At 42.4% G+C, this 72,089-nt stretch overlaps 1 protein-coding gene across 1 annotated transcript; it reads right to left on the reverse strand.

Moving 5' to 3' along the window:
• Nucleotides 1-26,438: 26,438 nt before the first annotated feature.
• Isoc1 (isochorismatase domain containing 1) lies at nucleotides 26,439-47,207 on the reverse strand. The gene is given in 6 exon segments (XM_032885702.1): nucleotides 26,439-29,002; nucleotides 33,516-33,632; nucleotides 36,099-36,302; nucleotides 36,432-36,551; nucleotides 46,903-47,156; nucleotides 47,159-47,207. Coding segments are annotated over 6 exon segments (891 nt in total). The 3' UTR covers nucleotides 26,439-28,855.
• Nucleotides 47,208-72,089: the final 24,882 nt, after the last annotated feature.

The raw sequence follows: 72,089 nt of genomic DNA on the forward strand, positions 1-72,089 counted from the left end.
GCAGCCTTCAGATGAAGATGTTGAACTTTCAGCTCTGCACCATGCCTGTCTGGATGCTGCCATGCTCCCACCTTGATAACAATGGACTGAACTTCTGAACCTGTGAGCCAGCCTCAATTAAATGATGTTCTCATAAAAGTTGACTTGATCACGGTGCCTGGTCACAGTAGAAAGACCCTAACTAAGACAGGGCTGCACGGAAATCCCAAACATCTCAGCCTAATGCCAAGGCTATAGGTTGCTCTCCACAAACTGTAGGTAAGAAGTTTGCCTGGAGACAACACTTAACATATCTCACTGAGCTGAGGCCTAGCTAGAGCCTTCACCCCTACTAACTCATGCTCTTAGTAAAAGAAGGTATTCTGCATGCTAACAGAGGAGAATAACAGTAACCTGCCTGCAAGATATGCTGGTACATATCTGTGGCATTACTGAGGGAGTAGTCAACCACTCTGATTTGATTAAAGGTCTTCCATGAGAGGCAATTCATGTCTGACACTATTCAGGTAGCCAATAAACTGTGACTGCATAATCCACAGGCCTAGGGGAAAATGAATACTATTGTGCTTTTTGCTAAAGGATCATAGCAGTGAAATGACTCCTAACACTATTCTGCTATCCCCATAGATCAGTGCCTTCTCAGCTTTCATCAGACAAGCTTCCTCTTGTGAACCAACCCAGACACCCACAGCTGGAAAATGTGCAGGGACAGCGACGAGGAAAGGGAGGCTGAAAAACTGTAAGAGACAGATGTAATGGATGACTCCAAGGAAACACTGTCTTCCAAATGTAACAGAGCTAATATACATATTAAATTCACAGAGACTGTGCCAGGACACAGGGCCTGCACAGGTTTAAGCCAAATGGAGTCCCAGGGCTGAGAAGGCGAAGAAGCCAGTCTCTCTCACTGCTAACCAAGACGCTATCTGCAATAGACACCTGCCTGCAAAGAGAAAATCAGTTCTCTCCAGTGGAATCTCTGTGGTTTGTTGACCACACTTAACAGTAGGGCCCATGCCTAGCAGTAGATGACCAAGACAAAATGAACTCAAGGAAGGGTATTTTTGTAGACTTTTTGTCTCCTATTTTGTCATTTGGGCATTTTTTTTGTCTTGTTGGTCTTTTGCATATATTTTATGGTTTCTGATTTTATGTTCCTGTGGTGTGTGTGCTATTTTTTTCCTTTGTTTCTTTGTTTGTTGGGGGTTTTGTGTTTGCAGAAAGTTGGACCGGTGAGGAGGTGAGAGGATTTATGAGGAGTTAAAAGAGAGGCAGTGTGATCAGAATATACTGTATAAAATTTTTTTCTATTAAAAATAGGGAAATAATCCTAATTAAAATATACATTTTTATAAATAATAATTCCTGTGTTGTCCTGGCTCTTTTTTCTATGGGTTGTGAGATCTTACATAGTCTGTTACCAAATGTTATTATCTCACAACCCGAGAAGAATCTGAAAAGCTTTGACTCTGGTCAGCTGGACTCTAAGGCCAGCTGAATTACCACCAGACAAGAAGGCTAAATCTGTAACTCTGTACCTCAATAAAACAAGTGAGATAGCAACCTAAGAGGCTGCATTCGGCAGGGGAATTTTGTATAGATTTTTAATTAAGCATGTACAACAGGTCAATGCCTCTCAGTATCTAATGTTTACTATCAGAAACCTAGAAACAGTGGAATAATTGAAAACTTGGAATAACTACTTCTCAAGATCTATGGTAAATAGATGCCAGATGGCAGGAGTACTTTAGTCATGGCAGATGGAGTGTTCCCATTCTTTTCAAATGGTTCCTAAGACCTCCGATCCATTTTTATAAGATGAAAGCTACATCCTACCAAAATGTAAGTGCCATATGGTTAGGAACCTCTCTGCAAACAAAGGTTTATATGAAAGATAATAAAACACAAACCAGTATCAAATTATCAGTTATAATTATATTTAAGTTTTCTGTAGGGTTGTTTAAAGACAAACAGGAGGTGCTATGTATGAAGGCAGTGTGAGACTCTTAGTCCCACAGCATGCCCAGAGGGGGCACTATAGAGCGCGCAGCACTGACAGTGGTGTGTTGATAGGCTTTAAGTGCATCTGGATACATGTGATTATGTAGAGACATTGATCTTTCTGGGCACCAGACATTGGAACGCTCCAGGACCTGCTTATATTTATCCCAGAGAATCTTCCACAGTTAGCTTTTACTTTTTAACCTCTGCCACAGCAAAAAGCACAGAAACAACCTGTACCCATATGACAGGTAAGTACATCTTACTTGAGGGATGGATGTGGTTTGTTGGCCTCTTTGACCAAAGAATAGACACATGAATCTACTATGAGCAGGAGAGCACATGGTCTATCTTTCTGGCATGTGTCGCAGAGCTGTGGTAGAAGAATGAGAGCTATTGGGAAGAGAAACAACATTAACTCTCATAATGGTAGGGATCACTGGATTTATATGGGGAGAGACCTTTCTGGTTCTTATTAAATGCCAGGCTAACTTTCACAGGGGTGGTTCCCCCTCTCTCTCTCTTTCTCTCTCTTTCCCCCTCCCTCCTCCCCTCCCTTCCTTTCTCCCTCTCTCCCTTCCTCCCTCTCCCTCCCCCTCTCCTCCCTACCTTTCTCCTTTCTTTCTTCTTTTTTCTTCCTTCCTTTCTTTTTCCTCCATGTATGTGACTGAAAATCATCTACTACTTTTAAAAGCAAAGCAGTAACAAATCTTTGCAATTTGCCTAGATTTGATGAGAAGGGAGCTGAACCTTCGGGAAAATACCTTGTGAAAGTACTGTCTTGCTCTGAAGAAAGTTTTACCTTCTAAGATTAGGCTGTTGACAGAGAACAGGTACAGTTCTCAATATTTTATAAACATTCTGTGGACTCATCCCCCAAAGAATAGTAGAAGAGACAGAAGAAACTGGAGTTGTAGTGAAAGACCCCCGGAGCGGAGAGACCCTCACTCAAGTCTCGGGATGACGTGACCCCCTAAGAACTCAGGAGAGACCGATTTTGATGCAATCAACCATAGGTTTATTGATAGCGACGACAGAAACCAGTGCACTGGGGTCGAGACTCATATCCCATGCAGGGGTAGAGGAGTTCGACCTCGAATGGTTGGAAGAAGGGGTATTTAAAGGAAAAACCATACTGAATCACAAGGAAGAATCTCCTGTTTCTCATGATTGTTACTGAAGATTTTAATTTAACTTTATGGTTAACCAGTTCCTGTTACTATGGTCAGCTGCTATTATGGTCAGCTGCTATTATGGTTAGCTAGTTCCTGGAACAAAGTGGCTGAACCAGCTGGTGCAATTACTCTTCCTGTGATCAGCTAGTTTCTGGAACAGGCAGTTCCAGGGCCTGCTTTTGGCTTCAACTTTTGTCTAGGTGGCAATTTTAAACTTTTTCCTTTCAGTAGGACTAATTTATGAAGTGTGATTCCTGTCCCTCTTTTCCAATGTGTCTAGGCTCAGATGAGGTCTGTAAGACCCTTGGTTGATGGAGACATTACTGTAGCCCTCTGGGGGAGGAACAGTGGACTTGATCAGAATCATCTCTTGGCCTCTGAAAGTACAGTCAGTGTGGGTGTCTGCATCCTGACCTCACTTTAAAAAGAGGACTGCAGGTGATCTGTAGTGTGGCTAGCTTGAAAGCCAGCATGAAGAATTACATGCTTATGATAAGTACTGACTACCTTGTAAGTATACCTTAAAGAGTTATTGCCGGGTTAAATAAAAACAGATCAGAAAACATCATTGTTTTTATATTAGAAAACATGTAAGGTCTAACATGTTTTCTGACAGTCTGAAAATCTCCAGTGAGCTTTCCAATATGAAAAAAAATGACTGGATGATTCAACAGGGAAAGGTTTTATTGAGTGAAGAGGAGTTCATAGAATATAGAATGGGGAAAACCTGAGCCAATCGAGATCATTGGTTCATCCTGGCTGCACACTAGCCTTCCCCTGGGGCAGTTCTTTCAAACACGCATGCCACAATTAAGTCAGGGTCTTCTGGGTTAGGTGTGGACACATGTTTAAGGGCCCTGATGACACTAATGTTTAACAGTGGTTAAGAATCACTGCTTCAGACTGGAGAGATGGCTCAGTATTTCAGGGTTACTTGCTGCTCTTCCTGAGAACCTGAATTGGGTTCCCAGCAACCATATCAGGCATTTCCAGCTGCCTATTCCTCCTGCTCCAGGGAATCCAGCGCCCTTTTCTGACCTCCACAGACACTCACACACATGGTGTACTTTGGCGTGTGTATAACCAGCAGCCCCATCCTCAGGTTCTGAGTTTCCCTGTGAGTACATCTCAAGCATGGAAACCATCTAAGGACTGGGTTAAACTCCAGCAGGTTCATTGTACCTCACTTTTAAAGTGATGCATGCCTTTCAGTTACATAACTAAGAAAACTCATTGTCATACCTCCAATGCTAGCATGGCTTACAATCCAGAGCCAAGAGGCTTCCTCCCCGCTGGCCAGTCAGGTTGACTTGAAATTCACAAAGCACATCACAAACGTAAACCAACTATATTTTGGTCTCAAGCAAGGAGATCTGGGTTTTATACATGTAAAGGCTGGGCTTTAAAATTTTAAAACCTTCTTCAGGTCTCCAGGCGATTCAAAAAAAAAAAAAAAAAATTGGCTGCTGTCTCTGAGAGCTTAGAGGGTCAAATACTAACAATCAGCTAGCAAACTATAATTGGGGAAGAATTATAGTAAAATTTCTTTATTTATTATTGTTACTATTATTATTATTAATTATAATTATTATTATTATTAATTATTATTATTTTACTCACTTTACATCCCATTCACTGGCCACCTCCTGGTCATTCCCTCCCACAATCCCTCCCCCACCCCTCCTCCTCTTCTCCACTGAGTGGGTGCACCCCCCCCGTACCCTCCCACCCTGGCACAACCATGCATATGTAACAGATGTGCAGCTTGGTCTTCATATGAATCTTCAACAATTGGTACAGAAGTTATTCCAAACGTATGGCTGTTTCCTGTACACGGAATATGTTCTTCTAGCTGGGCTGCCTTGTCTGGCCTCTGTGGGAAAGGTGCCTAGCCCCGCAGAGAATAAAACATCTTTTATGGCTGAGAAATGAATCTACAGAGTAGGCCTGTGGACCCCAGATCCACCAGCCAGGATTTCCATTTACTTTGGACCTGGAGTTCCAAATGGTTCTGCAGTTCCCCGTGGCAGGCAGTGGGAGCCAAGTGGTGCCTGGTTGATCATTAAAAGGTTGGAGAACATTCTCTGTGCTGTGTAGGACCTGTTGTAGTCCATGCACTTATGTTCCTGCTTTGCCCTATGACCTTAGGTTCAGCAGTGCCTGGTAACAGGGCAACTCCAGGTCACTTGTCATGATGAACGCTGTTGTCATTCATCGAAAATGATTGCAATCGAAAAAATTAATTGGCCTTCCCAGGAGATATTTAGATACCTCTTTGCTATAGGTACTAACGGGTGGTCCTTCCACAACTGGGAGTGATTTCCAGGGCCCAACATTAAGTCCTGCAGCCCATAAAACAGAATTTATATATTGGGAATCCCAGCACATACAGAAGGCCAGGTACTCAATGTCTGAGTCAGAGGATAAAATACTATCTGACAGGCTATGAATCAAATGAAAGATGAAGAGAGCACTCGTCAAACGTTTCCAATTTACAGTCAGGTGCCTGGTTCACACCATTTATGAACATTTTATACCCACCTGCGTAGAAGCTTGGTGTTCCCAGGGCAGACATAACAGCTCTTTGTGTAACTGCACTTATTATAAACTCCTTCAAAACTATGAACATGAGGCCAAGAAAACAGCAGCTCAGTGGGTAAAGGCACTTGTCACCAAGCCTGAGTTTGGTCCTCAGAGCCTACAGGGTGGGGGAGAAAGCCAACGCAGACAAGCTGTCTTTTGACCTCCTCATGGTCTCAGTTGTGTGTGTCCCCACATATGTGCACATACATGTGACTATGCACATAGGCACAGAGAAAATAAATAGATATGATGAAAAACTGAACGTGGAGCAAAGTTTCTATCCTATTAAAGAAAATAATAAGAAATATCTAATATATTAAGCTAATAAATTCAAACAAATATAAAAAGGAGGTGCCAGACTAAGAAAGCCTCGTACGGTTATGTGGTGTGGCCTTCAAGAGCTCATGTGTTGAAGTCTTGTTCATCTGAATTTCACTACTGGGACCTGGTAAGATGTCAGAGGTCATTTGGGACGCAGTTTCACAGAGACGGTCAGGATATCAGCATCTTTTACATCATGGTTATGGGTTATGGTGTGGGTACTTCCCTTTACCACACACTCCTGTCATGGTGCACAGCCTCACCATGGGGCCAAAAAGCACTGGAGCCATTTAACCACAGGCTGAAATTTTCAAAACTATGAGCCAATAAAGAATGGAAGGAAGGAAGGAAGAAAGGAAGGAAGGAAGGAAGGAAGGAAGAAAAGAAGGAAGGAAGGAAGGAAGGAAGGAAGGAAGGAAGTAACTTTCCCCATTTTAAGATGACAATAGCAGGTATTTTGTTACATCGGCAGAAAGCCAGTGACTACAAACACAAAACCCTGACCCCTCCCCTAGCATTCCCTGAGCACAGTTCTGCATCTTGGCACAGAGGACTCTGCTTACATTCTAACTCTAGACTGGGCAGCTTCCGAAACAGAAGTTCTTCTTCTTTAACTGTCCCTAGGAGAAGAGCTTTCATTATGTAGGCACTCAGTAAAGCAGAACTGAGGAAATGAACAAGCAAACCTGCATACGCCATGCATTGATTCCTAAGAACCCCAGTAGCTAATGTTTGTCTGGATTTCATCCCTTATGACCTAAAATTCTTCATCATTATGTATGGGTGCTGCGAGGTGTTCATGAGCAAACACAGTACTGGCAGGAACCCAGAGCAAGCTTGGGGTCTTCTAGAAAAGACAGACAACCTCTTAACTGCTGAGCCATCTTCCCAGACTCTAAAATCCTTTAAGATCCACTTTGTAGAACCAAAATGTTATCAAGTAATGACAAGGTTGTTGAGTTTCTATTCTTTCTTTCTTTCTTTCTTTCTTTCTTTCTTTCTTTCTTTCTTTTTCTTTCTTTCTTTCTCTTCTTTCTTTCTTTCTTTCTTTCTTTCTTTCTTTCTCTTCCTTCCTTCCTTTCTTATTTTTAAATCCAAACTGCAGTCTTTATTTTAACTCAATAATACTTTCCCTAGGCTAGAGAGATAGCTCAGTAGTTAAGCGCACTGACTGCTCTTCCAGAGGTCCTGAGTTCAAATCCCAGCAACCACATGGTGGCTCACAACCATCTGTAATGATACCCTCTTCTGGTGTGTCTGAAGACAGCTACAGTGTACTTATATATAATAAATCTTTAAAAGAAGTACTTTTCCTATTCAAGTCTGCTTTACTAATGTCTTTATTAAGTTTTTCAATATAGCTGACAGTTTACAGAAATGGTAAAATTATTTCGAGAATTATCTACATACACATCATAATTTATATCTTCACAGAAATTATGATTTCTTTTTTTTAATCTGTAAAATAGGCTGTAAGAATTAATGATCATGTGTTCTTCAGTTCAGAGAAAGGGAATGATCTCAGAACATGTAGCCCATCTAAAACACCCTAAATTATTAATAAATACTCCATATATATATATGGAGTATATATATATATATATATATATATATATATATATATATATAATATAACTTTTAAACTGCCCAGCCATTTGTGTGTGATTTTTTTTTTTTTTTTGCACAGCAACACGAAATGTGAAGTCAGCCCTTCTCAGCAACACATCTACCATTGTGACTGCGTCTCCCAAGATGATTCTTGTGGAGAAACCCTGCTACTTAAGGTCTCAGTCTACCATGTTGGATAGCTCCACTGAGCTCTCTTCAAAATGGAGGATCCCCTTTTCCAGCAGGGCTTGCCCTTCTCTGACAGATCTGGGGAGTCCCGCCCCATACCCTCTACCTGAGGTAGGTCAGGTAGTCCTTAGTAAACCTACAAGTTCAACTTCCTCTGTCTCACTAAGAACCCGCCAAGCAAGTACCTGGGATTCCTGGAATGCCTCTCCATACAAATGAGGCATTCACTGTAGTTTAAACTACAGCCAATGACTTACATTCGCCTTGAAAACTCCTTCCCACTCTCCAAGCTTCATTATGTAGCCTGTGTTCACCCCAAATAAAGTGTATGAGCACAGGCTGGTCCACAAAGATTGTCTATAGAGATTGAGATAAAAGAGCTATAACACTAAAATCCTTGGAGAACCCTCACTCCCATCTCCACCCCCACCCCATCCTTCCAGGCCAGTGTGCAACATCCTGAACATCCTGAGGGAGAAGGTGGAGCTTGGAACCACAGACTCTGTTCACAATGTGAAGAGTTTACTGTATAACTAGAGTGATTCGGTTTTTTTTTCTCAGATTCCATCAGCCTGGACAGTAACCAGCCCCTGTGGTGCTGTGTTGCTTAGTTATATGAAAATTCTGGGGTCAAATCTTCAGCCCTAAGGAAGGTTTTCCAAAGACCATTCCCCCAGCAGTTTTTAGGTGAAGGGGGGTACTTGTCAGCTCACCCATACACCATGGAAAACCCTGTTTCGTCCTCAGGAAGGTTACTGTACCTTGAGTTAGAACCAAATCCCTGCCAGGCACCACCCTGCCTGTTTCGGTGTACCATGCCTGTCTGCTGGAAGGCCTTCCTCTGAAACCCTTGTGTCACTGCTGCTCTTGATAAGGGTACCAAGAGGTTAAGCTATGAAGACTTTGTACCCAAGCCATTTATTTCTCAGGGTTGATTCGGTAGCTTTGACTGTTGAGATAACAGCTCCTTTGGGCACAGAGAACGCTTGTTTATTGCTTGGTAGCAAATAACCTGTTTTAACCTGTTCTCATAAGGACACTCATCTGGCAAACAGCGACACCCAGGTGAATGTGAGGGCAAAGCTAATGAGCAGAGAGCTCTCCCACTCTGCGTGTGGAGACGTGAGTAACAAGGTCCTGTTTCTGAATCAGAAATGCCATGTCTCCTGTCAGATTCCAGTGGCAGGCTAAGTGATGAGTTCATCCAAAGGGAAATCAAATCCCAGATAGGACTGTCTAATTTTAGCTTGAACATTCAGTTTATCATTGTAGAAACTGGTTTTATTTTAATTACTCAAAACAAATCACACTACTTTGTAAGAGAAGAGACCAAGAAAGGAACATAGTGGGCATCCCACTGCTGTTCAATCAATAAACCCATTCCAAGTTCACTAAAAACTATGCATGTCACGAAATGCATTTCACCGACCTTAAAGCTAATATATAATATATTCAGACACTCCAAAGAACTAAAGGCTTTCAGTTTTAGATAAGCACAGAGCTATTAAAAGATAAAATATGTATAAAGTAATTTGTCAAAGCCAGTGACTATTCAAAACAGATAAAATGAGCTTCTACCGCTGAAAGATTTGAAGTCAGAGGTTGGACGAATAGAAGGAATTGTTTTGTGCTAAAAAAAAATGCAGGTTTGAATTCAATTATTTTAAAAAAATGGCAAAGATGAGAAAGTTTTAAATGAGTTATGGACTGACTCAGCATTTAGCGTTTTGCTAATTTCTCAATGAATTTTCTAAAGAAAGAATAAAAAATGTAAGTCTTGAGAAAGCAATCAAACTATGATATATCTGAAATTATAGAAAGGGTTGTTCAGTATCATAAGAAAACTACTGGAAGTAATGCGCCCCTAAGTTACTCCTGCTTCCAGCACCTTCAAGACTTCCCTCAAGGGTTTCCCTAGCATTTGACAGGCTGTGCGGCTCCCAGGCAGGCCAGGTGGAAAACGCTATTCTGGAATAACAACAGCTATAGACCTACTTTCTAAATCCCAGCTGAAAATCAAGAGAAGGTGTTAACTTTTCCACTTCCAACCACCTAGTTGACATTGGTCAGGTTACTCATTCGCTTTCTTGTTTCACTAAGTGCCAGATACTCAAGGAACATTTCCTAATATGAGAGTCATCTGTCAAACATTTGTTAAAATAAAATTTTATTGTTTATAATTTGATGCACGTAAATTGGAATCACAACATCATTTAATCTGGTTTCTTCTTCTTGAGGAGAAAAAATTTTCCGAGTGTAATACTTAGTCCAAATGGGATGTTTCCATCAAATCCTTGCCCTCAAAGCTCTGAGAACCTACAGAAGAGACAGTGGAAAGAGAGTAAGAGCCAATGGGTAATGGACGACACCTAGGAAACAAGGCCTTCCAAACAGCAGGGTGGACACATATATGATAATGAAGACTGTGGCAACATGCACAGGTCCAAGCCAGATGGGGGTCCCAGTGCTGCGAGGAGAAATGGACACACATCCCCCCATCCTTAACTCAGAGGTTATCTCCAATGGATAAGTACTTGCAAAGAAAAAATTTCCAACAGAGTCTCACTGAGTATACAAACCACACTAAAGGGCAGGTCCCGTGTCCAGCAGTGGATGCCCAACACAAAACAAACTCAGTGGTAGTTTTGGATGTCCCTTGTCCCCTAAGACTTTGTCTGGGCATTATATTTACTTAGGTTTCCCCCTCACACATCTTTTGTGTATATAATATGGTTTCTAGTGTGATGAGATTTCAGCCTGTGGGAATGTCAGTGCCTATGTGAGGTGTGTGTGTGTGTGTGTGTGTGTGTGTGTGTGTGTGTATGTGCTTTTTGCTTTATCATATTCTTGTTTGTTTTATCTTATTTTATTATCATTTTTTTAGATACCTGTTGGTATTCTGGTGAGACAGAATAAAAGGATGTAGATTTAGGAGGGTGGGAAGTTGAATCAAGATAGAGTTGGTAGGAGTTGGAGGAGGAGAAACTGTAACAAGAATACATTGTCCAGGAAAAAAAATCTGTTCTCAATGGAAAAAGAAATTTCCAAGTGTTAAAAGCTATCAAAAATGATCAGAAATTTTAAAGTTTTCAATGAAAAAGTCCTTCAAATGACCTCTGACATTTCTTCCAGCATGCAAAGGAAAATCTCTTTTCTTGTCTTCTCTATCAACTCCTTCGGTGACCCCATTTTTGATTTTTGGAGACAAGGTGTATCACTAGCCTTTAAAATACATTCCTGTTTGTTATTCAATATTCTATTTAAAACACCCCTGTCTAGGTGGAAGAATAAATTGCTTACTTCCCAGGGCAAAGAGTACTTGTATTTTACCAAATTATCCAGAAGAATAAAAACATATACATATACTAAATCATATACTAAACTTTGAATACTAGCAAAAATGTCTGCGTCCTTCAATCGTTGATCTCTTCTATCTACAGTCTTCATTTTTAGAGACAAGGCCTCCAAATTTCCAATATTTTAACTTACAAGCAATCCATATTTTCAGCAGGGCCTGCCCAAAAAAAATTTGTATTTCTAAAACAAAATTTTCATTTTGCAGAGGCTCGATTCAAAGCAATATGCATTCTATATATGTTAGCAACAGATGCCTGTGTATTAACTATAGGGTCTAAAGCACATCAGCTCATTTCTTGCAGCCACTGTCAGAGGTGGGAGGTACAGTTCAGCAAGGAAGCAGCTGCAAGAACAATGAACAAATCTGAAGCCAGTAAAATACACAGTGCAGCCAACAATTACATCAAGTCACAAGGCTTCGTCTATGACAGGTGTGCTCCAAACTGATTGCTCTGTGCGATGAGACCCACAGAAAACTAGCTCAACAGGGAGTTGTGCTTTATTATTAACTGAACAGGGTGTGGGAAACAAAGTAGTAGTTAATTGAGAAGAGCCGGGCTTATTTTTTTCTTCTGCAGACCCCCTGCTTTTCGTTTCTTCCTTCCTTCCTTTCGTGATCGGAGGAACATCATAATAAAAACGTCAAAGTGACATTGTTACCACACTATCTGCTTTTCTTCATGCTAATGATTCCATGACTAACAGGGCAGATGGTCTTAGAACACTGCAGACATTGCTGGCATGGAATAAACCAAGAATGCATGAGTTTATTGAGCTTAATAAATCTGACTGGTAAAAAAAAAAAAAAAAACATGGTTTTTTTTTTAAATAACTAAGAGGAAAATCCAAATCAATGTATACAGATACCTGAAGAAAAACTAGACCCACAAAACATTCAAGATGCTGGTGCAATGGTTAGGAGCATGACATGCTCTTACAGAGGATCTTAGGTTTCCTTATGGAGCAGATTATGTCCACCTAGAAATGGACAAGGACCCCACACCCCCTTTTTGGACACCCCTGGGACAAACCCACCAATATGCACATACCTACTGTTGCCAAATTCCTTTCTAGAGGGAGACTAAGCAACATCTACTTCTCTTCCTAAATTCCCAATGATAACCTGAAGCACTATTCTACCCAAAGTTCACTTTGGGGGAACCGATGCCTTTATTGGGCCTTCTTACAGCGCACAGGTGCTATTAGTGCAATTTATAAATATTTATGCAGTTTTCCTCTTACCCCAGCTAGCTCCCAAAATAACCGAGGCAGGACTATTATATCTATTTAACAAGCTTTAAAGGCACGACAACTGAGCGGTATTACTATATTTTAATCCTCTATGATAATCTGGCTACCTCCCAGTCAAAATCCCTGATACTTGCATTTTAGTACTGATCTGGCTCTCTGCACTTGAGGTGTTTGCTCACAATGTCTTTCTCCCCAAGGCTAATCCCAACTTCCTCTTCTCTCCTTTCTCCATTCCCCTGGCTGGAAGGAAGTCTAGCCTTATTCTCTCCCCTGCTCAGTCATTGGTTGATCAGCTTTTCTATTGACCAATCAGAGAATAACTGGGGAGCAGTCTTACAACAATACAGAGGCGGGGGGCACAGAAATCAGCATGTGAATAATACAAGGGCAATCGTTACACAATGCACAGTACTTTGTGCCTAAACACAGGTAAGGGTTTACTTACAGGGGTGTGGATACACCTTTCCTCCAACAGGCTACCCATGGTAAACCTTTTCCTACCAGTCTTAAAGTCTTCTCTGAATCCACATAGAAAGGTCCTGTCTCTTAGTCTTTCCTGCCCTCTTCCTATTGCCTGCTGTTTGCCATCATGCCCTAATTATACAAGGCCTCAGAGAGGCTAGGGTATAAAGGTTGGCTGAAGGATAATCCCAAGTCTTCCCAAGCTCCCAAGGCGAATCAAGGTACCAAGCAGACGTGCCCCCTCTTTCTAGTCACCAGGGATGAACTTCTTTCTGAATGAACTTCCTTCGGAGTTCAGAGAACGTAAGATTTTGTACAGCTCAACAGCAGTTCTAGCTTTCTTACATGTTGTTAGCTAGCAGGCTGCAAACCCATTAGAGGACAGCCACCCACATTTTCTCTCAGTCTAGAACTCAGTGTGTAGATCGGGGTGGCCTTAAACTCAGAGATCTACCCATTTCTGCTGGGATTAAAGGCATGTGCCACCAAACCCAAGAGCCGCAGTTTTGTTCTTCCTCCTCCATCGTCCTTACTGGAGGAGGTGTGAACTCGTGGGAGGAAGTGCGTCACTGTGGAGGTGGACTTTGAAGCTCCATCCAGTGTGGAATGAGAGCGTCCCCCTAACTGCCTGCAGATGCCAGTCTCTCCTGGATGCTTTTGGATCAAGATACAGAACTCTCAGTTCTTCCACATCATGCTTGCTGCCATGCTCCCCGCCATGATGAGAAAAGACTGAACCTTGGAAACTGTAAGCCAGCCCCAAACGAAGAGTTGCCTTGGCCATGGTGTCTCTTCACAGCAATGGAAACCCTAAGCCTCTTCTCTTCCCTAAGTATCACTGAAACCTAGGTTTGGGAGTTGTATTGTAGATGAACCCATTCAGGCTGGGCTCCACAACTCAGCATTTGATAGGTTGTGGTTTTCTGTAATAATCTCCACCTATCGCAAGAAGAAGTTTCCTTGATGAGGAAAAATGTTGGATTTTGCCAGTGGCCTTTCCTGCATCTATTGAGATAATTATGTGATTTTTGTCCTTGAGTTCACTTATGTCTTTATAGCCAATATGTTTATTACCTTTATTGTCTTGTGCATAGTGAAGCACCCTTGCATTTCAGGGATAAGGTCAATTCAGTCTTGGTGTATAGTCTTTTTGATGTATGTTTGCATTCTTTTTACATATTTTATTGAGCAATTTTGAATCTATGCTCATAAGAATACTGACCTGTTGTTTTCTTCTATGTGGGTCACTACCTGATTTTGGAACTAGGGAAACAATAGCTTGACTAGTACTAGAGTAATACTAGCTTTATGTAAGGAGTTCTGGTTTTCTCATTTTGCTTTTGAATAGTTTAATAAAGATCGGTTGTAGATCTTCTTAGAAAAATCATAATTTTGCTGTGAATCCATCTGACCTGGCTTTGGAGGACATTTTATTACTACTTCAATCTTACCATTTATTATTATTCCCTTTCGGTTTCGGGCAAACATCCCCTCCCCCCCTTCCTTATGGGTGTTCCCCTCCCAACCCTCCCCCTTGCTGCCCTCTCCCCAACAGTCTAGTTCACTAGGGGTTCAGTCTTAGCAGGGACCCAGGGCTTCCCCTTCCACTGGTGCTCTTACTAGGATATTCATTTGCAACCTCGAGGTCAGAGTCCAGGGTCAGTCCATGTATAGTCTTTGGGTAGTGGCTTAGTCCTGGAAGCTCTGGTTGGTTGGCATTGCTGTACATATGGGGTCTCGGCTCCTTCAAGCTCTTCCAGTTCTTTCTCTGATTCCTTCAACAGGGGTCCCGTTCTCAGTTCAGTGGTTTCCTGCTGGCATCGCCTCTGTATTTGCTGTATTCTGGCTGTGTCTCTCATGGCGATCTGCACTCACATTTGATCATCCGTCTTGAGTTTCATTTGTTCTAGGCATCTAGGGTAACTCAAGCATTTGGGCTAATAGCCACTTATCAATGAGTACATACCATGTATGTCTTTCTGTGATTAGGTTAGCTCACTCAGGATGATATTTTCCAGTTCAACCATTTGCCTACAATTTCATAAAGTCATTGTTTTTTGATAGCTGAGTAATATTCCATTGTGTAGATGTACCACATTTTCTGTATCCATTCCTCTGTTGAAGGGCATCTGGGTTCTTTCCAGCTTCTGGCTATTATAAATAAGGCTGCGATGAACATAGTGGAGCACGTGTCTTTTTTATATGTTGGGGCATCTTTTGGGTATATGCCCAGGAGAGGGTATAGCTGGATCCTCAGGCAGTTCAATGTCCAATTTTCTGAGGAACCTCCAGACTGATTTCCAGAATGGTTGTACAGTCTGCAACCCCACCAACAATGGAGGAGTGTTCCCCTTTCTCCACATCCTCGCCAGCATTTGCTGTCACCTGAGTTTTTGATCTTAGCCATTCTCACTGGTGTGAGGTGAAATCTCAGGGTTGTTTTGATTTGCATTTCCCTTATGACTAACGATGTTGAACATTTCTTTAGGTGTTTCTCAGCCATTCGGCATTCCTCAGCTGTGAATTCTTTGTTTAGCTCTGAACCCCATTTTTTAATAGGGTTATTTGTCTCCTTGCTGTCTAACTTCTTCAGTTCTTTGTATATTTTGGATATAAGCCCTCTATCTGTTGTAGGATTGGTAAAGATCTTTTCCCAATCTGTTGGTTGCCGTTTTGTCCTAACCACAGTGTCCTTTGCCTTACAGAAGCTTTGCAGTTTTATGAGATCCCATTTGTCGATTCTTGATCTTAGAGCATAAGCCATTGGTGTTTTGTTCAGGAAATTTTTCCAGTGCCCATGTGTTCCAGATGCTTCCCTAGTTTTTCTTCTATTAGTTTGAGTGTGTCTGGTTTGATGTGGAGGTCCTTGATCCACTTGGACTTAAGCTTTGTACAGGGTGATAAGCATGGATCGATCTGCATTCTTCTACATGTTGACCTCCAGTTGAACCAGCACCATTTGCTGAAAATGCTATCTTTTTTCCATTGGATGGATTTGGCTCCTTTGTCAAAAATCAAGTGACCATAGGTGTGTGGATTCATTTCTGGGTCTTCAATTCTGTTCCATTGGTCTATCTGTCTGTCTCTGTACCAATACCATGCAGTTTTTATCACTATTGCTCTGTAATACTGCTTGAGTTCAGGGATAGTGATTCCCCCTGAAGTCCTTTTATTGTTGAGGATAGTTTTAGCTATCCTGGGTTTTTGTTATTCAGATGAATTTGCAAATTGTTCTGTCTAACTCTTTGAAGAATTGGATTGGTATTTTGATGGGGATTGCATTGAATCTGTAGATAAACTTTTTGGTAAAATGGCCATTTTACTATATTAATCCTGCCAATCCATGAGCATGGGAGATCTTTCCACCTTCTGAGGTCTTCTTCAATTTCTTTCTTCAGTGTCTTGAAGTTCTTATTGTACAGATCTTTTACTTGCTTGGTTAAAGTCACACGAGGTATTTTATATTATTTGGGTCTATTATGAAGGGTGTCGTTTCCCTAATTTCTTTCTCGGCTTGTTTCTCTTTTGTGTAGAGGAAGGCTACTGATTTATTTGAGTTAATTTTATACCCAGCCACTTTGCTGAAGTTGTTTATCAGCTTTAGTAGTTCTCTGGTGGAACTTTTTGATCACTTAAATATACTATCATATCATCTGCAAATAGTGATATTTTGACTTCTTCTTTTCCGATCTGTATCCCCTTGATCTCCTTTTGTTGTCTGATTGCTCTGGCTAGAACTTCAAGAACTATATTGAATAAGTAGGGAGAGAGTGGGCAGCCTTGTCTAGTCCCTGATTTTAGTGGGATTGCTTCAAGTTTCTCTCCATTTAGTTTAATGTTAGCAACTGGTTTGCTGTATATGGCTTTTACTATGTTTAGGTATGGGCCTTGTATTCCTATTCTTTCCAGGACTTTTTATCATGAAGGGGTGTTGAATTTTGTCAAATGCTTTCTCAGCATCTAATGAAATGATCATGTGGTTTTGTTCTTTCAGTTTGTTTATATAATGGATCCGTTGATGGTTTTCCGTATATTAAACCATCCCTGCATGCCTGGGATGAAGCCTACTTGATCATGGTGGATGATTGTTTTGATGTGCTCTTGGATTAGGTTTGCCAGAATTTTGTTGAGTATTTTTGCGTCAATGTTCATAAGGGAAATTGGTCTGAAGTTCTCTTTCTTTGTTGGGTCTTTGTGTGGTTTAGGTATAAGAGTAATTGTGGCTTCATAGAAGGAATTTGGTAGTGCTCCATCTGTTTCAATTTTGTGGAATAGTTTGGATAATATTGGTATGAGGTCTTCTATGAAGGTCTGATAAATTCTGCACTAAACCCGTCTGGACCTGGGCTCTTTTTGGTTGGGAGACCTTTAATGACTGCTTCTATTTCCTTAGGAGTTATGGGGTTGTTTAACTGGTTTATCTGTTCCTGATTTAACTTCGGTACCTGGTATCTGTCTAGGAAATTGTCCATTTCCTGTAGATTTTCAAGTTTTGTTGAATATAGGCTTTTATAGTAAGATCTAATGATTTTTTGAATTTCCTCTGAATCTGTAGTTATGTCTCCCTTTTCATTTCTGATTTTGTTAATTTGGACACACTCTCTGTGTCCTCTCGTTAGTCTGGCTAGGGGTTTATCTATCTTGTTGATTTTCTCAAAGAACCAACTTTTGGTTCTGTTGATTCTTTCTATGGTCCTTTTTGTTTCTACTTGGTTGATTTCAGCTCTGAGTTTGATTATTTCCTGCCTTCTACTCCTCCTGGGTGTATTTGCTTCTTTTTTTGTTCTAGAGCTTTTTAGGTGTGCTGTCAAGCTGCTGACATATGCTCTTTCCTGTTTCTTTCTGCAGGCACTCAAGCGCTATGAGTTTTCCTCTTAGCACAGCTTTCATTGTGTCCCATAAGTTTGGGTATGTTGTACCTTCATTTTCATTAAATTCTAAAAAAGTTTTTAATTTCTTTCTTTATTTCTTCCTTGACCAGGTTATCATTGAGTAGAGCATTGTTCAGTTTCCACGTATATGTGGGCATTCTTCCCTTATTGTTATTGAAGACCAGCTTTAGGCCGTGGTGGTCCGATATGCGCATGGGATTATTTCTATCTTTCTGTATCTGTTGAGGCCTGTTTTTGACCAATTATATGGTCAATTTTGGAGAAAATACCATGAGGAGCTGAGAAGAAGGTATATCCTTTTGCTTTAGGGTAGAAACGTTCTATAAATATCCGTTAAGTCCATTTGGCTCATGACTTCTCTTAGTCTGTCTCGTCTCTGTTTAATTTCTGTTTCCATGATCTGTCCATTGATGAGAGTGGGGTGTTGAAATCTCCTACTATTATTGTGTGAGGTGCAATGTGTGTTTTGAGCTTTAGTAAGGTTTCTTTTTACGTATGTAGGTGCCCTTGTATTTGGGGCATAGATATTTAGGATTGAGAGTTCATCTTGGTGGATTTTTCCTTTGATGAATATAAAGTGTCCTTCCTTATCTTTTTGATGACTTTTAGTTGGAAATTGATTTTATTTGATATTAGAATGGCTACTCCAGCTTGCTTCTTCAGACCATTTGCTTGGAAAGTTGTTTCCCAGCCTTTCACTCTGAGGTAGTGTCTGTCTTTGTCTCTGAGGTGTGTTTCCTGTAGGCAGCAGAATGCAGGGTCCTCGTTCTTATCCAGTTTGTTAATCTATGTCTTTTTATTGGGGAGTTGAGGCCATTGATGTTGAGAGATATTAAGGAATAGTGATTATTGCTTCCTGTTATATTCATATTTGGATGTGAGGTTGTGTTTGTGTGCTTTTCTTCTCTTTGTTTTGTTGCCAAGACGATTAGTTTCTTGCCTCTTCTTGGGTATAGCTTGCCTCCTTATGTTGGGCTTTACCATTTATTATCCTTTGTAGTGCTGGATTTGTAGAAAGATATTGTGTAAATTTGGTTTTGTCATGGAATATCTTGGTTTCTCCATCTATGTTAATTGAGTTTTGCAGGATACAGTAGCCTGGGCTGGCATTTGTGTTCTCTTAGGGTCTGTATGACATCAGTCCAGGATCTTCTGGCCTTCATAGTTTCTGGCGAGAAGTCTGGTGTGATTCTGATAGGTCTGCCTTTATATGTTACTTGACCTTTTTCCCTTACTGCTTTTAATATTCTTTCTTTATTTTGAGCGTTTAGTGTTTTGACTATTATGTGACGGGAGGTGTTTCTTTTCTGGTCCAATCTATTTGGAGTTCTGTAGGCTTCTTGTATGCCTATGGGTATCTCTTTTTTTAGGTTAGGGAAGTTTTCTTCTATGATTTTGTTGAAGATATTTACTGGTCCTTTGAGCTGGGAGTCTTCATTCTCTTCTATACCTATTATCCTTAGGTTTGATCTTCTCATTGAGTCCTGGATTTCCTGTATGTTTTGGACCAGTAGCTTTTCCGCTTTACATTATCTTTGACAGTTGAGTCAATGATTTCTATGGAATCTTCTGCTCCTGAGATTCTCTCTTCCATCTCTTGTATTCTGTTGGTGAAGCTTGTATCTACAGCTCCTTGTCTCTTCTTTTGGTTTTCTATATCCAGGGTTATTTCCATGTGTTCTTTCTTGATTGCTTCTATTTCCATTTTTAATTCCTTCAACTGTTTGATTGTGTTTTCCTGGAATTCTTTCAGGGATTTTTTGCGATTCCTCTCTGTAGGCTTCTACTTGTTCTCTAAGGGAGTTCTTCACGTCTTTCTTGAAGTCCTCCAGCATCATGATCAAATCTGATTTTGAAACTATATCTTGCTTTTCTGGTGTGTTTGGATATTCCATGTTTGTTTTGGTGGGAGAATTGGGCTCCGATGATGCCATGTAGTCTTGGTTTCTGTTGCTTTTGTTTCTGCGCTTGCCTCTCGCCATCAGATTATCTCTAGTGTTACTTTGTTCTGCTAATTCTGACAGTGGCTAGACTGTCCTATAAGCCTGTGTGTCAGGAGTGCTGTAGACCTGTTTTACTGTTTTCTTTCAGCCAGTTATGGGGACAGAGTGTTCTGCTTTTGTGTGTGTAGTTTTGTCCCTCTACAGGTCTTCAGCTGTTCCTGTGGGCCTGTGTCTTGAGTTCACCAGGCAGGTCACTTGCAGCAGAAAAGTTGGTCTTACCTGTGGTCCCGAGGCGCAAGTTAGTTCGCGGGGTGCTGCCCACAGGCTCTCTGAGGTGGCAGCAACCCGGGAAGATCTCGCTGCCTCTTCCAGGAGCCTCCGTGCACCAGGGTTCCAGATGGCCTCGGTGTTTTCCTCTGGAATCAGCAATGTGTGTGAGAGCAGTCTCTTCTGGTTTTACAGGCGTGTCTGCCTCTCTGAAGGTTTAGCTCTCCTTCCCACGGGATTTGGGTGCAGAGAACTGTTTATCCGGTCTGTTTCCTTCAGGTTCGGCGGTGTCTCAGGCAGGGCTCCTGCCTCACCTGGCCCTCTCCCACGGGAGCCCAGAGGCCTTATACAGTTTCCTCTTGGGCCAGGGATGTGGGCAGGGGTGGGCAGTGTTGGTGGTCTCTTCTGCTCTGCAGCCTCAGGAGTGCCCACCTGACCAGGCGGTGAGGTATCTCTCCACGGGTTCTGGGAGCAGAGAGCTGCTGCGGGCCGGGATCCCGGGTGTGGGACTTCCGGTAAACACAGGGGCGTGCCTGGTCCTAGAGGGATTCTGCCTCTGTTGTCCCGATTCCACCCGGCAAGTCACTTGCAGCAGATAAGTTAGTCTTACCTTTGGTCCCGAGGCTCAAGTTATTCACGGGGTTCTGCCCACCAGGCTCTCCAGCGATGGCAGACCAGGAAGATCTGCAAGTTTCTCTGGTGTCTAATGTAATCTCTCCTGTTGATTTCCGAATCTGTTCATTTGGGTCCTCTCCTTTGCTTAGTCAAGCTACAGGTCTGTAAACAATCTATCCTCTCATAGATCATTCACTTAGACTCATTGATTTTTTTTAACTTTCTTATTTTATTAATTTCTGTTTCGATTTCATTATTTCCTGGTGTTAACTGGGCCTGGATTTGGATTGGTTTCCAATTTTTTGAGTTGCATTATTGAGTCACTTAGTTGTGCTCTTTCTGATTTTGAATGTAGATACTTAGAGGCATAAATGCTTTCAGTAAGTCTCAGGTTTTGGTGTATGTGTTGTTATCTTTTTCAGTCAATCCCAGGAAACTTTTCTTTCTTGATTTCCTCTTTGACCCATTCATTATACAGTAAAAGAAACTGTTTAGTATCCACGAGTTTGTGAATTTATTAGAGTTGTTTGATGTTGATTTTAAGTTTTATTACATTGAATAAGGCAATTATTTGAATCTTTTAACTTGTAAAGATATGTGTATCAGGATGTGGTCTATTTCAGAGGAGTTTGTATATACACACACACACACACACACACACACACATACTGAGTAGAATCACTCAGTGTCTGGGTGGGAAATGCTATAAATATCTGTTAACTATATTTGTTATATGATGTCATTTAATTCTAATCTGTCTGTCTCTCTTCCTCTGTCTCTCTTCCTCTCTATCTGTCTCTCTTCCTCTCTGTCTCTGTCTCTCTGTCTCTATCCTTCTCTCTCTCTCTCTCTCTCTCTCTCTCTCTCTCTCTCTCTCTCTGTGTGTGTGTGTGTGTGTGTGTGTGTGTGTGTGTGTGTGTGTGTGTATACAGCTGACCTATGTACTGAAAATGGATATTGAAATCACCTGTCTTTAACTCCAGTAGCACACTTTTTAGAAGCTGTGTAAAACAGAATCAGATGCATATAGGTTTGGGATAGTAAAGTCTTCTTGGTTAACTGTTCCTTGACTAGAATGAAATATCCTTCTTTAGCTGATTAATTTCAGTTTGAAGACTATTTTGTTAGATATTGAAATCAATGACTGCTTGCTCCTATTTGATTGGAGTATTTTTGCCTTCCGGGACACTGCCCTATCTTTAAAGCTGGGTTTATGGTAGAGACCACACAGATGGACTTTGTTTCTTGATCTATTGAGCCAGCCTGTATTTCTTTTGATTGGAACACTGAGGCCATTAACATTTAAAGTTTTCATTGAAATGTGTGCGTTCATTGTGGTCATCATGATGTTGAGTTTCAGTGTTGTTTGTATTCTCAGGGTCTCTGTGTGTCTTTCTGTTTTAGTCATTATGGTTGGTTCCATATTTCTTCCCAGAGTCTCCTGGCTATGCTCCTTTCTCTCCAGCCTGATATATTACTCCCTGTATTTTCTTTAGGTTTGGTTTGTTGGATAATTTTTTTTACTTTTTATAACAAGGAAAAGTTTTCTTTCTCCTTTAACTATGGTGAATTGTTTCACCACATACATTACTGTAGGTTGGTATTCATATTGCTCTAAGCTCTTCTAAGCTTCTTTTGAGAAATCAGCTGTTATTCAGATGGCTTTCCCCTTATTTGTGACATTTTTCTTCTCTTTCAGTTTTTAATACACTTTCTTGATTATAAGTACTTAAGTGTTTTGACAACAGAATGCCTTTGGGATTTTGTTTTCTTGTCTTGTACATTTGGTGTTCTGTGTATTTCTTACACCTGTATATCTTTCTTTTCTGCTGCCTCCTCTTCCCCCCGGATCTTGTTAATGATCTAACCTATGCCACTGACTTAAGATTTTTCTCCGTATGACTATTAATTCATATAACTTGGTCATTTCATGGTGTCCCACCTTTCTTTTATGTTCCTTTCCCACATTATCTTAAACTGCTCACATTCCTTTCTTAATCTGTCTAGACCCTTTACTTTATGAGTCTTGTATTCTATCTTCTCCTTAATTCATTCTAATTGTAAGACTTTGCCTTGACTTTTTTTCTGGGGTTGCTGGTTTTTCATTTCATCTTCACTTCATGTTGAGTTCTTCAGTGTTTCTTACCTTGAATTCTGTTTTCAAGTCCTAAACTGTCTTCACTTTGATTAGCATTATATCCCTGTTTCCTTGGGATCACTCAGGTATTTATACTCCTTAAGTTCTTTCCCCTTAATTTCCCTGAGCTCCTTGTGTTTTCTTCAAACTGCTTAAATACTTTGATGAAGTTTATGGTTGCTCTCTCAAGTTCTGAGTCCCGGGGTTCATTTAGGCACTTCTCCTTGGCAAACCTTTCTATAGGAATGGTAGGTTCTGGAGAGGAGATACCATCTTGCTCCTTCATATTGTTTGTATTTTTACAATGAGATCAGGGCATGAGAACTTCTTAGTTGTGTGTGGACAGAGCTCGGAGCAGATGAAAGGCTGTGTGCTTAGCTTAGCTTTAGAGATTGGATATGGTTTAGGTTGAATGAAGTCAAGTCAGGTAGACAGAGAGGACTAAGCTGCTGTGTAGGATATTCATCTGCTCTAAGCCTGAAGTGTCGAGGTAGAACTTTAGTATGGGAAAGATCTGTAGGTCAGGACAGTATGGGTGGGTCTTAGCAGAGTGCTAGAGGTGGGTTGGAGAGAGTGCATGGAGGGAATGTCAAGCAGACTCACTGGGCTAATTCCCAGAGATGAAAGTGCAGGATCAGGCAGATCCCTTTTAAAACCAAAGTCTCACTGGATCAGGTGAGTACCACCAAGGCAGAATCTATACATTTAACTGCTTTGAGAACATATTGACCCCAGCAAACATTTCCCAGAGCCATATTTAATAACCTAGATTGACAACAGAGAGAAAGTACATACACAGCAGGATGTAGAAACTTTAAAGGGCTATACTATCTTTGTCATAGGGATTAACAGGACAGTTATTCAGTGTAAGTCAAAAGAATCTTTCAGTATATAAATGCTGAACGCATGCTGAGTTTTTCCAATTGTGTGGTATAGTTCACAAATAAAAGCAGGATATATTTAATGTTCCCTTCATCAATGTATACACTATAAAATAAAATCACAAGGTTTCTAATGTATTATCAGGTTTAAGGAGAAGGTTCAGTGTTCCGATTGTGTGGTATAGTTCACAAATAAAAGCAGGATATATTTAATGTTCCCTTCATCAATGTATACACTATAAAATAAAACCACAAAGTTTCTAATGTATTATCAGGTTTAAGGAGATAGTTCAGTGGATAAAGTGTTGGCCATGAAAGCTGAGTAAACTCTGCATGGACATGGTGGCTTGCCTGTAACTTCACCTCCTGAAATGCAAAGTAGGATCCCAGGAGTGAGCTGGCTGCCTAGAACACCCCAATCAGTGAGGTATGGGTATGACTGAGGGGCTTTGCCTTCAAGAATAAGGGAGAGAATGACTGAAGAAGAGGAAAATGACAGTGATCAGTGTTGGGCCTTCATAAGCACCTGCACACACAATAACATGTACCTCTTCAAACATGCATGGACACATATCTAAACAGATACACAGGCATAGATACCACAAAAACTGTAACAGGGCCAACGTTCCTCTACTTTGTCCTTGCTGCAGCCATCTAAGTTTTAACTCAGAATGAAACCCCTACCTCCTTTATACCCTCTCCTATGGAAAAGTTCTTTAGAAAATTACCCAACTCTATCCAAGAGACTTGAAGTCAAAACACCCCACAACCTGCTGCTTCTTGCTTCTGTCAAACTGCTTGCTTGCTCAACTTCCCCCTGCAACTGCCAACCAGGATATGTTTTTTTTGTTTGTTTGTTTTTTTGCCTTTAAAAGCTCCCTGCAGAAAGCAACCAGGGCTCCCCTGTGAGACAGATTTCTCTCCAGGCACTTTACAGCAGGTTTAAATAAAGACTCTCAAATTTGGACTTTGGTTTTGTTTAGTGATCTTTAGGGTGTTTGCCCCATGATAGACACAATACATGTGCAAGAAAGCTAAACAGAATACTCAGCATTTCTCACGTTTGTACATGTGGCAAGTTCATTTAAGTCTATTCTCAGAAATGTTCAAGCATTTGTCTTCTAAAACTAAGTGTTCTTGATAAGACTATCTCTTATTCTTATCCTGTCATAGTAATAAAACTAACAAATGTACAAGATAAATAACACAAATATAAGAATTTTAAGAATCAATTCTAAAGATTTAAAAACTCATCTCTATCCTAAGTAACTGATAAGTATTGTGATAATTAGTGGGTTGATTTTTCATATCAAGAGTTTAACTGCAGCACAGCAGAGCTCTGTGAGGGCTAAAGCAGTGGTCATAGTTTTTACTCCAGGTGAAATCCATTTAGAGTTATTTGATGATGAAACTAATCAGTATTTTCATACTGTTATTCTTTTTCCTCAAATTAGTTAGGAAAATATTCTTTAGAGAAAGCTATCAAAAAGAACACAGACTGCTGAACATATAGCACAGAAGTAGCATTAAAGAGAGAGCACCCCGGGGTTGGGGATTTAGCTCAGTGGTAGAGCGCTTGCCTAGGAAGCGCAAGGCCCTGGGTTCGGTCCCCAGCTCCGAAAAAAAGAACCAAAAAAAAAAAAGAGAGAGAGCACCCCAAACTATCAGAGGGCAAGCATATCCCAGGAGCTTTGCTCATCCAAACATAATAAGGTTACATGGATGAGTGTGGGCCTTTTCTGCGCTTGTCTATGTGGCTGGTCTTTTGCTACTTTGTGGGTTCTTCTTTCTTCCACCCTTTTCCACTCTAGTTCTTCTACCCTTTCAAGCTCCTAACACTAGATAGGAGAGAAAAAAGGATAGAGAGGAAAGGAAAAAGATCCCTGAATAAAGTCATAGGTTAAAAAGGGGGTGACATTATCATTAGAAAACTTCTTGCTGGGATGCCAAATTCCTTGGGGCAAGCTTGGTCTTCACTGTCAGCAGATCTAACTTCTTGTTTCTTCTTTGTGCATGACTACTTAACAAATTATAACCAACGATAACTAATAACCAATCAATAACCTACCCTAACTCTTGGGGCCATAGCATTTATATACCCTCCGAAAAGTCCCCAGAATTCCAAGCATCATATAATCGTAGAAACTGTCTGCAGCTGGCAAATTCATGCCTCTGCTAGGGCATGAGGCAAATCACCGTCAGCTGCTGTGGACAGTGAGAAGTGGTCCTATGTCCCCACACCTGGGTTTAGAAAGAAAGCACATTTTTATTTCTGTGTTTTTTGTAAAGAAAGCAAAATTCTCACTACATGTCTACTGTTCTCCACCCTCTGACCACCTCTAGCATGGCTGAGTAACGACTCCTAGTATCAGTGATGAATTGAAAAATATGGGACATGGAGTCAGGTAACTGGTTCTCTTCTAACTGTGTGAGTGTAGAAAAGCCACCTCTGTGCCCCAAACACTGCATCTCTAAAGTCTGAAGTTACAGAACCAAAATGAACCTTTGACTGGGAACGTTATCTCTCCCCAGCTGTAAAGTCATACTTGCCCAAATAATTTTGAAAGAGTGAAATTAATCAACTTAAGTCAAGAAAAGTGCTATTTCAATGAACATAACAAAAATATGGGTCTCCTGACTGGAGTAAGTTACCAGTTTAACTTTAGATTAAGTTTGCACAGATGTTGAGCATTTCTGTAAGGAGCCGCCTGCTGTTCCCAGCCCCCTTGAGATTCAATACACTGGACTCTTCTTGCTTACATTCTGAAGTTCTTTATTTATGTCAATGAAAAGAATTTCATTATCCTATAAAGTCACAGACGCTTCCATTTCAAAGTATTACAATCAACCAGTTTTCCTATAATCATAAAGTAAAAGCCTTGTCACCTTCTTGGCATGATTAACAAAACAGAAAAGAGAAGGCAGCGTTCACAATTATTCTGAGCTTCCGTGTATTTACATTCCTGGACCTGATACAATTTAATTCAATTCACTTCCTAGCTGATGCCTGTGTGAAGATACCCACATCCTAATCCCTAGATCCTGGGAAAGAGATACATGGCCTAACGGTGTTAAGGCTGCAGGTGGAATAAGGATGCTAATTAGGAACCCTAAATCCCATGAGATCTTAGGTCAGGCAGAAGAAGGGAGTCAGAAGGGACCTAAGGACCCACACTTGTTGCCTGAGAAGACGGAAGTAAGGGACAAAACAATCAAATAAACCAAAACAAACCAAACATAAAAGCCCACACGAGCAGACTCTAGCATCATGGGACGGCAGGATAGAAGTCATCCCTTACACAGGCCGCAGAAAAGATCACAGCCTTAGCAACACGAGCTTTGCTGTCAGCACAGTAAGCCCTAGAACTCTACAGAATTGAGATGAAACAGTCTGTTGTCTTGAGACATGGCGTCTATGGCATTTGTTAGTGCAGCTACAGGACACGAATCCAGCGTCCCAGAGCTGGCTTCAGCTGTGGAAGAGGCATGGGTACAAGAGAGGGAAACCTTCCTACAGTAAATCCTTCCTTTGCCAGTGGCAATGCCTTTCTGTTTTTAATGAAGAGGGGCGGGGCTAGTATTTTAACAGCACTCCAGATAATAAACGTTTGAAAAACACTAGATTACACTTATTAGAAATTATCTTAAAATGTGGATAGCTATATGATGCTTCTTTCTAGACTCATCTTCTAAGCAGGAGCTCTCAACCTTCCTAATGCTGCAACCCTTTAATACAGTTATTCACGTGGTGGTGACGCAACCCAACCATACAATTATTTTCATCGCTACTTCATAACCGTAACTTTGCTACTGTCATGAATCTTAACATAAATACCTGATAGGAAAGATATCTGATCTGCAACCCCTGTGGACACTGCCCAGAGGTTGAGAACCACTGAGCACATCAAGAAGTCTAGGCTGCGGTGCCTTACCAAGGCTCAAACAACAAAACACATTTCGATAGTGCTAACAGGAAAACTCTGAGGGAACTCTATCGGTCTGGGCCTGCGCCGGATTCTGCTCCTTTGTAAGTTCTGATAAGTTATAAGATTATAAATATCAAATCTGTTGCCTTTGAAAACTTATTACAATTCACTGACTAATATTCATGGAGTCATGGGAAACCAAACAATTTCACTTACATAATACATTTTCTTTAATTTTATACAAAGAGAGTGATGTTCCACTGATCACAACATACATTAAAATGTTTTTTAAGCACTAATCAGTATGAAATGAAAGTAAGTTTCTTGATGGATTAACAATGACCACAGTATTACCGCTAAGAGTCCTGTTGATGATGTCAGCCATAACAATGTTTGAAGGGGAATATGGGCATTTTAAACTCCATTTTACCTAGCGTTTCTCTAGCAACTCCGGTGTACAGTAAAAGATGCAGTCAAAAAGACTAAAGGCATTCATTATGTTACGGTGTGCCTCTGTCAATTACCCAGCACTGCAAACCACTCCCACCTGTTTACAAGTCTGAAATAAAACATTCAGTGGAAGAAAAAAACGTTAACATAGACTGTTAGCCAGAGGAAGAAAATCCACAAAGACGCTAACGGGAATAAGGAAATTAGTGCAATCAAGACAGATACACAATATTTAAGATAATTTGCTGTGGTTAAGTCGGTGCATGTCACTCAGTCAGTAACCCCAACACTGTGAGAGGAGCAGATACTGGATCCAGAGTCCTGCTTGTCAATTCTCATCCAGGATCATTGGTCAGTCAGCCTGGGAAGTGAAACCACTGGGTACACTGACATTACAACGGATGTTTCACAACAATAGAAAAGTCAAATCACTGTGGTAGGTGGGTTTTTTGTTTTTTCCCCTTTAAAGTGCACAGTTTAAGAAAACTTCACCAGAGGGTGCACTTTGGAAAGATATGGTCAGAGTATACAGTGTAGACAAGACAGGCACCTCCATGGTAATTTGTCTTAATGACTAAAAGCTCGTTAGGAAACAAGGGAGATAACTAAGCAGCACCTGAAGCCTCGACATTGTAACTAAACACGTTTACCCAATGGTCTAGCCAGTTCAGTGTTACTAAGAGCTGCAAAGAAGGAACTGTTGTTGACTTAACATATTAGTTCTAAGAGACGACGGCTTGTCTGGCTTGCAGTCCCGTCGCCTAGAGGGAAGGAGGATTCCCCATCCTCCGCGTCTCCTATACTTTGGAAAGCAGACCAGACTCCGGGGCACTGGCCTTAATTAGGTTCTGGATTTCCTTGAACTTCGGGTGGTCTTTGTCTGCCACCAGCTGTAGGAGGACAGCCTCACTAGTGGTCACGATGATCCCAGTTCGAGCAAGACGCTAGAAAAAGAGAAACACAGACAAGTGAGCTGGAAAATGGCGACTATGTTAAAAACAGCGGGAATGGGTCAGGACAGCTAGGGTCTTCATGTACAGCAGTGGTGCTCGGCCATAGAAGTAAATTCAGGGATAGAGAAAAGTTTCAAAACCAGCTGTACCACAACTGTACCGTGAGTATTCCTCGGTATTATTAATGGGCTAGAAACACAGACGGGAAGCAGGAAGCCAGAGTCATGATCCCTAGGTGGGAGGTTACCAGGCTAATCACTGTAAAAGGAACAAAGATATAAATCGTATCCCCATCTGTGCCAATCAGTTTTTATCTACTTGACACTCCAGTTCGGGTCTTCTGGGAAGAGGAAAACTTAAGAAAGTGCCTCCATCTGATTGGCCTCTAGGCAAGTCTGCTAGACATTTTCTTGATTAATGATTGACGTTGGAGGGCCAGCCCACTTTGGGTGGTGCAATCACCCTGATAAGGTGGTCCTAGGTTATGTAAAAACCGAGTGGAGGAGGCCAGTAAGCAGTGTTCCTAAGTGGCTACTGCTTCCGCTCCTGCCTCTGGTTTTCTGCTTGAGGTCTTAGCCTGAATCCACTCAGTGCTCAATTGTGATGTGGAGTTCAGATGAAATAAACCCTCTCCCCCCCTCCCCCAGGTTGCTTTTGGTCCTGGTGTTTATTTCAGCAACAGAAACCAAACTAGGGCCTAGCCCTCTACGGGTAAACACTTCTGGGGCTGTACCGCTTCACCTCTCATTTCGCTCTCTCAAATGGAGGTTTCTTTTGGCTTCAAGTTTTGATAAACTCTTGTGTTTTTATTTATAACACAAAAAGCAAAGGGGGCACCACCTCAGAGTTTACCCTGTACAGTATAACCGAAACAGGAGATCCTGGGGAATAATAATACTTTTGTCTGGCGTTACTGCCATTGGGTACCTACTTATTTAAAAATAATCTGTAAAATGGGTATAATTATAGCTATCCAGACTATTTTATTACTAGTTTGCTATCCAATTATATAAAACAGATGCTTAATTGCATTAAGAAAATAGGGTTCTTAAATTCTTTTTTTCTGACTCCAAAACAGCCCCCGAGGACTTCTCATAATTAGAGCTCTCTGGTCTAGGAATGACTGGCAGGAGCCAAGGGCCTCAAGTGAGGTTTGCAATCTGCCCCAGGGAAAAACTGAACCACAGCATCTGCCACCAGGATAGACTTTATGGAACGACTAAAGGAGGGTTGTAAGGTGGAAAATGGGGTACCGCTCCCACACAGGACGGCTCCTAACAGAGGGGGTCAGGAGTGGGCAGGGGGAGACTCCAACAGCGGGGACTTTTCCTTCTGTCTGGATCAGAATCTTGTCCATCTACCCTAATGATCTTTGGTGATGCTGGAAGCTGGGTCACGTTGGGGTGCACAGGGCCACTTACCTCACTACTGAGGGTTTAAAAAGAACTGAGCAAAGAACCTATGTGAGAAGGAAGGTGTGGCACAGAAAATGCAAAGCTTTCAGAGCAGGCTCCTAGGTGTTTGCATAGAGCCTGCCCTCCCGACTGAGAGGAAGCTGGGCAGACAATAGCAACAGCTTCTAGTGCTCTGTGCACTTCTGATCATGTAGTCCAGCCCATCCCCACCCCCACCCCCACCCCAGAGTTAAATTGGGGCTTTTGACAAGTCCTCCCTACACTTGCAGTCAGCCCAACTGGGCTAATGGAAAAGGAAGGTTGGCTCCTGGATGTTCAACCTAAGACTGTAGGTCAGCGAGGGAGTACCTAACCTACTTTACACCTGAGCAACACTGAAAACCGGTCGTTCGTAAGTCAGTGATGAAGTCCCCACTTCCTATCAGAGCAACACTGAAGACGGCCCCTCAGTACGGGGGCCTCGAGTTCCAGCGAGGATTTACTCCATCTGTTCTGCAACCCTTCTGAGAGCAGACAAAAGTCAGGCAGGTGCAGGCTGTTACACCATTCTACCATACAATTTTTGACAATATTACCGCAAGGTGACAATGCCCACTAGATGGCCAGCACACCACCTGTGGATACTGCACACCATCACCTGACCTCACCTGCAGACACTGCACACCATCACCTGACCTCACCTGTGGACTGCACTGCACACCATCACCTGACCTCACCTGGGGACACTGCACACCATCACCTGACTGCACACCATCACCTGACCTCACCTGTGGATACTGCACACCATCACCTGACCTCACCTGGGGACACTGCACACCATCACCTGACCTCACCTGTGGATACTGCACACCATCACCTGACCTCACCTGCGGACACTGCACACCATCACCTGACCTCACCTGTGGATACTGCACACCATCACCTGACCTCACCTGGGGACACTGCATACCATCACCTGACCTCACCTGGGGACACTGCACACCATCACCTGACCTCACCTGGGGACACTGCACACCATCACCTGACCTCACCTGGGGCACACCATCACCTGACCTCACCTGCACTGCACACCATCACCTGACCTCACCTGCGGACACTGCACACCATCACCTGACCTCACCTGGGGACACTGCACACCATCACCTGACCTCACCTGGGGACACTGCACACCATCACCTGACCTCACCTGCGGGCACTGCACACCATCACCTGACCTCACCTGGGGACACTGTACACCATCACCTGACCTCACCTGGGGACACTGCACACCATCACCTGACCTCACCTGCGGGCACTGCACACCATCACCTGACCTCACCTGGGGACACTGCACACCACTATCTAACATGCTGTGGTCACTTTCCCACTCTCAACCTTGATGCATTCACCTACACAGGCTCTTCTGTGTCCAGGCAAAAGAACAGGCCTCCTGTCCCTTCCTAGAATGTCTCAGGGCCCACAGAATCAACTAAGCAAGGCTCGAAGAGACTAAAGTGACAACCATGGAGCCCATATGGATCAAAGCTGGGTTCTCTGCATATACATTATGGTTGTGCAGTTGGGTGTTTTTGTGGACCCCTAACAATGGGAGTGGGGAGTGTCTCTGACTCTGTTGCCTGCTCTTGTGACCCCTTTCCCCTACTTGATTGTCACATCCATCCTTGATATGAGAGCCTGTGCCTAGTCTGTGTAACTTGTTATTCTGTGTTCAGATGACCTTGGGACACCTGCTCTTTTCTGAGGGGAAACGGAGGAACAGTGGATCTGGGGAAGAGGGGAGGTGGAACTGAGAGGAGTAAAGGGAGAGAAAACTCTGACCAAGATGTAATGTATGAGAGAAGAACAGAAAAAAAAATCCATATGGATGCAGAAGAAAAGTCCTGGAAATAATTTCACTGTGAACAACATTTTTTCAGTTTGCATGGCTTTCTACTATTTGGTTCCTTTAAAACACTTCAGTCTGAGCATTACCATGGCAATAGAGTTTCCACAGGAAAGTACAGGAGGCAGCTGCTCATTGAGGCTGGCCTGGCCGCTGTAAAACCTTGGTTAATAAGGAAGCTTGAAAAGTGGATTCTGAAGAGCTTATGACCTAAGAAGAGCTTACAGAGCCTTGCTGCGATGAGGAGTGGTACCATTTATTAGATGCCCCCCCCCAAAATTTCCAATGGGCATGAGGACATTTTAAAAAATAAGCTTCTACCTATCAGACAACCACTTTATGGTCTTTAGTCCAAGGCTCCAGGGTCTTTGAGGAAAAAGGGACGGAAAGACTGTAAGATCCAGGAAGCTGTATTTTCTAGACATACCAGGGAAAATGTGTATGTGAACTCAGACAGACAAAATCCCAGCACGGAGAGTAGAAGGCGGACACATAATTCCATGTCTAGCTGAGGAGCCATTGATATTTATCAGCTACTATGAGAAAGGTGACAGTTACTTTTAAAGACACGAGACCTGATAGGGTGACAAACTACACTGCAGGGCCAGGGCCCAAACCCAAGACCAGACGGGTAACACAACCTGGACTTGATGGGGAAGGGACTTAAGACAGTAATCCCAAACTTAGACGGTGAGGGTGGCATATGGGGAAGGAGTTGGAGGGGGCTGAACACGCCTAAAATACATTGCATGAAATTCTCAGGGAATTAATAGAAATACTGCAATAAATAAACAGACAGCAAACTTCTCCCTATAGTTCTCTCCTAATCTTTCAGGAGAGACCAAGGGATGCCCACCATGTTCTGAAGCAGGTTTTGCTACTAGGAGAAAGGTGGCCGGTTCCTCATGGCCTTTCCTTGTGCACTCTGGAGGGCACTTCAGGCTACGGAGCTGGCACAGTCCCAACAGAGAACACTGCACAGGCCAGTCTGTACCCAGAGCACTGGACGATCTCTCAACGGCAAACCCTCCGCCCTTTCTTTATGATTGTTTCGGATTTCCATTTTGTGTATTATCAATGTGTGTGCTCAGGTGATGCTGAGCCAAGCCTAGGTCTGAAAGGCGGTTCTTTCTGTGCTGTTAAATGTTCACGACTCCTATCCCTTCAGGAAAGTCGGTGAAGAAGTTATCGTGAGTAGAGCAAGTACCTCAAGAGCGAACATCCTGTCCATCATGCTTCTCGAGGATGTGGCGTCAGCAACGATGTGGACCTCAATGCCTCGGCCCACCAGCTCCAGGGCAGTCTGCTGGATACAGACGTGTGTCTCGGAGAAAAGGGGAGCATGACATGTAAGACACGGTAGACGGTTGGTGCTCTGCATGTGTCTAATAAAAGGGTGACAGGGGCCGCTGAAAGCTTAACAGCATCGTTCTTTCAAGAGTTAGGCGCCAGTTCCAGCATACGTCAGCATCTCCACAGGCAGTGGAGTTGGGGAAAAAAAGCTGGCTTTCATCAGTGTTTCTCATGGTCACTTTGAACATACTCTCAGAATCCCGTCAACTGTCTAATGACTTTCACCTACGCCCTCCGAGTGGCCTTGAGAAAGCTCACTGTCACCACTCTGGTGTTGGACCACTAGCACTTGGGTTTATGTCTCCGTCCATGTCAGGTGCACAGCTCAAAGGACGAGCCTTCGGCACTGAGAAAGCAAGGAGGCGACTGAGGCAGGCCATGGGGAGTAATTTACAATGCAGGCCAAAGAACAAAAGCATTGTACAGACAGTGCACTGGGACAGAACAGAAAGGGCTGGAAATCGAATAATCCTTTTCAGGTTTAGCTTAGCTCTAGTTAGCCCGATAGTTTTGAGCCTAAGTCGGCGTTCTCTCGCATTGGCTGATTCATTTGAAGATCAGGGATTATCCAGTGTCCATCACCACTGACAACTACTGTACAGACCCCATCAGGCACTGCTCAGCAGGGGGCGAGGCAAAACCTCCCTCTAAGAATTAATTATGATGAATAAAAAGCATGTGCAAAAGCCAGTGCATGTGCATGCACAGTTACACAAACGACCTTCCTCTCTGCGACCATGACTGAACTAAAAATTACTAGTTAAGACTAAACCTTTCTGTTACAAAAACTTATTATGATTAAAAACTTTATTATTAAAAATACCCAATATTAAATTAACGCTATTTCATTGCATTGAGTGAGTAATTCTGTTCGCAATGCTTTTGATTTCGGTGTAACAGTTGTTTAGAAGCTAGAAATAACCTGAGCATGGTGGCACAGTGCTGCCGTTTTCTGCACTCAGGAGGCAGATGCAGGAGGATTGCTATGAATTCCATGTCAGCAGAGGCTACATTGTAAGTCTCGTGGTACACAGCAAAGTCCTATCTCAAAACTACATGAAAGCATCAGGGTCATCCCAAAATGAAAAACTATATTAAAGGGTCACATAATTACATAGGTTGAGAACCACTAATCTAGATAATGATTAGTAAGATTCTCTTCCCATGTGATCTAGGTTCTATCAAACTCACAAAACTATCCATCACTTCAACAGAATAAAAGGTTTTATCCTAACATCTTCATACATGGGTTTCATTGTACTTTTCCCTCATGGGTTCCCCTTTCAAACTGCCTGCCCACACCCCTTGCTTTTAGAGCTGTCCCTTCTTGTCTCCCAGTCAGTATTCAAATTGCTTTTTATTTCTCTAATTCAGCATTTCTCAGCCCTTGGGTCCCAATTCCCATGGAAAACATTTATCTCAAAGATTATTACATAAGCAAAATCATGGTTATGATATAGCAATGAAAATAATTTTATGGTTGGAGTCATCACAACTTGAGGAATTTTATTAAAGGGTCACATCATTAGGAAAATTGAGAATCACTGCTTAATTCTTAATAAGTTTTAATTTCATAGTTTTTGAACAGAGTTGTGCTGTGGTTTATTAAAATATATTTTCATGCTATCATGGTGGTGACTATGTATAAGATACCAGATGCCTTTGGAATTTTGTTGACGATTTTCTTTTGTGCAAGTGTTGTATTTCTATCTGTGCAGGTATCCTTGTGTGTGTGTATGTATGAGGTGGGACACCCATCTCTGTGTGTACAAATGCTTGGAAGTCCAGAAGACAGTCACACTCAGAACCCTTCAGGCATCCTGGTCTCTTTAACTTATTAAATTTGTCCTTTCACAATTAAAAAAAAATACATGAAATACAATGTAATAAATCAACCAAAACTGGCACTAGGAATCCACGAGTATGTTTTCCCTTTCTAAGGGCGTCCACACACAACTATTTGAAGGACAGTGAACTGTACAACTTTGGGGATGCATGAGGTGGGATACAGCACAAAATGTGCCCCCGCCCAATCAAGTCCAGACACACATAAATGAAAGTAATGCCTTTGGGAAAAATGTCTTCCAAAGCAGGCCACAGGTGGTTCTCAGAACAGCAGAAGATCACTGGCCGAGACTCAAAGGCAGCCCGGCTCACAGGCTGACTTCGGGCAGGGGATGATAGCTCTAAGCCTTAGTGTCTTATCTGTGGTACTGGGGGCCACAGGGTCCATAACTCACAGGGTTGTTGGGAGGGTTCGAGGTTACCAGCTACAGGGCATTTGAATCAGTGGCCTGCAGGTGGAGGACACATAACAGGTCGTGGCCATCTTCCCTCGGTACCACCCGCCAGCATCCTAAAAGCACAACTGCATTCTGGGAACGCTGAGTTTTCCCACAATCAGCCCATTCCAAACCCAAAAGGGAACTTAACTTACTTCTACTCCAAACAGCACAACGCTCCGGACGCCAGGAATCTCAGCCAAGGCGGCTTCGACTTCGGGTAACACCATAGAAAACTTGGTCTTCGGAAGAACCAGTTTTACACCTGTTAAGTCAATTTCCTGAACGGTGCTGCCGAGTCCTTTCGGGTACTGTTCTGTTATGATAACTGGGATCCCTAGTATCCGAGCTCCTTGCAACTGGAAAGCATCAAAGGAAAGAGAAAAGACACCTGTGCTCAGTAGGCTACACATGCACATTGTGTGGAATACAGACACGAACGCACTCTGTGCCTCAGACAATGGGAACGAGCAAACTCAGGAGCATACCAGTCTCTGTCCCACACTAATGATGTCTCCAAAATACTTGATGGCTGGGCGGAACCTTTCCTGCATGTCACAGCAGAAGAACACAGTGCTGGGAGGCGTGAGATTTCCCAGGGTCGTGAGCTGAGGATAAAGAAGACAAAAATGAGCTGGCATTTGTATTACAATGATATTTATTTCCAGTGGCTGTCACAGCAAACAGAAGGAGGTTCCTGTTGTTTGCCTCAGTCAGTAAGCCCAAACAACTAATTCAACTACAAGAAATGATCTGAATTACTGTTCCCCCCAAAAAAGGGTATTACCCACAAAGACATTCTCCAAACTGCATCTGGTAGAAAAGGGGGAACATAACACAACGACCAATCACACATAACTGTTTAAACAAATTTTAATACTTTCAGAGAGAAAATATTTGAGTCAATTAAAAATATGTTATATATGTTTCAAAAATTTCTTTCATCTAGGGAGAAATATTTACCATAAAATGTTAATTTTACAACAACACACTTGAATAGCATTTCAGTATAAAAATATCAAGAAAAGGAAAATTTCCAAAAAATTAGGCAGTTATATAATTTGAATATTTTTATGCTCATTTTCTGTGTCTCTAAAAGTATTTGCTTAATATTATTGTGAATATGTTACCTTCAAATCAGAAAAAAATATTTACATTAAAAATGTAAGTGTGATAATGGTATTACAGACAGAAATTAAATTTTAAAGTGGCTTATGTAAGGAGAGTAACAACTGAAATATATAATCAATAATCTGTAGCAGAGACTGAAACATAGAAGCCAAGACAAACAAACACAAAGTCACTGCTCTCAAGATAAACGTCGTTTGCAAGGCTGACTTCTGGGGTGCTTTAAATGAAACATGCAGACAGGGACAGGAAAGGGTGCTGGGAAAGGAACACGCCAAGAGGGAATTCTTAAACATTATCAGGAGTCGGAAAACTAATGAATTAGCAGGAAAACTGAGTATTAAATTTCCAAACTTCACATCTGCAACCCAACAACAGCTTGTGTATCAGCCTGTCAGGTGCAGGACTACTTGGCTACTCACGCACACACACTCACACTCTCTCTCTCCCTCTCTCTCTCTCTCAGCTTCTACCTCTTCCCAGATCCCCTCCCTTCTCAATAAACTTTCTTTATACTAGGCACGCTGTTATTGTTCAGGGGAACACCTCAGCATGAGCTCACCAAAGTGCTCCCCATGCCACAACAGCATGATACTGCAAAACATAACAGGTTTTGCTAAAACATAACAGGCAGCACAAGCCAACAGTCTGGATCTAACACTTGCAAATTCCACACTTTCCACTTGCAAATTAAAGAACGCTCTGCAAAGAGCAAGGAACCCATGTCATTACTCTTCCTAGTCACCCACTAACCCCCCCTCTAGTTGTCCTGTTTTGCACTCCCTATAAACCACCCACAGATATCAATTATTAATAATATCCTGGAGAAGCCTGTGTCCCAATTACATGGTTGTAGCAGCCCTAGACTCGGCTTCTCCATCTCTCCAGGTGGCAGACTCTAAGGGAGACAATTCCTACCTGCATTAAAGGGGCCATTGAGGGAAACCTTTTATCCCCAGTGCTGCGGCTATCCTAACTGCTCTAGGATGGCCTTTGTACCATCTACTCTAATTGCAGCCGAGGCTACAACGTGCACACTCTTACCTCATGGGCAATTCATAGCACAGTGCACTAGAGGGTGAGAGCCACCTATCTACCAATTATCACTATGGAGAGCCTAACTTCACCAACAAAGCACGATTAAAATGAGCGCTCAAGTGCTCTGGCTGTCTTCTCACACTGTTTTTAAATGATACCCGTTTTTATTTTATATTTATTTATTTAGTGTGTGTGTATGAGCTCCAGGATTTATGAGATCAGAGGACAAGTCCTGGGAGTCTGGTCTCTCCTTCCAAGACATGGCCTCTGGGATTAGATATCAGGTTGCCGGGCTTGGCAACAAGCTCTTAATCAGCGGAGCCGGTGTACCTGCCCAAGGCCTGTATTGTAGGCAATTCCAAAGCTGTGAGTGTGATCTGCACACAGAAGCCGGGAACACCAACTTCTGTGTATTAAGGATAATGTTTCTTAAAGCAATCACTACTTATGACTTACGCATTCTAAAATCCCAGTAACCATTAAGTCTTAGTTACCTATGCTTAAGAATCGATGTTTTTCTTTCATAAATTTAAATAGTAAGTATCAGAGTGCTGCTGGGATTAGAGTAAATGATATAAAACAATTTACTTACAAGTGGACTATTTGAAATTACAGTCATACAACTCAGCCAGACTGGCCATTCCACTGGCCAGCACGTTTTCACAGGAAATCTGGCAAGTATTATCAATGAGCTAACAGTCAAGTCCTGAAATACTCCCAGTTCACACATGCCCCCAGTTCACACATGCCCCCAGTTCACACATGCCCCCAGTTCACACATGCCCCCAGTTCACACATGCCCCCAGTTCACACATGCCCCCAGTTCACACATGCCCCCAGTTCACACATGCCCCCAGTTCACACATGCCCCCAGTTCACACATGCCCCCAGTTCACACATGCCCCCAGTTCACACATGCTCCCAGTTCACACATGTTCCCAGTTCACACATGCTCACAGCCCCAACTCTCACATACTCACTCAGTCTACATGGTCTAACATTGTAGGTCCCACACCAGACTGGCAGTCTGCATTCTAAATTCACAGAAAGTTAAGTGAGAGAGTTTCCAACACCTAGAAACAGTGCTAGAGACAGACAAATTAGCAGCAGCAGGAACTGACAGAGAAGATGGGGGGAAAGATCCAAAATGCAAGAAAGCAAGCCAACCTCAGACACACCGACAACTGAGGTAGTAACACATTATTCTAAATTAGAAAAATGTCATTCTAGTATTCATAAAAAAGTTTGTAAAAAAATTTAAGAATATATCAAATAATATATATTATACAGGAACTACAAGATAAAAATGGTGAAAATATTAAGTAATCAAATGTAAAGGAATAAATCCTTACCTAGCTAGAAATCTGGATATAAGTTCTCAGAGCAGAAGAGAGGCAGCCCTCGAGCTGTCCTCACCCCACAGACCCTTTTTAGTAAACAAAGATGTTAAAGTGACTAGTGACTCCTTTTCCAGTAGAGATGGAATTCCTGATTGTGTGAGACTCAGACACTTCCTCATACCCTTGAAATCGGAGGCAACTGTCGAAAGCTGCTGTGTAGCAGGAGTACAAAACACAAGGAAAAGCTGACAAACAAATCAGCCACAGGGTCCTTAGGCATGCAATAATTCACACTGACAGTGTATGTACTTGACATGAGAATGGCCTGTGCAGATCCTCAGAGCCCCACAACCTCAGTCTACCCAGGACAAAAACACACCACGCGTGGAAACATAGGCCATCCCACCAAACATCTGACGGTGCTCCTCCATACTGTCAAGGTCATTTGCAATAATCAAAACCCAGGACAGTGCCACAGCACACAGGAACCAAGGTAGGCAGGGCAAACGGTTTTAACTGTGTCCTGGACTGGATCATGGGTAAGATTATCCTGAAAGACCAAGACAGGAAGGAGGAAAAAATTAGCAAAAACCAGTGTGCAGAGGTTAAAAACATGGACCCAGGTTTAATTCTAAGTGGGCAGCCCACAACTGCCTGTAACTCCAGATCTAGGTGATCTGATGCCCTCTTCTGAACTGCACTGTATACTATAATAATAATAATAATAATAATAATAATAATAATAATAATAACAACAACAACAACAACAATAATAAATGAAAGAGTCCGGTGTGCAGCTTAGTAGTGCAGCACACTGGGTGGTTGGCTGTGATAGATAAAGCACAGTAAAGCACAGTATTAACAGCAGAGGAACCTATGGGACAGAGGAACTGAAAATCTGTATTATCTATGCAACTGTAGCATTTAAGAAAAATTTTAACTCTTATAAATGCAACTCCTACTTAAAATAATAATGGCTTCCCTGGGAAATAGTAGTTGGAGATTCCTGACTGGAGAGATGACCTTCAGACCTAACAAGAAAAGGAAGCTTAGAGAGAAAATGGGAAAATGGGAAAAACAAAAAACAAACAAAAAATTCTAACCATGTTATCTGCCTAATCCTGTCTGGCACACAGATTCCAACAAGATGCTGTTACAATTTAATTCAATTGTAAGTCAGGAATTTTTTTAATCACGACTCACACATTTTAGTTAGAATTAAAACTGTAGGTGCCCAGAGATTATTGCCAATTGTCCAAAACATACAAGTTACAACTTCAGTATGACCAACACTGCCATGACAAAAGGATTATTATAATCAGTGACTTCCTGAAACGAGAGTTTAAGAGACAGAATCTAGGAATAAAACTCTGTCTACTTCCTTTAGACTTGCCACAGTATGGCACTGACCTGAGATTTCAGACTGAATGGAATATCTGTAGACTTTTCACAGAAAAAAAATCGATATTCCTATTACCCTGGCCATGTGCTCTGATCATTTAACAAAATGCCCACTGGCTAGCCACTCAGGAAAACAACAACAACAACAACAACAACAAAAATGGCTAGCCTAGGTTAATAACTCCTACCAGTTCCTGGAACAGAAGTAGGGTATGGTTATCACACTGCTGAACAGTGTCCCATTACCCCTTGCAAAGTCATACTTCAAATTCCTAAGTCATACTTGGAGCATGACCTTCCCTGGAGCTGGAGTCACTGCAGATAAACGGACTTAAGATAAAGACCCACTAAGTAAGGTCCATAAGTAACTGAAGAAGACTGGTGTCCCTATGGAAAGGGGACAAACCTAGACGGAGAGATGGACAGACAGACCTACATTCAAGGATGTTGTGAATTGGTTCTAACGCTTTGCCTTAATTCAGCTCCCAAAACCAGTTGGTTTTTGATTGATCAATAAAGAGCCAATGGCCAATGGCTGGGCAGGATGAAAGAGGTGAGACTTCTAGGTTCCCGGGAGTAGAAAAGAGGAAGAAAGGGTCAACCATGAGAAGGGGTAGGAAGGAACAGGAGGGCATAAGGGCTGAAATATAGGGCCAAGAAGGAAAGCGGCCCCCAGAAGGACTGCCTAGAAGTGTCTTAAGTAGCAAAGATAGGGGCCCAGTCAGAAGGGGTCAGGGCAGCAAAGATAAAATACAGATTTAGGATGTGTTAAGTCAGGAACGTCAGAGGGGAGTGCTTACTGGCTGTGGGGAGTTTTAGAAGTGTCCAACCATTGAGCTAGTCAAGCGTATCAAAATTAGGCTGGTGTGTGTGTGTGTGTGTGTGTGTGTGTGTGTGTGTGTGTGTGTGTGTGTGTGTGTGTGTGTGCGCACACACACACACAGGTGCATGATGCCTAGCCAGGAGCGTAGGGCAGATTAACTAATTCACCAATACACAAGAACGCCTTGACCATGAAAGCAGACTGGAGTGATTGTATCTATAAGCCATGATCTTCCACAAACACGAGGTACAGAGAATCATGTAAAGACTCTTCCTCACAGCCCTCAGAAGGAAGCATCCCTCTGTTCCAGCGTCTGGAAATGTGAGAATGTCTGTGCTGTTTCAGCTCCCCAGTCGGCAGTGCTAAGGACAGCCCCTGTGAGGAACCTGTGCTGCTGAGGAGTGGGGACCGCTTTAAGATGGGGGATTCCTTTTCCTTTAAAACGGGTAGCCGGCTACAGTTAGAAGATAAACGGGATCTACATGAGTAAGAGTCTGAAGGGGGTCTAGGTACTCTTAGGTCTCAAGCCTGGAGGCCCATTTAATATATCAAAGTGGATCTGGCAGCCGGCTTCTCCCAGTATCCCTCAGTCCCAAGCAGGGAATACCCTGCCTTCTACTCTCCAAACCTTCTTGTCCAGGGTCTGGGCTGCTCTTCCTTCAGAGGCTCTCCCCTATATAATCCAGCCATTTTGGTTACCAGCCCTTGCTTTTTTAACCTTTTCCCCTCTTTGTCCCTGTACCTGCCGCCCACCCCCTTTTCCCCTTCCCCTCTTCCTTCTCCCCACAGGGCAGTTCAGGGTCCCTTTCCTGCCTCTGGCTATGCTCTCTCCCTTTCACCTTCAATAAACTTTCTCCTCCACCATGTCCTTTCTTTTCATTTCTTATTTTCATCCAGTATTTAACTCTTAAGTGTTTCCAATCCAACTGCGAGGCTTCGGTAAGGCCCTGACCTAGTATCAACTCATTTAAAACAGACTGATTCCCCGCCCCACAGACGCAAACCCGAGGATTCTAGACACGGCCCAGGCTTGTGGGGACTAGAACCTGAGTCCAAGTCTCAACTTCGCTGCGGTCAATTACATAAACGTAGGTACACCATTGGCATCGTCCAATAGAATTGCCTTCTCTTTAAACCAGTAAGAAAGAACGGTATTTTTCTCCAGCTGTGGTGATATCCAGCAAAACAAACCCTTGAGTCAGCACAGGCTGGGAAGCTCTAACGAGGTTAAGGACAATTTCCCATTAGGATCTCTGTAGAAACATCACTGTGCTAATTTAGTCTGCAGAATTAAGAAACTCATTCATAAAGCAGAGCGCAGTTCCAGACACCACCAAAAGGCTCATCATTGTGTCATTTATTTCTGGCAAAACAGATTCTCAGCCTTTTCCTTGAGACGGTAAGAGAACACTTCACTTTTCCTTTTATAACATGTGTACCTCCCCTGAGCATCGAGGTCCCTGCATCCCAGAGTCTGAGCTCCCTGGCTCCCCAAGGAAGACCAGCTGTGCCCACCCCTGAGAGCTGAGCCCTGAAGGATCTCTTGAGATGCCTCAGACTGGGATGAAGGTGAAACTGGGCTACGCCAAGACCCGGTGACATTTAAATCTACACTAAGATTCCCCATGGCTAACTAAACCTAAGGGGGAAGAAAGAAATCAAATGCAAGTCGCAGCTCCCACTCTCAGTTCAGTTTATTTATAGGTAGCTGCTAATTTACACCCAAGGAACAAACAGACACATTGTTTTGGGAATCGCTCTGCAATACTCAAAGTTTTTAAGTGGCCCGTATACCTCCATAACCGTATTATCCCATAACACCCGCTGCCTATCAAGCCAATAGTCTGGAGACAACACCTCGAACTCGAGATCTAGGCTTCTCTTCTTGGTGCCCACTAAAGCACTCGGCATCCAGACATACCCTGCCAGTGTCCCCACCCGGTCTGAGCCTGAGCTTATCCAGGTATTTTTCCTGAGACACCCACCCCTACAAGCAAACGTCCAGCAACCCCAATCTCTACCTTCCAACCAGCAAGCCAGAAGCAGACCATACTCCCTTTCTTCCTCTTTGTGTAGCCGCCTTTCCTCCTTTCTGATCGTGAACTGGGCTGTCTCTTCTAGCAAAAACGTCTGTACGTCACTCTCATAAAATAAAAACTCACTAGAACAGGAACACTGGGTCCAAATCCTCTCCCACTTAACCACCCTTGCCTGGAACAGGTCAGAATAACCTCTGCATAGGGGTTATTCTCCTGCCCTCAAAATGTTGCCGTCTTGTCTGGCTCTCGTCCATTTCTTCCTGCCTTCCACTTGGGCTCCACTTGCCTGGGACAAGGTCTGTGACAATGGCCTTTACAGTGAGTCCCCGGCATTACATGTCTCTGTCATGCAGACATGACAAAAAGTACAAGAGTCATAAAGAGACCTAAACTCCCGCTCCATGACCCCTTCCTTCACATTCTGCCTCCTATGCCTCCGACGCTGCCAGACGCCTGACACACAAAACCATGAATGAAACATGAGCTATGTCTTCAGCTACCTGAGCCATCAGCAGACATTTAGTCACTCCGACAGTCCCTGAAAAGTTCCCACACACAGATCATGAAAATGGATGTCTTCAAGGTCCACTCCCCAAGAACTGCTGCCAACACCCGCTATTCCACAAGGTCACTACTTACAACGGTCACAGCAACAGGAAGGCAAATTAAGAGTTCACTGTAGAGTGAGAGTGTGTGAGCCAGGGCCACAGAGGCCCCAGGGCCTGCATTTGGAGGTGCTGTGACAGAATGCAAGCAAAAGCTTGCACACAGAATGGGCAGTGTCTGCTCCTGGGTCAAAGGGAACAGGGCCTACCACCTCCATCACTCCCACCTCCCCAGAAGCCACTGAGGATGTTCCTAAGTGACAAGTGTCCCTTGTAAAACAGCAGGGGGCAGCTCAACAGAAAGGGACAAACGGAAGCTTAAGTGAGGCCTGTTTTCCAGACTACTCCATGTCCTTTTCATCAAACATGGAAAGAAAGCAGTCATGTTGCGAGAAATGCTCAGACACTGAGGACTTGTTCGCCATTTGCCAGCTCAGCCATTACAGCCACAGAATCCAGGGCAACCTCCTAACCTTCCTACCTCTATGCTCAGCTCCACAGAGAAGTGAATGTCATTACGATCACCACCAAGAACTGAATCCAGGCCTGCATCTACGGGAGCAATGCGCTCATGGATGCCACTTCTATGTGGGATGAACTCTCCGGGATGCAATTCACCCACGTTAGTAAGTAGAGTTACACAGATGTGCTCCAGAAAATGTAGTAGCAATGAAAAGAAGTTATCTTTTCTGAAAATATACCCCCACACATAAATGCATGTGTGCTCAAGAACATCACCATTTCATATGCTATGTAAAATAGTCTTCCTTTCATATTATCTACAGCTAGGCTGGGAGAGGCACGTGACTGAATTACATTTACTGAAGTGAGACTATGGAAGTATTTATAAGTACTTCAGAATATAGACATACATAACCAGTAAGCTTAAGGACTCGGGTTATTTAGTGAGAGAAATTATCTGTTAGTGGATAGAAAGAGTATTGCTATTATGATTATTTTATTGAGGGGAAAGTAACAATTAGTAAAATGAGAATATGAAAGAGTATGTAAGTACTTCAAAATAACAGACATAGAGAACCAATAAGCTTAAGAATTCTTGGGTTACTTAATGAGAAAAAAGTACTCTTTATTGGGATAGAAAAGAGTACTTCAGGGTTGGGGATTTAGCTCAGTGGGAGAGTGCTTGCCTAGCAAGCGCAAGGCCCTGGGTTTGGTCCCCAGCTCCGGGGGAAAAAAAAAAAAAAAGAAAGAAAGTGAAGAGTACTTCCATTGTTTTAGTGATTGTTTTAAACATGATTACAAAAAAAAAATGACTAAACATAAAGTATTTCAAAGGCCAGAGTGACCTGAATTATATGTTGCTTTTTCCAGCATGTTACACACACACACACACACACACACACACACACACACACACACACACACACACACACTATTGATTTTCAGACTCTTTAAGAGTTGAATTACATTTGAAATGGTCAAAATATAAAATTCCTATCCTAGCGCACAGAAAAGCAAACACCAACTTAAAAATCTAAAGCCAGCCTCCTCGTCACAGGTAGGAGCCCCTCTCCCTCCCAAGGATAGCAGGAAATGGTTGACAAAGCAGTCTGTTCTCTTCCACACAGTTCCAGACGTTATTCGGCATTTTGGAGTCTGGCCTTGTAATGGATTTGTCAAAGGTGAATCCAACATATTGGGTATTTGGCAGCGGTAATCTAAACGGACCTTCGGAAGGCTGCAGAGAGGCATCGGCTAGAACTCTTAAAGAGATAAAGATGGAGAATCTTAGACACCAAAGAATGCGGCTCTCCATCCGGGCAGCAGGGCTGATCACTCCACCTCCTGCAGCCTCTCTGGCAGGTAGCCCATGAACTCCGTCCTCTGAACATGTGAACTTTAATCGAGTTAAAGTACTCGTGCCAGGAGGGAGGGGGGCAGCACAATCCAGCCTGTCTTTGAGTACTGATGACAAAAAACAAAAACTGAGGGGAAAACCTCTCAAAATGGCACTTGGATATAAAATTCCCTCTGCCCTCAAATACCACAGTTCAGTTTGTCTGGCTAAGAGAAAAGACTTAGCAGTTCTGCACATAGAGAAAAAACTACAAATGCTGTAGTGCCTAACTTAACACCTATCTCCTTTCCTCTCAAAACCACGCATTCGCCAGAGAGACTCCTCAGATTTTAAGAGGCGATTGCCTCGTATTACAGCACGGCTTTCAGCAATATAATAATTAATAAACTCTAATCTTTAGACACAACTTCCTCAGCCTAGGAGTCCCAGGCTTTCACGCTGACTATTTAAGTGGCCGCTGCAGTTCTCTTCCTAGGTAGGCACCCCGACTGTCACCGAAACGAAAGAAGAGAGCCACCACGGTGAAGTTTGCATTTCTGCAACTGGTTACCACAACTCCCGGAACAAGCCTTAGGGCTAACACCGCCCAGGATCTGCATCGTCCGTGAAAATAAGAGCAGGGGTGACCGCGGGACCACGCAGGCGGCTGCGGCACAAAGGCGCGGGGCACTGGGGACCACACACGTGGGGGCGTGGGCGGCCCGAGTAGGGGGGGGTGACCCGGCTCCGCGTGGGGTGACTCGGCTCGGCGGGGGGCGGGACCCACCTGGATCTGCAGCGGCACCAGGCGCAGCTTGCAGCGCTCGCTCACCGCGAAGCCCTTGGGCAGGTCCACGTACTGGCCCCACTCCTCGGCGAAGAGCTGCACCACGAATTTGCGGTGCATGTCGAGCTGGTCGCCGTACAGGCTCAGGAACTTCTGGATGAGCACGTCGTAGCCCGCGCCGTGGGGCACCGACGCGGGCCGCGCGAACACCGAGAAGCAGAAGAGCACCGGCACGCCGCCCGACGGCGCCCCGCGCCCACACCGCCGCCAGCCAGCGCGGCCACCGAGGGCTCCGCCGCCGCCATGTTCCCCGCGCGTGCGCGCCGCCTCCGCGCGCCAGGCCGAGGGCGGGGCCCTGGATGCCGGAGACCCGCCCGCGACGCCCCGGGCTCGGTGCCTGCCACCGGCGACAGGGTCACCTGTGGCGCGTAGCGCGCGGGGACAGCGGCTGGCCTGACCTGATACGACAGGACAGCAGTCGCAGGCCTCCTCAGAGGACCAGACCAAGCTGCAAATTACCATCTGTCGATCCGCGATCGAGACCCGAACCTTCTTGATCTCGCGCTAGTTTTCTGAGAAGGCTTGGCGTGGGAATTGAGGCGCAAAATAGGAACTCACTGAAACTTAAAGCTTTTCCCTTTTAAAGTAGGTGCAAAGCATCACCTTCCCAATAAAAACGACCCCATGGGCGCTATAAGATGTAGCAATTCGCAACGATTAGAACAAGATCCTTCACGTCAGAACCCAGCGATGATGGGCTCATAAACACAAGCATGAAATTAGATATGAAATAGTAGACATATTCTTATAGACTAATGTTTTTGTTTTTGTTAAACAAAAATCTTTCAGCTACCACTGTTATTTGGGACTGGTGGTTCAGTTTGTTGAGGAAACTTAAGTACATTTATTTAAAGCATAAGATGCATTTATAAAATACATAATTTTTTGGTAGGGAAAGCAACTTTCACATCTATGTGTGGACACATAGCTTTTGACAGCCTTAACATAGCCATCCTGTCCCTGTATTGATAGCTGGGCACCTTCTCATTGGACTTTGGCAAGCAGTACCTCACTATAGTAGAAAAAGAACAAGAGTGCCCATTTCACCGATGAATTATTCTCACCAATCTATGGTTGGAGTAGTAATTGGATCTGCTGAAATATATGACAGCGACTAGGAACCCCTAAATGGACATTAAAGTGACACATAGCATACAATTATCCTAACTGACAAAATCACTATTACAGATAAACCCTCACATTGATCTTAGGTAGGATTCTCAGGAACATAGCTAATTAGAAGCTAAGCATCTTCAGAATTCAAATTCTGAGCCACTCAAGAAATTTGATTATATGGCATTGATTAATATGTTAATATGCTTCAGAAGCAAACCCCTCAGTGGGATTAGCACATCGAATAATTGATTCTTGCTTTTCCTGTTAATCAGCAACACTGACACTGATTACTCCTTTCTTTAGAGCCATAATCACTTGTCTCTTGGGTACCACACTCTTAACTTTAGGTTCTTTTTGTATGTTCCCTTTATTACCCCAAACTCTAACCCAGGGGTTCTCAACCTTCTCAATGCTGCAACCCTGAAATACAGTTCTTCATGTTGTGCTGGCCCCAAACATAAAGTTATTTCATCACGGCTTCATAACTGTAACTTTGCTGCTTTTGTGACCCAGAGCATTGCAACCCACAGGTTGAGAACCTCTGCTCTGTGTAACTGCACAAAGGTTCATGTGTTTTCTTAAGAGCCCTGCCTTTAATAGCTAAATAAAATTCCATTCCATCCGTGTGTGTGTGTGTGTGTGTGTGTGTGTGTGTGTGTGTGTGTAGTCTTTTTTTTTTAACTTATCTTTTGGAAGAAATCCAGGTTGGTTCCACGGCTTGGCTATTGTAAATAGCGTAGCAATAGGCATGGATGTACAAATATCTGTGTGTGGTTCTAATCTCTTCAGTGTTTAACCGAGAGTGGTATTGCTGTATCTCATGGGTCGTCTGTGAGTCAGTGATGCTAAAAGACACCATTAAGTCTGTGGCAGGCCTAATGCATCAATCACAATCCAGAACCACTAGGCTAGGAACCAGACCATGCCATCAATCTTCAGAGAGGATTTGTATTGTGTTCCTAGGCCGTGAGATAACCATACAAATATCACCACTTATCCAGAGATGATTTCATCAGATACACCAAGACGATATGAAGTGGAATGGGCCTGAAGAAGTCCATAGAAAAATAGAAATGGTACACTTGACATCAAGCACAGAGGCAAATAGACAACATATGTAGCCTATGAGCAGGTATCCTACACATTCACGCCATCCACTTCTGTCCCATCAGTACCCCTCCCTCAGGTCCCAAAGGGATGCATTATTACCAGCTGATGGGAAACATGGGGCTTTGTTTACAAATGTGTGGGCTCAGTAGGTATAGGTTAAGTCTCGAAAGATAGGAACGGCAGGTAATTCTCCCAGTACGCAAGGCTTTGGGGCACGACCTGGTCATAAAGTTTATGTGGGAAAAAAAAGTTCCCTGCCCTGAGATTATGAATGGCTTGACCAACCACTCAGACCTGGCAGATGGGGAACCAAAGAGACCTGTGATAGAGGTGTGGGAATGAATACCTGGGAATGAGCACAGAGCACAATAAGTTTTGTACTTCATGGTGATGCTCCCCAAAGAGAAACTACTACAAAAAGTGTACTAAACCTATTTAAGCTTATCCCTGACCAGCTTAAAAATAAACGAGACTCAGACTATGGTTACTTTATTTGGCTTTGACAATTACTAGGGGGCTAACCCTTAGTCTACTTTTTGGGTACCAGCCTGGCTACCCAAAATACTTGCTGTTTTCTCCTGCCCATGTGTTCATGGTACCTCTCCTCTCACGGTGTTGCTGTAAGAGTTGGTGATTCCCTGAAGAATGATACCCAGACTCAGACAGTATGCAAAAGCAGAGAGTGTTTTATTCTGCAGAAATCCAGCACGCTGGGGTCTACCATTGACCAAGATGGAAACACCCAGGTGAGCTCTCAGGCTCAATTTAAAGCATATTAAAGGAATTCTAGGGAGGGTAGGTGGCCTTTATCTTGATTGGTTGGCTTGACCTCTAAGGGTGTGAGGATCATTGGGGTAAGTTAGGGCTCTGGGGACATTCAAGAACCTTTGCTGGGGATTGGGGGCCTGGAAACTGTTGCTGACTTACAGCTCTTGCCTCAAGCCAGGTGGCAGGGCAGCTTCTGATTGGCTGCCTGCACCTGTGATCCCCCCCCGCCCCCCCCCAGTAACTGACTTGCCAGGACTTGTCCAGTTCTGGAAAACAGAACTTTAGGCCTAGTGTCCGGACATTGCAAGTTTGAAGCCTGTCATGGAGTCAGCCTGTCTCAGTCCTCTCTGTGCCTTCTCCCCTCTCCCTTGTGATTTCTCTGTCTCCTCTCCATTCTCCACCCCTAACCAGATGACTCAAAACCCACCTACCTCTAACCCCTGCAGTAATTGGCTGTAGCCATTTTTATTTAACGGTTTTAAATTAAGGAACAAGGTTTGTGCCACAAAAACTTGTAAATGTGAGAATTCACTCATAAGCCTAGACCTTCAGGCACAGAATTTAGCGTTACAGTAAGTTATGTAAGACTCAAACTTAAGGACAAAGGCTGCCTTGGGCAAACACCAGGTGGAATTTAGGTTAACACCCTGTTCTAGGAAGTGAGCTAATTGCCCTTAGCAGGGGTCCTTCACCACCGCCTCCCCATGCCAAAGATATTTCCCCACCAAGGGCCTCCAATGAATTCAAAGGACAATAGGCAGCCACCAATGAATTAAAAAAGTAATAGGCCCCATCAATGAGAAATAACCAACTCATGCTGTAACCTAAAGCCTGTACCCTTAAACAGTATAAAGGGTGTGGGCCTTTGTTCTTTGGGGTCGCATCTGTCTGGATTACAGGGTCACCCCAGTGCACTGGATCATTAAACCTCTTGATTATTGCATTGATCTCCATTTCCGTGTTTTCTTGAGTGGGACCTCCTGGGTGTAGGGCTGATCGGGTCCTACAGTAGCAACAGAACAAACCTCAACAGAAAGCGTGCCAAATGCAGAGAAAATCAGAGTATATGACTAGCACCTATAATTCAGCAATAAGAGACACATGATATGGGTGAAAGAGGATGAAAGATTACTTGACAGAAGAAAGACAAATGTCCAAAAAGCACACAAATGGGTGCCACAGGAAGGCAGGAAGGCACAAATTAAATGTACACAGTGTTCTGCGTCACATTCATTAAAACAGCTAAAAGACCAAACCTTATGTGCAGACTCCTGCTCCTTTTGCATCCTGGAATCATGGCTAAGGGCAGACAAGGAGTGGAAAGGGACAGACACACAGACACATGTACAGTAAAGTGAATAAGATGGGGTCTCTAAGCTGCCACTGCAACCCAGAATCTCTGTGTTTGTGTTTGCTGGGTACAGCACAGGGGGAGGGGCCGGCTAGTTTCCCCAGGAGGTCTGCAAATGAGTAATCTCTGTGCTATTTTGTCACGGCGACAGAAAGGTAATTCATATACGTGCATAAAGATACAAGCAGGTGACCGGTTTAAGATCCAAAAATAAAGGAGTTGATTGAGTGTTCGTATCTTTCTGTGACACATACCCATATACCCCTTTTAAATGTCTCCTGTCCTCTTGTCTCTGTGTAGTGTTGTCATCTGTCACAGAGTCCAAGGCGGCCGTATTTCTGACCTGGTCTGCTCTTCCTAGCTGTCATATTTTCTTTTCAAAGAATTTGCTTTCAGAGACACATTTCTATTTTAGTACATTCACTTCCCCATGATCATCCTTTGAGGATAGAAAGTGTTTATAATTTATTATGTTTTGAATTTTGACATTTCTATGTATTGCATCAGGATGTTTCTGTCCAGCATGGAGTCTGGTTCATTTTTCAATAAATAGACTCCTGAAATGGGAAGGAAAAAAGAAACCTAACTTAAAAACTCTTTCCTAAACTGGAAAAATCCTATTGTCTACGAAATTTATCTTAAGATCTTGAAATTGCCATCTTCAGGCAGCTTGACTACTCCTCCCTCAATCATTATTATGGCTTCCTTTTACTACTTTAGTTGTTATGGCTTCCTTTTACTACTTTAGTTGTTACGGGTGAGCAATTCTTGGTCACTGACTGTTGCTCAATTGTAGGTCGGCATGCCACCATTGACGAATGCCATTTATGATTGACACTCTTTGACAGAAGATTGGCAGAGCCTCTGAAGTCAGCCCAGCATTCTGTATCCATGTCTCCTCTCCTGAGAAGCTGACAGGAACAATCTTGGCGCTATCAGGGAGTCCATTTGGTCTATGGATCCACCACTGCCACCACCGCCCCCAACCACAAACTTTTATCACCATCAGAACCAGCACCACTGCTAATACCATAAACAACCCCCCCAAACCCCTACCACATCGACCAATATCACAAACACCCACAACCACTACTACCACCACCAATACCACAAACACCCACCACCACCAACCACCACTACTACCACCACCACAATCCCCTCCACCACTACCGCCATAATCCCTACCACCACTATCACCACCATCACCACCATCACCACCATCACTACCACTAACCACCACACACTTCTACCACCAGCAGCAGCATTACCATCACCATCGCTACCAACATCGTCATTACCACGAACTCCCCAGCCTTTGTTCTGCATTCACGACACCTTTGCACACAATGTCTCATTCTCTACTGGATTTTCCCTAGCAGGCCCACCAGCCCCTCGGGTACTGCCTTTTCTGTAACCCACTGCAGCCACAGTCTTCAAGGCTTATCTGTCCTCTCTGGATTACTGCTAAGTGGTTCTTCTCTTTGAACCCCTGGCTTTTGTTTTTTTTTTTTTTTGGTAGTAAATGTTTATTGCTCATTTTACTACCTGCTTCAATTAAACTAATTTTTTTTTTGCTTTTTTTTTCTCCATCTTTATTAACTTGAGTATTTCTTATTTACATTTCAAATGTTATTCCCTTTCCTGGTTTCCCGGACAACATCCCCCTAGCCCCCCCCCTCCCCCTTGTATATGGGTGTTCCCCTCCCCATCCTCCCCCATTACTGCCCTCCAACAATCACGTTCACTGGGGGTTCAGTCTTGGCAGGACCCAGGGCTTCCCCTTCCACTGGTGCTCTTACTAGGCTATTCATTGCTACCTATGCGGTTGGAGCCCAGGGTCAGTCCATGTATAGTCTTTGGGTAGTGGTTTAGTCCCTGGAAGCTCTGGTTGCTTGGCATTGTTGTTCATATGGGGTATCAAGCTCCTTCAGCTCTTCCAGTCCTTTCTCTGATTCCTTCAACGGGGTCCCATTCTCAGTTCAGTGGTTTGCTGCTGGCATTACGCCTATGTATTTGCTGTATTCTGGCTGTGTCTCTCAGGAGAGATCTACATCCAGTTCTTGTCAACCTGCACTTCTTTGCTTCATCCATCTTGTCTAATTCGGTGGCTGTATATGTATGGACCACATGTGGAACAGGCTCTAAATGGGTGTGAACCCCTGGCTTTTAATCCACACTCAGCACAGCAGAAAGAGCTGTTGCAAACATCCCGCATTACCCGATTCTCCCTTACCTTCTCTTATGAGCAGGTGTGAGTCCCTGGGTATCCCCCCACCCTGATACATCAACTCTCTGTGGGACTAGGCCCCTCTGCTCTCACTGAGGCCAGACAAGGCAGCCCAGCTAGAACATATCCCACAGACAGGCAACAATTTTGGGGGTAGCCCCAGCTCCAATTGTTTGGTACCCATATGAAGACCAAACTGTAACACATCTGCTACATATATGTAGGGAGGTCTAGGTCCAGCCCGCATGTTCTTTAGTTGTGGTTGAGTCTCTGAGAGTCTCACAGGTCCAGGTTAGATGACTCAGTTTGTCTTCCCATGGAGTTCCTATCCCCTTTGGGGTTGCATAAGAACCCCTGTTCTTCCATAAGAGTCCCCAAGCTCCATCTATTGTTTCATTGGCAGTGTCTGCGTCTGTCTGAATCACCTGCTGGGTGGAGACTCTCTGAGGACAGCCATGCTAGGCTCCTATCTGCATGCAAACAGAGTATCATTAATAGTGTCAGGGATTGGTGCTTGCCCATGGCATGGGACTCAAGTTGGGCCAGTTACTGGTTGGCCATTCTCTCAGCCTCTGCCCCATCCTCTATCCCTGCATTTCCTGTAAACAGGATAAATTTTTGGTCAAATGTTTTGTGGGTGGGTCAGTGTCCCCATCACTCCACTGGGGTTCCTTCATGAGCAGGAAATGGCCTCTTCAAGTTCCATATCCCCAATTTGTGAGGCTCAGCTAAGGTCACTCCCATCAATTCTTGGGTGCCCCTCATCCCAGGTCTGTGGCATGCCCTTAAGATGCACCAACCCCACCCCCAATCAGTTGCAAATTTCCATTCATAGAGGCCATCTGGGCATCTCTCCTGTCGCTCCCCACACCTGAGCTTGATCCCCCCCATTTCCCTCTCCATTCCCTCTTCCAACGAGTTCCCTCCCTCCATCTTCCTCTTAGGACTATTTTTAGCAGCTTTATTTGTAATAGACATAAACTGGAAACAACCGAGATGTCTCTCAACTGAAGAATGGATGTAGAAAATACAGTTCATTTATACAATGGAATACTATTTGGCTATTAAAAACAAAGATGTCCTAAATTTTGTAGGCAAATGGATGGAGCTTGAGAATATCATCTTGAGTGAGGTAACCCAGTCCCCAAAAGTCATGCATGGTATGTACTTACTTATAAATGTATATTAGCCATAAAATACAGAATGTCCATGCTACATTCCACAAAACCAAAGAAGCTAAACAAGAAGGAAGGTCCAAGAGGGGATTCCTGAATCTCACTTAGAAGGGGGAATAAAATAGGCCAGATTTTTTTCATTCAAACTGAAGCTTATTAAAAATTGATGGGGACACCTGCTTCTGTATCATTTCTCCTCTCAGCAAGTCACCCTAATACTGTCACACTGACCACACAATGCCCCAAACCTCGAGCTGCTGGATTTTTAAGCTTTAAAGAGTGAATGGCCTCCTGAGCTGGGGCAAACAGAAAAGAGAACACAGTGTGCACAAGATCTGTGCATTGGTTGGCCTTTAAACCATTTGCCTACTATGTCTTCTAACTGGCTTAGCAGTTCAGCTTCATCTTCTAAGATGCTCTTTATTGACTGTTTACCAATAAGGAGGCCCAAGTCTAAGTTCCTTCATGGATTATTTGATTCATATACTAATCTGAGGCAATGATGACATCTTAAATACATCTGCATGTATACGCACATAGAGTGGAGAAAGAGAAGGGGGAGAGAGGAAAGGGATGGGGAATGGGAAATAGATCGAAGCTAAGAAAGGCCATGGCCCACTTGGAGTTGTAGAACTCGAAGTGCTTGTTAGGTGTGTAGTAGGGAGTCATCTCACTTGATTTCAAGGGCTGCGGTCACTGTTGTAGAATACTCTTCCTTCCATGCACGTTATCTCTAGACACTGTTTAAGGCTGTTGTTTTCAAGGTTTTTAGGAATATTTACATAACCCTGCCAGAAGATTACTTGGTATGTAAATCAAATACTTTAATTAAGCAAAACGAGAAGGACTCAGAGGATGCTGTGTTCCTGCAACACTGCATTGGTCCTTTGACCTTGCTTGATCTAATGAAAACATATACCAATGCAAGATGGAGCTTCAAATTGGCATGCATGTTTCCTTCATGACCCTCATCACAGTTAGCTTCTATGTGTGATGCCTGCCCATGTTTTAGTGATTAATCCCCAGAAAATGTAGTCAATGGTCCATGAGCTTCTCTAATTCTTGGTACTATAGAGTGTAAAATTCTGGTCACTTCAGTGAAATAAGAAACAAGCACTCAAGAGTCCTGCTGTTAGAATTAGTTTTCTGTAGTTGTAATACATTACTGCTATCTGGACAACTTAACGCGAAAGAAATTGCTTCTTTCTCCCTGAAGATCTAGAACTTGGCCACTTCTGTAAAGAACCGTTTTGTCATCAGAAGTCACACATAGAGTCAGCCAGCCTGGGGAGCTATGAGTCAGCCTGCTTCTTTAGCATTGCATACTGTGGTGATATGAATAGAAATAGCTCTCCATAGACTCAGGGAGTGGCATTATTAGGAGGTGTGGCCTTGTTGGAGGAAGTGTGCTGTTGTGGAGGTATGGTTTGAGGTCTCCTATGCTCAAGCTATACCCAGTATGGCAGTCTCCTTCCGCTGCCTTGGATCAAGATGTAGAACTGTCAGCTCCTTCTCTAGCATTGTGTCTGCCTGCATGCTGCCATGTTTCCTGCTGTGACGATAATGGACTAAACCTCTGAAACCGTGAGCCAGCCCCAGTGAAATGCTTTCCTTTGTTAAGAGTTGCCTTGGTCATGGTGTCTCTTCACAAAAGTAGAAGCCCTAACTAAGACACATAACTCCACTAATCAAATAGCCACTGGATTTGTATTGTGCCTATTCCTACCTGCTGACGAGGAAAGTAACAGAGTAGGGCCACACAAATCACTCAGGAATGCATGTCTCATATACAGCAGTGTCCGCATTTGAGCTCAGACACTCTGTGACCTTCAAAGCTACCTGTCACTGGGACACACAAAAACAAAACAAAACAAAAACCAGCCATCTATATAGACGAACTCCCACAGAGTGCACCAAAATAAAAGTCAACAGAAAAGCATTTCCTCTTTAAACCAGTCCTCCGAGGCATGGAATTCCACTACTTTCTTCTCGTTGGCAGGACTTCTTGTCCTCTTACTCCCTTGTACACAGAATCACTCTAAGTGCAGGGCTTTTAGAGTAATACAGGGAAAATGTGTTGTATAAACTGTGTGCACTTGAGGTGTTTGCTGAACTAATGCACTTTTAAGCAATCCATCACGTCTGCCATGTTCGAGCCGGCACGGAGCAGTGAATAAGCCTTCGCAGCTCTTTCATATCGGCTTTTACTTATAAACACAAACCCTTCTGGAAGAGTTTGATAGTACCCCTGATAGTCAACCTTCTTAAAGCTTTTTTAATCCAACCCTGGATTCTAAAAGGGAGTTTCTAAACTATACAGCCATAATTTTGAACTTCTAGAATCCTGACCAGAAAGCCCACATCTTTTAAGCTAAGGAGCCTTAAGCCATCTGTTTCTCCCAGCTTTTGATTTGTGCTTCTTGCTTCTTGCTAAGGCTGCTGCATCAAACAGCCTGTGTCTGTCAGCCTGTGCTGGGGGCTGTTACAGCTCTGGGATGCCAGTCTCCCCTGGGCTGATGTTGAAGTTATTTGTGCCGAACTACATTCTCATCTGTTCTCCAAAGTCATTCTCTACTTTTCTCAAATAATTTTCTCAAAATGAATAATATTCATTTTGTGACTTTCTAGGGTTGCATCTCTTGGTCTGTAAGTCTCATATACCTTTCATATGACTTTCATTTATGAAGTCGGACTAGTATAGTATTTTATATGTATCTCTGTATATAGCTTGCAGAGCTTCGTCATCCTGTGTCCTCCTCTTCATTTGCATCTGGTAACATGAAGAGGAGAGAGCTCTACTCAATACTTTTATTCACAAGTAACACTCATCGTGTCTCCTCGTAGTCCACTAGTGGAAACACATGACATTATATACATAACTAGAGGAAGGAGAAGCCCCAGCACTAGTCTAACTATATGTACTGAAGTAAGAATTGGTCTTTGACTTATTAACTGTCTGTGATGGAGAGTCTTCAAAAGAAATGAGTCTTAAAATTATACGTGATTTTACTATATAGAACATTATATAGAAAAAATATAGACATCATACCAAGAGAACATGGGCTTCAGGAAGAGTCAGGTTGACTTAGGATTGAGTACTCTCTGGCCTTCATAGACTGGAGTCCTTGAGGTGTTATTTCATCAAATAGCTTGAATCTGTTAAGGAATTTGGTGAAAATTCACATATTCAATAGAATACACCAAAGCCACTGAAGAACTAAATTTTTACAACACTACAGGAAACAATTCTAAAGTACAAGTTTAAAACACAGGGAACCTAGAAAGAATTATAAATTCAACTTGTTCTATACAAAAATTTGAGCAGCCGTTTGTGGCTTTCTTCTATTTTTGTTTCTGATTTTGAAACAAGAGACTATTTCGCTGTTTTCTCCTCATTGGCATTCTGTTACTTAAAATTTCTCAAAACAAAACAATATTACAGATAAACTTGAAATTATTTTTAAATTTCTTTATACATATCTGTAGACATTGTGCTCTACCTGTGCAAAGACATCTGCATAAAACATACTCATTTAGAATCCTTCAGATATTCGAATAATAACCATATTTTACTTTTCCCATGAAGAACTGTATGTCTAATACACATTGAGTCTGTAGGTCTATTTAGTCCAGTGGTTCTCAACCTGCGGGTCCCAACCCCTTTAGAGTCAAATGACCCTATCATAGAAGTCACATATCAAATGCCCTGCATATCAGATATTTGCCTTACAAATCATAACAGTAGCAAAATTACAGTTATGAAGTAGCAACAAAAATAATCCTGTGGATGGGGTCTCCCAAAATGAGGAACTTTATTAAAAAGTTGCAGCATTAGGAAGGTTGAGAACCATTGATATTGTCCACTTATTTCAACAATTCTTTCACATTTCATTGAATGAATGTAATCCAATCCATTCACTCATTCAGCGTATGAATATTAATGAGTTTGCAACATCTCATAGTCCAGAAAATGCTGCAGGGATCTGTCTATGATTCCTAGTGACTTATGTGACAGCATCTCTAGCTTTCATAACAGAAGTAAAATTTCTGATTCTGAAGTTGATAAGATATTGCCAAATAAGCCTCCTACTAGGATTATTTCCATCAAAATATGAGATTAAACTGTGTGCTTTTGGGGGGGCACTTTTTAAAACCTTTGTATTTGTGGCCAACTGTATGGCATTAAATGATTTCCCCTATGGTTTCAATTTTCTTCTCAATAACAAATGATGAGATTAAGCTTTATTCATATTTATTGAATGCTCAAATTTAATTTTACATTAACTGCACGCAAGCTTTTTCATTGCTAAAGCAATATCATATATAGCATCCTATATTGTCAGAATTAATTTCACTTTAAAATATTAGTATTTCAACTGCCCTTATCTTAATGTATTGCATTAGAAGTAAAGAAAACCAAACTAATGCTTGGTAACTCTGATAGGAAATACGAATCTTTTCCTAGATGATTTTGTTGTGAAGAGTACATGTGACCCCTCAAAGGGATGTCCTAGAGAAAATGTATATTCCACAGATCACAGAATGACAGGCCACTAAGCCTCTGACAGTTCACCTTCCCTGCAGCCAAAGACAACATCCTGCCAACTGCCTCCCTTTCAGACTGCTCATCTAGGCTTAAATATCTGCTCATTTAGATAATGGCTGCAGTCCATTAGTTAATAGTATTCACCCCAAAAACATATGGCCAGTCCTTGGAAGGCCAGTCATTAGCTTATATGAGTCATTCCGAAATGACACAGAGATGATTCACATTGTCAGAATGAATTCTCTTTGAGCAGCCTGACAGCGACCAGAGTGAACCTGGAGAATAGATAGCAGTGGCTATTTATGTGTTGATTACTTAGAAGCCCTGCAGCCTACTCACCCATCACGAGCACAAGGCATAGCCGTAGGCTAAAACACACACTACAGCTTGAAGGAGTTAAGAAGGGATGACAAGCAGAGAGGGAGGGGAAAACACCAGAAGTAGAGACTGAGCCACTTCTGCGATGATCAGAAGAGGCACATGGTTATATTGCAATAAAAATAAACCGTAATAGTGATTCTAATTATCCCCAAATAGTAGCCAAAAGTTCTGGTTGCTTATATCATGTGTTCAGCCTCGGTTTTAAGACACTCTTGTCTGGTGCAGTGATTTGGAAGATAAAATGAGTAGTATATCCATGGTCATTACTTGGTTGTCCAAAGCAAATCTCATGTCTAGCTATATTTTCTTTAAGATTTATTTATTTTATTTATATGAGTATACTGTAGCTCAGATCCCATTACCGATGGTTGTGAGCCACCATGTGGTTACTTGGGATTGAACTCAGGACCTCTGGAAGAGCAGTCAGTGCCCCTAACCACTGAGCCATCTCTCCAGCACCCATCCCCTCAACCCCCAACTATAGTTTTAAGAGAATTTAAAAACCAAAACTTTTAATGATGCTAAAGAAAAGAGACGAATTGAAAATATTTAGAAAACAGAACAGTGGCCACAAAGATCATCATTATGGTCACACACGTGGGTTCAATTGGTTTGCACTCTTAATCCTGTGTATAGAGGTAACTTTCCTCTTCTCAAGAAAGACTGATCCGGAATCCAAGTCACAGCAGTAATTTACTACATTGAACAACGGTGTTAAATTCACCACTTCTCAGTTTGTGTAAGCTATTCATGATGTGGAAGCCTAGCAACAACAAGAAGATTGCCTTCCAACACACGCACATACACATACACTCATGTACACACACACACACACACAGACACACACACACAGACACACACACACACAGACACACACACACACACACACACACACACACACACATGCACACGCTAGGTCACCATGACACATCTAACAAGATTAGACTTTCTCAAGAATTTAAGAACTTGGTGGTGTGTTTTCCTGTGAGCCCTACTAAGGGATCGAATCTGGAGACTGCCTAGCATTTCATTCATCCCAAACTACATTTTGGCTAATACCTAGAACAGCAGACAGACACAGCAGCACTCTCTTCAAGTGACATTAATAGTCCAAGTGACACTCTCTGAGGTAGCAGTGCAGGAGAGCATTTACATTGTTTATTGATGTCTAGGCTTGTAGATTTGAACAGCATCATAGATTTATATTTTATTTTAAAGATTTATTTATTTATTATATATAAGTACACTGTAGATGTCTTCAGACACACCAGAAAGGGCACCAGATCTCATTATAGATGGTTGAGAGCCATCATGTGGTTGCTGGGATTTGAACTCAGGACCTCTGGAAGAGCAGTCAGTGCTCTTAACCACTAAGCCATCTCTCCAGCCCTGGATTTAGATTTTAAATGCTAGGATCTCTCACCAGCCACATCTATCTTCTCATCTTGTTTTATTCCTGACCGTATGGGCAGCAGTTGGATGCCTGCAATTCCAACATTGACTGTTTTATCCCAACTGAGAATTCTCTCTTTAGAAAACAGTTCTACAAAAAGCAAAGGAGACATTAGTTTTATAAAGATGGAAAATGTCAGTTGACAGAAACTACCACGACCTTTCCCAGTAACTAATAACACAGCTGCTGAAAATGACTCTAAATGACATCACATAGGTGAGGGTCTTGGAATATGCGGATTATACTTTAGAAGGAATGGTATTATGAAGTAATGAAACAAGCTAGGACAGAGAATAGTATACATCAAAGAGAATACTCTGTTAAAAAGGCTAAGGGACTTTTTAAACAGAAGTAAGACAAGAGTCTCCAAGTGTGGCAGATGTGCCCTTTGGGAAGTGCTGAGAACCTGAAATTTACAAACTCTGCATTTCAACAACATCCTCTAGTACCTTCTGGCTGTTAGCCTTGCACTTACTGAAAAGTTATTTCTGGGAAGATGGCTCAGTCTGTATGTCCTTGCCACGCAAGCAGGAGGACCCGAGTTCATATCCTAGCACACAGATCCTAGTGTGATGTCTTCCTGTAATTCTGGGGCTGAGGTTGGCTGGAGTGGGAGGTAGGGAGGGGGTTAGAATGGTGGTCAGGGAGTGTAGAGACAGAGGGATCCCTGGGACTTGCTGACCACCTAGTCTTACAGAAGCGTCAATCTCTAGTTTCAGTGAAGAGGCACTGTCTCTAAAGTTAAGGTGGAAAATGACTGAGAAAGATGTCTGATGTTGAACTCTGACCCTCATATGCATATCTCACATGTGTATGCATAAATAGCACATATACATAGAAAGAAATATTCACATATTCTTGCATACTAAAGGGGGGCAGTTAACACACCGTCTGACAAATATACAACAATAGACAATTTTTAGAACTGAGTAATATTTTACTAGAATACATATGAAGTAATATGGAATACTATTGCTGTCATAAAATCTATATGACATCACAAAAGATAAGCAAAAATATGAAAAAATAAGTAAGGCCTGCTACTTAGAGAATTGCCTGCCACTTATATGCCCCTAACATGAACAGAAGTCAGGTTGAAAGCAAAATATTGTACAAAATATAATTTTAAAATTTTGACATGTAAAAACTATTATGTAATAAGGGGTATTGGGATGTTTGAGCCAAGTTTATAACTCTTATTGAGTACCATAATAAAAAATAGAATTTGGCTTTTCTGATCATAACCCAATATTATAATAGCATTTAATCAATTTGATAGCACTGAGAATTGGGTTTTCTAACGCTCAATTACCATATTGATCTTTATATCAATAAAGCCACAATTGCATGCAACTCTGTCTTAATTGCAACCCTGAGGGAGGGGTTAGAGCAGATCTGGGGAAGGCTGGAGGAGAGAGGCTCTATCTATGTGGCTACAGGGAAGCCCTCATCCCTGCTGGGTAAGGCTTTCCAGGTTTGACCTGTTGGGGAAGCAGCACCCACACCCCGGTATGTATCCCTCACCTGTGCTCTGTAAGGAAGCCCTACCAACTGAGTTGCTTCCTAGAGTGAATTTCGGTGGAAGTATGCCTTGGTTGGGACCTTAGGAAGAGGTCCCATTGCTCACATCTCTCCCTGGGAAGGAAGTTCAGCAGCAATAGTCAACAACTCACGTATGTAATAAATTCATACAACTCAATAGCAAGCAAACAGCTAATGGATCAATACAGATTACCCTCAGAAGAAGACATACACAGAAATAGAATATACAGTACAGGGTCTTTAACCATCAGAGCAATTCCAACTAAAACAATGAGATGCTGTATCCTAGCTGTTAGAATAGAACAGATATCATAGATATCTATCAAGGATAGATAGCAAGTGTTAGACAGGATGGAGAAAGGGGACCCCTTCTGCACTGTTGATGGTTGGAAAGTAAATTAGTATAGTTAACTGAGGACTGAGGGCATGAGGTCGAGTGAAGAAAAGCTAGCAGCATACACACAGATGCACAAGTGCTGCATGGTCCCGCATACACACAGATGCACAAGTGCTGCATGGTCCCACATACACATGGAACTAAAATAACCAACACCACAGAAGTTGAGAGTGGAAATGAGGTCTCAAAAGAGTAAAGGGGATGAGGAGAAATTGGGACAGGGACGATGTGAATCATGAAGTATCATCAGACTGGAGGAATGTGTTTTAGTGACTATGACACTATAGAGCTACCAGAGGTGATCACGATGAAGTATTGTCTATTTCAGCAGTGCTAAAGTTACAAATGTCCTAATAGTCTCACTATAAAATATCATATGTTGTTGAGGTTATGCATGTTAATTACCTTAATTAAATCCATATTGTGCATATGGATCAGAATATTACACTGTATATCACATCTCACAAATCTGAATAATTATTTGCCAATCTAAAACAGATTTGAGAAGAGATTTATTTCATTTGTGACTGGGTGTCTGTGTGTGTGTGCTGTGTGTGTGTGTGTGTGTGTGTGTGTGTGTGTGTGTGTATGTGTGTGTGTGTGTGTGTGTGTGTGTGTGTATGTGTGTGTGTGTGTGTGTGTGTGTGTGTGTGTGTGTGTGTGTGTGTGTGTGTGTGTGTGTGTGTGTGTGTGTGTGTGTGTGTGTATGTGTGTGTATGTGTGTATGTGTGTATATATGTGTGTGTGCCTAAACTTCCAGGAGTAGGCATTAGATCCCTTGTCACAGGAGTCACAGGAGTGCTGCCTACTGTGGATACTGAGGTTCAACCGAGGTCCATGATTTCCAAACCCTGGCTCTTGTGATTGTTTAGCAGTTTCTCTTAATTGCAGATCCATCTCTCAGCCTTAACATAGACCTTTAAGACACCACGTTATATGTTTTAAATGTAGATGTGTATTTGGGTGCCTATTATACATCAATGAGCTATTAAAAACAAAAGAGCAGCAGAAGAGGGCGAAACAAATAGCAAAAGTGGGAAAGGGACAGAAAGGGAATAGAACAAGTGGCGAGATATAGATTCTGAATACAGTACTAATGATACAAATATATGTTGATTGTAAATGGACTTTGTCCCAGAGCTGGGGTTACCCTATAGTCTCTGCAAAGTTGGTACACTTTCAGTTAACTCTTGTTCCTATAAGCCAGTGGTTCTCACCCTTCCTAATGTGTGACTCTTTAATACAGTTCCTCATGTCGTGGTGACCTCCAACCATAAAATTATTCTTTTTGCTACTGTTGTGAATCATAATGTAAATATCTGTATTTTCTGATGGTCTTAGGCGACCCTTGTGAAAGGGTCCTCAGACCCCTCAAAGGGTTATCAACCCACAGGCTAAGAACCACTGCTTTCTGAGACCTAATCTAAAACAATGTGGACTCATAAGTGTTGAAGTTTGGTCTAATACTATGTATTGTGATGTTAAATTTTGTATACCAAGCTCTAGACGCCTCAAGATGAGTGAATTTTCACGTATACCAGCCTTTGTTGTACAAACCTTGCTCCTTAATTTAAAACTGTTGGTTGAATAAAAATGGCTACAGCCAATTACTGGAGGAAATAGAGGTAGGCAGGGTTTCAGTTACCTGGTTGGGGGTCACAGGTAGAGGAGGAAGAGGAAAGGACACAGAGAGAAGAGGGGACCACCATGAAAAGAGAAACAGCATGTATTTGGGGTGCACTGCTGGGAAGTAGCCAGGCCAGGAGTGAGAAAAGTAGCTTAGGTCACCCCCTAGGAATTGTTAAACCCAAATGAAATAGCCCTTGTGTGAGCCTCATTCGTTCGTAAGCTAGATGGGGATGACTTTAAATTGGATTAACTACACAGAAGCATCTTCACAATGGCCTGGCTCTGCAGCTCAGCCTGTGCACCATGAGTAAGAAGTCTTTTAGCAATTCTTCTTAGCATCCCTGTCACTACTATTGGGTTATCAAAGACCCCAGGGTTGAAGAGCCTCAATTGCTCAATTCAGTTCTTTGTATTTCTTTCACTTCATCCAATAAATCTTAGCCTCTTCAAATACACTTACTGCATTTTAGTTAACACACAGTGATAGTGTTTGACATGCCATTTTCATATACATTTATAAAGAAATTTGATCATGTTCATTATTTCCCGTTCTTGTTCCCATCTCCCCTCCAGCCATTTTACATGTGAGGAAAACAAACAGTATTTGTTTGTGAGGCTGACTTGCTTTGCTTAATATAGTAATTCGTTTTTTTTTTCTAGTGGAATGCCTGGATACAATTTCATGTGTTTATATACCATACTGTCTACCTATTTATCTGTTAAAGAACACCTGACATGAGTCCAAAACTTGGTTCTTGTGAATATTGTCACAGTGGAAATACGTGTGCCAGAATCTGTACTGTTTGCTGATTTAGATTCCTGTAGTCATATACCTAGGAACAATGACATTTACAACATGCTTTATGCAGGCTCTCAAATCTTCCTAGCGGGAAGACTGGTTCAAACACTTAGTTTACTGCCACAGGTGGAGGCAATTTCTTTTTAAAACATACATATATACAATCATTTTGCCCTTTTCTAATATAGCTAAAATTATTTTGCCAATTATTAAAGCTTTAACATGAGTTAATAAACAGTAAAAAAAATAGCATTAAAAGCCACTGACACTCTTAGTTCAAACAGTTGTATCACATGCTTCTTTTAGATTCAATTGGTTAGTTCTATGTATTGCTACAAAACCCAATCCCATGAACACAAGCATATGTATTGTACAGGAGTGTTTAACACCAACTTCCTTAGCCAAATTAAGGCTACAGAAAGTTCAGTAATAGAAGTAAAATGAGAAACATCCTGCATGCTCATTCCAGACAGACCCTGAAGCCAGAAGCAAGGTGTAAGGACATCATGCGGCTGAAAGGAAAGAGGAGAAATGATGGTGGATATGCAGAAAACAAATCTCTCTTTTTTTTTCTTAAAGTTTCTTAGGAACCACTCTGTCTTCTTGGGTCTTTTATGAAGTAGCTGGCAGCCATCCTAGTATGCAGATAATGTTGAAGTTGGAAAGCTGATGTGAATATTCTTCCCATCTCACTTGTACTTCTTGATAATGAAAACAGAGCCAGATGGCAATGCACACAGAAACAGCTCAAAGACATCAAGTAGGTTTACTCTTAAGTGACTCCGAGGATTTCGGTTGCTTTGCTTTGAATGAAAAATGTGCAGTTCAAAAGCAAGAGATGGATGGAACCGCTTTTAACACCTCGAGCTTCGTGCGATCTGGTTTTGTGCAGAATCCGCTTAATGTGTGGGATAAAGGTGAAGATCTGTGACTGTTGAACATGAAGTGTGAAATTTTAAGGCATCAAGGGGTGTTGAGGAAGCATAGAAGGGGATTTTTAAGGCTCTATCAGATAAGAAACTAGGGTGTCGCTTTGATTTGAGTACTTAAGTAGAAAAAAAAAAGGATAGCAACCACTGGGATCAGAAATGTGGTCAGCTGAGATCTTGGGAAACTCTGGTATAAGGGACTTTGAGTAAAATAAATCCTTCCTTCCTTCTTTCCTTTTCTTTTACAGAAAATGAACAAAGACTGGTAAATGCCAAGGTTCGGACTGAGGACAGCTGTGGTGTGGAAGATAGGTTGTCCTTCCTCCCAGCCCCATGTTCTCAGAAATAAGACTCTCAAAATATATTTACTAATACCTTGGACATATAGCTAGGCTCTTCTCTGACTAGATCATAGCTTAAATACTCTATGTAGTCTGATCTATATTCTGCCACGAGACGGCTTAGCTATGCCCAGATACCATGAGTTTGTCTGTCGTCTCTTTCCTGTTGAATCTCCTGCCGGAATCCTTTCTGCTTGCCCAGTGTCCCACCTCCTATTTCCTGCCTTAGCTGTAGGTCATCAGATTTATTATTGACAGGTGCTACATCCATACAGATGCAAGGTAGTCTCTCCACAGTTATGGAACAAAAGTTCATAATTATTTCAGAAGCGCGTGTACAAAAAGAAAAATCTTTTACAGAATGTGGTTGGTCACAAAACTGTGGGGCGTTTTTAACCCTAGAATGTAGTAAAAGTTCCTTCTGAAAGGTTTACAAATGAACATGTTTACAGACAGTTGGCTGTGAAGATGAGGGCTCATTAATCCTGTCTGTCTGGTTCATATAGGCATTGAGTTAGTAACTAGTAAACTATTAGATTTGTGACCAGGTCCTTCATGCCCATTCTGGCTCACTGGTCAAACATCCTCCCTGTAGACCTGGTCTTTCAGTGCTGGCTTCAATTTATTTATTAGCATCTAGGAGGCAGGGTGTTGGGGGAGGAAGGAATCCATGTTTAATGCACACAGAGCACTTTGGGCTGCTGCCTATGGTTAGGCAATGGTTCTCAGGAGTGGCTTTGGACCAGTAAAATCAGCTCACTGGGAAGATGTTACAACTCAATTCCCAGGCTTCTTTCTGCACTTACAGAATTTGAAACTCGGGGATGTGTTTTAGCAAGCCCTGTTAGTGTTTCTCACACCATATACCACTAGATCTATACAGAGGGTATGTGTTGATTTTCTTTCTGGCAATAACGCTCTAATTGAGTTTCCTTTTCAGGAGTGATAAAGAAAGAGAAGAAAGAAAGAAGACAAAGCAATTATGGGGAAGCAGGGTACAAATTTGATTTTTTTTCTCCTTTTACCTTAAGAAATTACTAATATATCCCTTCCCTGTACACTTGTGACTACAAATAAAAATGTCTTTCCTATGAATAGGCTTCATAGTTAGTGTTTTATTGCTGTGAAGAGACAACATGATCAGGTCAACTCTTACAAAGGCAAACATTAAATGGAGCTGGCTTACAGTTTCAGAGGTTTAGTCCATTATCATCATGGCAGGGTGTAAGTTGAAGTCATTATGCAGGTGAAGGCAGGTACAGGATAGAAGGAGGCTTGCCATTAGACAAGAAGGAAGGATGGGCTGGAGAAAAGTTTTCGAGAGGCAGAGGAGACCAGAGCAAGGAGGGGGCAGCTGAGAAAGCATGGTGGTGGATGTTACGATTCCTCTCTGCACGTATTACAGGCTGTTATGACCATTCTTAATGGGTGGATGTGTATAGGATTTTGTATTGTCTAGACGTGCAAATTATATCTTATTAGGTGGGTGGTTTATATCCTTATCAATTGGTTGTAAGTTTACTGTGTGGATGCATTGTGGATTGAGAATTTAACATGTAAATCTGATTGTTGGGTTACAGTTGGTTGAGTCTTGATTTTACCGAGTGGCTGGAACCAGAGAGTTCGGGGCTAGCAGAGAGCACCGGGAGAGATACTAACCTGAGATGAATTAGGGCTAGTTCCAATGGCCTGCTGGAGCCAGACCTCTTCTTATGGTGTCATGTTCAGCAGGTTCATTCACAACCCTATGAGAGCATAGGCAGTTTTCAAAGGACTTCAGAAATGGGATAGGACAGGCCCCCTGTGTGGGATGATGTCATACAGGTGAGACAGGTACAAGATAGAATGAGGACTGTCATTGGATGAGAAGGAAGTAAGGGCAGGAGGAAAGTTTGAGGGAAGAGGAGAAGACTGGAATGGAAAGGACAGGAGACTAGAGAAGACTGAGAGAAGCCATGGAGAGAACATGGAGGCTGACGTTTAGATTCCACTCTGTATTTACAGGTTGTTAAAACTATTCTTAAAGGAATGGATGTGTACAGGGCTTTGTATGTTTAGGCCAGCAATTATATCTTACCAATTGGATCAGAGGTTGTTGTGTTGTGTGTTCTTTCATGTAGCGATTTAAGTTCAAGAGAGTGTATGGCAACTAGAGACACTAAACCGCCATGGAATTGGGATGTGTGTTTCTGGCAAGATATCTACCAGATATCTTGGGGCACTGCAGTGCTGGACCTAGCGGGGTAAAAGAAACCCATTTTCTATATTTTTACAACACCACCCCTGTGAGCTAGCAAAGTTCCCCTTTTACAATAATCTTCTGTCTGAGAAACTGGTCACAATCTGAATTGTGGTTGTTGTGACAAATGGCTGCAAACTTTGTTGCTAGTAACAGCACAGACTTACTACCTTGCAGCCCTGGATGTCAGACATATTTAAATCAGAGTGCCAGTGGAACTGCGTTCCCTGACCTCAGGGACAGCGTCTGTTCCCCTGCCACTCCATATTTTAGAGGCATTCTGCATTTCTGCATCCACAGCACCTACCTCAGTTTAGAAAAGCAACCCAACACCTTCCCGTCTCTCTGCTCTCACCATTTGCAGAAGACATGTAGACATGCATTCCAGTACCATAACGTATCGTGAAAAGGAGAGAGGCTTGCTGTGAGTCAGATGCTGCTTTGAAGCCATCTGTGAGCAAGTGCTATGCGAGAAAGCACAAATGCACTGCACTTCAGTTTGCTGCTGCGACCATGCCTTGTTTGCACTGTTGCACTTACGGTTTAAATCCAAACGTGTTTTGTTTACAAGTCTGTACACTGGGCACACATAAAACTACACAAACACAACAGAGAGGGTATCTGAGTGTTAAAATGTGTACAGACTTTTAAAATAAATTTATGGGCAAGATCTCAAGCCTTTAATTATTTTTTAAAGCGAACTCATTTCAGTTTTAAAATCATCCTACCAAAACATTTTTCCTAAAGCCCTTTAAAAAGTTCACTGGTTTCCAGAGGACAGGCTTATATTTTATCTAGTACAAAACAATCTTGGGAAATTCAAATTGCAATTGCAAGAAAACTAACTAAATACTCAATATCATCATTGCATAAAATTTTTCTGAATTATTGTGTTTGATCACACAGATGTATATTTTATACCTATACATATGTAGCTGGTATTCTAAATTGATTTAACTTATTTTTAGAATCTATCTCAAATCCCATGTTTCCTTATATATTTCAGATATATACATATTTTAAACCTTTTAAATTGATAATGAGACAGGTTGCATTTATGGTAGACACTTTTCATGAAGAAATAACTAATTGTCTCTTCCAACCATAAACAAGAGAGAATTGAAACCTAAGCGAAGCTGGGGACTGTATCAAGCCACACCCAAGCTTGCAGGAATTGGACTGAGACCCTGGTCACTGTGATATGGTTCTTTCGTCTGTTGTGTTAAAGACCACTTCTCCATCTGGTCTGTAAGCATCAATCTGTGTCATTGCAGCTGATGCTAAAATTTTTGTTTGTGTTCTTTCACTGCTATTTCATCTCTGCAGAAAGCTTAAGAAACACTTAGCCCTACTCCTAAACCCTACTGGCATGAGAATTTCCTCATCTAGCTCAGACCCATTTTTGTCTAGACCCTCAGAGGCAATTCCTCTCATGTCCATATTCTGTCTTCTAAAATGCAAGGACTCTTAGGATTTTCTTGCTTCCCTGGGTTGTACCTGCCTGAAGCAATTAAGTTTTTTATTAATTGAATTTTTCCCCAGGTTCTAAGCAGCACCATCAGCTGGAGCACAGATCACCTCTGGGAATGTAGCACCACTGAGCTTCTTGGTGTCTCTGCTTCCAGGCCGGCAAATTCAAATACGTTCTCCAAAGATGAGGAACCATGGTCTTTGTCAGTGACTTTGCTGAAGAAAACCTAAAGGGTCACAGACCAAGTGTATTCCTCCAGGCTGTGCTGTACCTTCTTGGAGCTAATTGATATGATTGTTTTTGGTTAATGGAGTGATGGGAGTATAGGAGGTAAGAACCCCCTACTTAGCTTAACTTTGACAGGAATCCAAGTGAGAACGATACTCCACTGAAATCATTTCTATAAGGAATGCAGTTGTGCTCATCATTCCCAACACCATAAATTCATCAGGGAGTAGCTATAAATCTAAATACTCTTTTGTTTTGATTAATGTATCTATTCATCCAAGGAAAAGCGTTGCATTGAATTTTTCCTGTGTTTTGGAAAACAGGTACTGTGTTAGTCAGAAGTTTGTCACTCTGACAAGGTACCTGACAGAATCAGCTTAAAGAAGAAAGGTTCGATCTGGGCATACAGTTTTGGGAGCAACGATCCATAGTTGGCCAGCGATATTGTTTCTTGGCTTACGGTGAGGTGAGCAACATTGCTGACAAAGCAAAGATTCTCACTCCATGACAACCAGCATACAGAAAAGGATAACAGGTTGAATTAGCATATGCTTCTCAGGATGGACCCAGAAGAACTAGGATAACTCTCTTCCTCCAACTAGGTCCCATCTTCTTCAGTCCTACTATTTCTCAGTAAGCCACTTAAATTTGAATCAAGCAATGGATTAGCCACCAAGAAGGTCAGATCCTTCAGGGAATAATCATGTCTAGGCCCTGCCCTCACAGACATACCCAGAGGTATGCTTCCCTTATCTACTAGATTTCCCAAATTTAACCAAGTTGACGCAAAAAAAACAAAAAACAAAAAAAAAACAAAAAACAAAAACAAAAAACCATCACAGTGTTTCTGGTTTTTGTAAAATAGTGGCTACATAGATTTTTATATCCTGTGTAGGCAGATACAGCAACTCCTTGGAGTGTACTCAAAACTTTCATATTTGTCAGTTTTCCTCAGCCTTTAAAACATGTTATCAAAGTAAGTTTATAATGAGTCTCTATTTTACAAATGAAGACAATATGGCTTTAGAGTTGAGTTACTTAAACCGCCCAACTGATTTAATAGAGAAACTGTAATAAAACACAAAGTCCTAACTCCAGATTCTCTTCACTATTCAAATTTAAATTGAAATAAGAGTAGAGTTAGCAAGCCATAATATTAGATGCCAGATAAAACCAAATCGAAATTTCAGAATTTATTCATCAAAAGAAAGTTCTTTGTCAGATTTTAAGGAATATGTAATGTGTTGATCAGTGGACACACCCTAGTATTTGATTGTTAAAGAAGTTTAAAAAAATCGCTGCAGGGGTCGGAAAGATAGCGAGGAGGCTAAGAGCATCTGTTGCTCTTACGGAATCCAGATTTGGTTCCCAGCATCCACGGGGTGGCTCACACTCACCCATTGTCCAGTTGAAGGGATCTGATGC

The sequence above is a fragment of the Rattus rattus genome, chromosome 15 (assembly GCF_011064425.1).
Source record: "Rattus rattus isolate New Zealand chromosome 15, Rrattus_CSIRO_v1, whole genome shotgun sequence".
Classification (NCBI taxonomy): Eukaryota; Metazoa; Chordata; class Mammalia; order Rodentia; family Muridae; genus Rattus; species Rattus rattus.